Below are 72,089 nucleotides of genomic sequence, written 5' to 3' on the forward strand. Positions count from 1 at the left end.
TCACTGTCATGACTGCTATGTTGCTCGGAACTGCACACAAGAATTTCACCTACTGTTGCACTTGTGTACATGGTAGTGTGACAATAAAGTGATTTGATTTGATTTGATTTGAAGATAGATGTGGTTTGTATAACACTATCTTTCGGTCTGTTTTCATAGTATGTATGTATGGTTAATTTGTCCTTGTTAAAAGTATGGTAAATGTAATAATATAACTGTGACACCACGTTAGGGTTCGTGTGTGGAAATGAGGAGACTGGGAGCATTGACAAGCTTAAGGTAATGCTTTTATTTTCTTTGCTTTTGTTTGCAGCGTATGCACTCTTTTCAATGTTTTCACTCAGTTCGATAATCAACATGCTCAAAAAACAAACTTCACATACTCAATAGATCAAACACTCAATGTAAATGGACACCAACGCTGCACTCTCTCCTTCTCTGGCATGTTCAGCTGTTTTAAGGGATCTCTCCACTATCACTATAATGAGAAACAGCTGTTAGAAACCATGTCAACCACTCCCTCTCTATCGCAAACAGACACACTCATGCCCCAACCCCAATCACCACATTCCCCCACCGCATGACTCGGAGCACCACTCTGTCCACTGGACCGGATCGGGAGCCCCCTTTTCTAGTAATTTCTGTCAGCAGGCTGGTGACACATCAAATTTGGACACCGCATTCACGTTTCGATAGTCTACACAGAACCGGACTGTCCTGCTCTAATGAATCAGAACCACCGGGCTGGCCCAATTTGGTTATGCCCATATCAAGCATTGCCTTTAATTCTTCCTTAACAACCTTTTTTTTTTTATCAGGAAGGCGATAGGGGTGCCTACGAACCACCACCTGATCATTTGTATAGTTCGCGTATTGTTCATGACATAAATATAGTGCCTTGATCAGTGAGAATTTCTTTTGGAATCCCCACTCGGGAGATAATTCTGAAGATCGCCTCCTCAACACTACATGCTAAGATGTTGTGCAGGACACTTCCGGATATCACATTGCATAGTCCACCAGAACTATTGCAAAGAGATGTCCGCATGCAATCCATTCTGATTGCCCGATGAGGTTAGCCAGAATCCATCAAAGTTTGATATGTATCCCCCTAGGTACACACCGGTATCCAATATACCCCAGCATGATTGGGGGCAGTTTGTGGAGCTTTGGAAATCTGGACCAGCGTACCCACCTCCATTACGGCACAACAGTCCTGGAAATGCCCTGGACAGAAAGAGGAGGGGCGGAAGTGGGGTTTGGGGGTAGGGAAGGGAGAGAGCGAAGACTAAGAGAGATACTCCGGTTCACTGCTTCCCGGAAACGGTGTCATGGAAGTGCTGTCGGCTCTGTTTGGGGTCCGGCCAACCCGCTGCAGAATGGCTCACTCCAAATTAGCATAGACAAGTAGGTTGGCTGGGGGAAGCTGTTGGGCTGCAAGCTGCGCTTCCCTTGAGAGTAACTGCAACAATTGGGCCACCCACTGGACAGGTGGCCATTCTCACACCTCTGCCATCTTCTCGAAGTGATCAAGGTAGGCTTCTGGAACGTCAGCCAGCCCCATTTTCACAATGGTGATCGGCTGGGAAGTCGAGGTGGGCCAACGCAGCAACCCACTTGTGTTTGATCAGGCTCCGGAACACCTGTCGTTCCTCCACTTGGGCCTGGAGCAGGAGTTGAAAACGCTATAAAGATATAAATAAAGATTTTGTGTTATGTAAGGTAAGCAGTTAAGGAAGGCTTTCTTGGGAGAACCACAGCATTTTATTGTTCCCAGACTAGTCGACAAGAGAGAAACGTGATCGATGAATGCAAAAAACTTACATCAATGGAATGTCACTTTTGCACTGATATTCCCATCAAGGTTACATCTGTAACCAAGACATTCCCTGTCTGTCAATCACTCGACGTTGTGTCGATGTAGTGACACTAGGGGTTCCTATATGAAACGCCGCAGGCGCTGAGCCGAAGTACGGACAAGCGGACACGGGCTCGACCACGTCGTGACCTTCCAGCGAGTTAGGTAAGTCAACTCCCTGATCCCGTTAATGGTGGGAGGAGGCACTTACCCAAGGAGGCTATGGGCGGTGGCCTTTCCTGATTTTTGTATTAAGCAATTTCCTGCCGAGCACCTGCTAGAATAGCCCTGGGGAGTGCTCTTTCCTCTCCAGGAGGGAGAGCACTACGAAGACCACATCCTACCGGAGGGAGGTTAACGTGGAGAATACATCACATGGACTTACTGACAGGGAAGTTCTCATATGGAATGAAACAACTGGGAGGACCCTATCTACAGAGAGGGTAGACACCAACCCCGAAGCTCTGTTGAGGGCAAACACAAGGTTCACCTGAGGGGAAACCAAACAGTGGAAACACATCATATGGGAATCACCACGTATGGAGCACTGAGCCTGAGTATGCAGGCTCACCTGATAAGGGGCATACCACAAGTACTGGGCTTGGCAGCGTCACTCCTCTGCCGAGTTTGCAACTGAATAGTGCTTAAGAAAATAAAGTGGTGTCCAGTTAAACTGATTATATACAGAGGTTGTAGAACCTCACAAAAGCATTGAGTGTACCCCAACCTTCTGCTCTGCATAGGTCTGTTAGAGAGGCACCCCTTGCCATTGCCCAGGAGGACGCAACACCTCTAGTGGAGTGCGCCCAGACTCCCAAGGGGCAACGCAGGTTTCATGAATGGTAAGCTAAGGAAATGGCATCCACAATCCAATGGCCCAGCTTCTGTTTGGAGACAGCTTTCCCCTTCTGCTGACCTCCAAAACAGACAAAGAGCTGCTCTGAGCATCTAAAGCCCTGCGCGTGGTCCAGATAGATGCGCCGGTTGTCAACTGGGCACAGCAACGACAAGGCCAGGTCTTCCTCCTTTGAAGGGAGCCCTTGCTGGTTTACCAACTGATCTCAAAAGGGAGTAGTGGGAACTTTGTGCAAGTAACCTGGCCAGGGTCTAAAGATCACATTAGAGTGTGCCGGCCTGAACTCCAGGCATTCGCTGGTGACAGAGAACACCTGCAGGTCCACAACCCTCTTGATAGAAGTGAGCGCCACCAGGAGGGTGAGATTGGCCTGCTCCAGGGACTCAAAGGGGGCTCTCTGTAAGGCAGGTAGGACCACAGAGAGATCCCAAGATTGAATCAGGCGTGGCCTAGGAGGAATCAATCTCCTCGTGGCCTTGAGGAACCTGGTGATCAGGTCAAGCTGCCGTGAGGGCCTCCCATCCAATGTATCGTGATCTGCTGTTATAGTAGCCATGTTCACCTTCAGGGTGGAGGGACACAGCCGTCTCCCGACCGCACAGCTCTGTGGATCTTCCCTGTTGGAAGAACACAAATTTGAAAAGAGATGCCACTTCAGAGTGTACAGCCACCTTGTAGAGGAGCCAGATGTGGAGGTACCAGAGGTCCAGCCGTGGGTGCCGGAGTGAGCCCTGCCCCAAGTGAGTAGGTCCTGCCTCAGGGGAATGTGCCAAGGATGGGCTACTGCCAGGAGCATCAGGTATGAGAACCAAGTCCAGTTGGGCCTGTACAGTGCAACCATCAGGACTTGCTGCCAATTCTCCCTGATGTTGCAAAGTCTGTGCAACGAGGCTCACTGGGGAAAATGCATACTTGCGCAGCCCCTGAGGCCAGCTGTGCACCAAGGCATCCACGCCGATAGGGAGACTTGGACAGGGAGTACCAGAGGGGGCAATGAGAAGACTCTCGGGAGGCAAACAGGTCCACCTGCACCTTCCTGAATCTCTCCCAAATCAGCTGGACTGCATGTGGGTGGATGAGATGCACATCCACTGCATGGTCAAGGATGCCTGGGAGGTGAGTCTATGGACACCATGGTAAATGTGTTGTCCATCCAGACCAACGCGTGCTTTCACTGAATCAACGGCCGAAGCCTCTGCAAGGCTAGCGATACTGCCAGGAACTCTAGGCAGTTGATGTGCCATTGCAGGCAGAGCCCTGTCTAGAGCCCCAATACTGCCTACCTGTTGCATAAGGCACAAATTCAAGGCATATGTCGTGACCACAATAAGCCTCAAGACCTGCTCCAAGGGAACCCCTGCCCATAGAAATGCCAGATCCGACGAAGGGCTGAAAGTTTGGCGGGACCGTGGCATGATAGTCACACATTGGGTGCCGTGGCACCATGCCCACCTCGGGTCTCGAGTCTGTAGCCAGAGCTGGAGCGGTCTCATATGCATCAACCCGATGGGGAGTACTGCCGCATGCCCCAGGAGCCTCTGAAATTGTTTCAATGGCACTGCTACCCTCCGCATGAAGGTTTTCAGCCGGCCAGCACAGACTGTGCATGCTCGTTCGTAAAGCATGCCATCATTGTGACCGAGTCCAACTCCATACCGAGAAAAGAGATGCTCTGCGCAGGGGAGAGCCTACTCTTTTCAGATAATTGAGGATGCAAATGCCCTTCTCTCTTATCGGGGCCTGGGCAGCCTCTGCGACTTTGAAAGGGAGGACCTTGTACTGGTATGCTGGTCCCTCGAAGGCAAACCTAAGAAAGGGTCTGTGTCGAGGAAGAATCGATCCATGAATGTACACGTCCTTCAGGTCAATGGCTGCAAACCAATCCTGATGTCGTACTGATGCCAGGATGCACTTCTGCGTCAACATCCTGAACGGAAGCTTGTGTAAGGCCTTGTTCAAGGATTCACGGATCCAGGATTGGTGCTCTTGGACCACCAAGGTGGACATTGTCTGGCCCAGGGTAAGCACACAGTGTGCAGTTCCTGCATAAGCCTTGGGTCGGTCCTACCCTTGTGCAGATCTTTAAGTGCGGAGTGCCTGACCCGCGGCATTGTAAGCCTTCAACTAATGACGAAGAAAACTTATGCCTTGGAAGGGAGCCTTGGTCGGTTCCTCCAGGTGACTGCGCCCTGCGGGCATAAATGCTACGCCACAGCGTGCTCTACCTGGGGAAGCTCAACATATCACTTGGCCTGCCCTGCCGTCGAGGGTGGTTTGGGTGGATGAGCCAGTGAAGCGTGTACGGGCAGAAAAATTGTGCATTCCACAACTTTGTAAGCTCCTCTTGCACTTCCGGTACAAAGGGCACCGGGGCGGGGAGGCCGTGAGTCCAGCCGAGAATTCCCAGGGCAGGGCAGAAGGTTCCACTCAAGCCCGATGTTTGTAGCCACATGGGCAAACAAGGCTGCCATCTCAGCGTCTGCAATGTCCTGAGCTCTACCGCCCAAGGGTGGAAGCTCAGAAGATTCATCCACTTCCGAAAGCAGAAGCCTGCCCTCCGATGTTGCGATCGATAAATCAACCTCATCGCGAGCTCCCAACAAGACATTAAATCCACCCTGAGGTGGACCACCTGCATCGGTCGTAAAGTCTACCGGGCAGAACAAGCATGCTGGAGGGTGGGAGGACCGCAGGATTGAGCCAGCTGAAGCGCTTCCATATCCACATCCAGATCGCCCATGATTCTCGCCGTCCCCGCCGCCTGAGTTTCAAACTAAGACAGACTGGTTGAGAAGCAGCCGTGGTGTCTCTGCTTAACAAAGAAGGAAGAGAGCCACAACCGCAACATTCTCATGGGCATGTTCTCACAGTGAGAATATGACCCCTCCACAAAAACTGCCTCAGTGTGCTGGCAACCCAAACACTCGCGACAGATTTCTTGGCCATCCGGTGGGGAAAGTTAATGGCCACACCCAGTAGCGCAAAGGTGAAAGGACATCTTTAAAAAGATTCTAGTCATTTGCGCGAGCTCTATTAGAGGAAATATACCATAGAATAATACCTGTGGACTCAGTTGCCAAAGCACTTCATGAAGTCAATGGAGGAAATCATCTTGTACTCATGTTGCAAGCCTGAGTGTGTCGGCTCACTGAACATTCGCTTGACACTTTGAGGAATCTGCACTTTTTTAGAGTAACACTTTCAGAATAGTTTTATGGATAAATATACATGCTCTTTGTGCTTATTCCGCCTATTGGCTGGAGTTTGTTTAGTGGAGTATTTCTTGCAAAGACATTGGAGTGAGTAATCCGACTGCAAGGTTGTCGCATTGGTTCTTGTAGGCATGCCTGGACTGTTTGAGTTCTGAGGGATGGATGCCAGTTGGCGCTGTCATGCGTTGGGTTAATGCATACTTTTTTCTTTTTTTGTTTCTTTTTTCTGGGGGGATGTTCAGGTTTTGATTGTTGCACTTGTAACACTCTCCAATACTAAAGTTGAGTAATGAACCAGATATAAAACCTCCCCTTATGTGGCCACGCTACATAGATCCCCCCCCAGCCTTCGGCATAGGAGGAGATCGTCCGTACCAGCGTTTCAAGTTAACCACATTTATAATATCTGTTTTACATGGGTCTCCCCAGCGAACGGTGTAATTTATTGGCCCCATTTTTTTTAATACTTCAGCTGGACCCTCCCATTTGGGCGCTAGCTTAGCAGAGTATTTATTCGAGGCAGACGAGAGAGGGTGAGTTCTAACCCAGACTAGATCTCCCGACTGGAACTGCGCATCTTTCCGTCGGGCATTGTAGTATCTAGCTTGTCTAGATTGTTGCACACCTACTCGGTGCTTTACCTCCTCTGCCATGATGGTCTGTCTTTCAACTATATTATATGAGGTTTGGTCAGGTGTGGGGTTTTTGCAGATTAACCTCTCCAGTGGACCGTGTAGCTGTCTGCCCATCATTAATTCAGCAGGTGCTTCCAGGTCAGTCACCAGCGTAATCCAATTTGTGAAAGAGCTCATTTGCGAGTACGCACATCATCAAACTTCACTCATTCACAAATTGGATTACGCTGGTGACTGACCTGGAAGCGCTGAGACGCCGTTCCTCCTGGAGGTTATTCGTTTGGCTCGCAGCCAGGATTACCTTTTATCAGAGGACATTGGTCTGCCATCATTTCATCACTTCATCACTTGGTCGTGCTCACGGACTATACAAACACCCGGTGAGGCTGATCTGGACACTGTAAATAACTCTGTGCACTCTGGACTTCACTTTTACATGTGTATACACCTTGTTTGTTATTGTTGTAAATATTGTTTATGTTGTAAATACACTTGGTTTATTGGTATTTCATCAGTGTGGATATATTTATTTTCTCCACTCCATTACCTATCAATAGAAACGGTACGGAAGATCCCATAATAGTGTGATACTCAACTTTAGTATTGGAGAGTGTTACACACTAATGTAGGAATGTGGTCTTTATAATCTTGTTTTGGACACACAATCTATTTTTTCTTATGTGTCAAAATGTCAGTGTTAATATGAGTGGATTGTCTCTCTCCATCTGAAATGTGAATGGGTTGGGGCACCCCATAAAATGTAGGAAGTTTATTTCTCTTCTTAAGAATTAACATTTTAAGTCACTGAAATAAGGTCATATAACACATACTAAACATTTGTCCACAAGACTTTTGAGAACTGGATCTTGTAGCCTAGAGTTTTTGCTACAAAATTATGTGAAAACCACCCTGATCACTCATTCATACAAAACAATATAGTAATTGAACTTTTGTAAGATAATTTTAGTGTTGAATGGTAATATGCGAGGAGGCGTGAATGATCGTGAATAGTCATTGTAATTCACACGTGAGAGACAAAAGACCCTCCCCTGGGCCTATCAATGAGAGATAGAGAATGAATGTGAGAAACTTAATGATCCAAATCAAGTTTTAAGTTAAAAGAAGTAATCTGACTGTACATTTTCTTTACATAAAGACTTAATTTTAGACCTACACTACCGTTAAAAGAAGACTCTTCTGCTCACCAAGACTGCATTTATTTGATCCAAAATACAGAAACAACATTGATATTCTGAACTCTTTTTACAATTTAAAAGAACAGTTTTCTATTTAAATATATTGTAAAATGCAATTTGTGATCAAAGCTGAATTTTCAGCATCATTACTGCAGACTTTAGTGTCACATGATCCTTCAGAAATCATTATAATATGCTTATTTTCTAATATGGGCATATTTAAAGTGCATTTTACTAATTTACACCCTAACACATATTTGCAAGCACAAGCTTTGTTGATGAAAATGAGGCATTATAAACACTAGATAAAATATAATCTAAACATTCATATTATTTTTATATCATATTTATATCATGCAGCATAAAATTTAAATACCTGCTTTATCCGAAACAAAATTTACATGTAACTAAAACTTGCTTATTAGGACATATTTCTAATGTCAATACTCTGAATCCTGGCTGGCAAGTCTGGAAACAGTCCCACTAGTAAAATATGTACGTTTATATAAAATGGCATGTCAGCTAAAGAAAACTAAATTACTTACTCGTCCGAAATTGTATCCTCGGCTGGATCAAGTATCTCTTCAAATACAAACGTTCATCGGAGTCCCGCTCTTCTTCTGAGGAAAATGTTAACTCTTCCATACTATCCCGGAGCTTTCTCGCCTGTGTATCGTTGCAAATGAGCAGAAAAAATGAATGAATTGTTTACATCAAACCTCTTAACACTGTCGGGGCGTGTACCATTTGCATTGAATGTCTCAGCACATTAGCGTATGAATGGCGCGCTCTGCTGGTGGGTGGGATCACATTACAGATAATTAGATATCCAAGTAAAAACTGTACATCACTTTGTTTCAAACAGATTGCATTGCAGGTAATATTTGTTTTAAATTTGAATTGTTTTATTTAAAAGTAGAAATCTTAAGCTTTCTTTAGACATATGTTTCATGTTTGTGTGATAATATTCGCAGTTTCAGTTCATTTTTGTGACGTGTTTCAGAAATATGCTCGTGATTTTATTTTAAAAAGCACAAGATTTTGTTGTTATTGTGAGTGTACACAAATAAAAGTAGACACTTTATAGTCTCTAATGATGTCTTACACTTATCTATATACCCAAAAATGACGAAGTATTTTAAGTTGTTTCTGCTGTAATGACGAAAATATCCAGCAGGACGCGCCGGTGCGTCCGTCGACCCCAGAGGGTTAAAGAATGGAAAGCTTCCACCAACTATGATGCAAGGCTGGATCAGTCTTATTATTTAAAATGACAAAGATCCAAGTGAGTATAAGAGTTACCATCCAATTTCCCTAATCCAGCTAGATGTTAAAATATTGTTTTATTGTAGTTATACATATCTCGTTGGCTAACACTAGGCGTTTCATTAATGTCATATGGGCAGTGGAGAATGATCTCACTTGATGCCAAAAAGGTGTTTGATATGGTAGAATGGGATTATCTTTTTAAGATTTTGGGAATAATTGTATTGGGTGAATTACAGTAAGTTACTTTATAGAGACTTTGTGTGTTGGGTGATGGAGAGGTTACTGATAAATATATAAAATCAGTGGGTGCTTCCTCTTTTTATGAATGGTGCACCGAATTGGGCAAGGTAGCATCATTTTGAAGGGATATCGTATAGACGGCTTGGTAGTTTGGATGCATATGTCAAGAAATGGGGCAGGTATTTGGCTCAGTGACGGGCAGTGGATAAAGACATTTTGTTTGGGTGTATATTTGTTGAAGTGTTTCCTCTTGTCTGTTTTTTTTTCAGAATTTGAATGTGCGTATACTTTCATTTTGTGTCTGGCCACCGGATGTTTGTAGTGGGGGTGTTCAGGGGGTGGAGCATATATATTGGATTCATTGTGTATGTTCTGTTTCTTTAATCCTAGCCTGGCTGCTAGGGTGGGTACAGTCACATTGGTCGCTATAATGTGGTTCTCGCTCTCAGTGGGGCGTGTGGTGAGTTGTGTGTGAATACCGTGGAAAATAGCATGGGCCTCCACATGCGCTACATCTCCGCAAGAACACGCTCAACAAGCCACTTGATAAGATGCATGTAGATCTTGATGGTCCATGCTGTTTTATTAAATCCGAACCCGCCAACATTCTCATTGGCTGTTGGAAACTCACGCTTCACAAGGTTCGATGTTAACTCTGGCACATTTGATCCATTCTTGCGTTTTGGGGCTAAAGCCAACCTTTCAGGTAATTCAACTTGCATTCTCACTGGAGAAACTGCCATCTTAGTAACATTCAGAATAGTTTTCCTTATGTGGAGACTCATGGAAAACACACATTTTTAAACTGCATGCTCAACAAAACTTTATCACTTAAAATATCTGTCAAAGGTCAAACACCAACTACTTCCGGACACGCCCCCTCATCAATCATTTTGATTAATGTATTTCTACTAGCCTTTAAGACCTTTTATCTTTATATACATATATATGTAATATTATATTATAAGAAAATGTATTACCACTGTACATTTATCTGCTAGTTTTGTTTTTTTATTGTTGAAATGTGGTTATGTTCAGGGAAGGCTTAAGGGATCTAAAATATATAAAATATAAGATAGTAAAAATGTAACTATACAAAAATATTTATAATATAAAAGATTTAAATTCTAAATGTATATTTAACATTTTTAAAAATGTCTAAAGCTTCAACTAAGTCCAAATGTTCGTTTCAGCATCTATTCATACTTACAAAAATGTACGTTTAAATTATACATATGATTTTTCAGATGCGTATAATGACGAGATGAGGCTGGGAACTTTGCAAGGCCATTGAAGTATCTAAATAGGCCATAGTATCTAAATGCCTCTCAATGTCTATAGTGGTTACGGCCCCAGTTTGTTCCTGAGGTAGAACATTTTTTATTTCTTAAATTCAGTAACCTTTGGTTTAAATGAAATATGTTTTTAAATGTAAATTTGTCTCTCATTTTCATGCACTAATGGCACTGTTTGCTGAGAATTACCCGCTCCTCCCAAACAGCTTACAATTTCAAAGTTCAATGTACCTGAGGCTGTTTCATAAAACATGATGCTTTAAATGAAAGCAGTTTAACAGAGAATGTTGTAAAGTGTCTACTGTTGCTCTTTTGTGTCTTTCACAGACTGCATGACACTGAGTGACAAAATGAAAAGGAAACTGTTCCAAACTTGAAGACAGACAAATCCCTTCCATCCCACCAGATCTCCATCCTTGTAAAATTGGCCTGAGCCTCTGTTATTATGTCCAACAGTAAATGGACACATGATCACAACATAATAATTCCTGTGTTGGTCAGGGTTTGGTCATTAGAATCAGAATCATAAAATCAGAATCAGAAAAAGCTTTATTGCCAAGTAAGTTTTTTACACATACAAGGAATTTGTTTTGGTGTTGTAGGCACGTGTCACACATTCTCTAAATATAAGAAAGTTAAGAGAAACAAGTATTAAAATATAAGCAATATAAATATGTCCACACAGTATATATTAAAAGTAAGAATAAAAATAAAAGAGATGTGTAGAAGAATGTTCATGCTGCTCTTTTACATATAATGAAAGCATATAGTGACCAAGGCTGTCAAGCTATAAAAAAAGGACAATAAAGCACCATAAATGCATCCTAAAAGTAGTCCATGTGACTTGTGTAACCAAGGTTACTAATGCTCATATCAAACCTATGAGGAAAAGAAAAAATTTTGATTTACATATAAATATTTTATTACTTTATTTTAATCTTAAAATCCACGATCCCGGTTCCGGGATTTAAAATTACGTCAGTAATAATGTACTTCCAATTTTAAATGTATGCGGAGGAGTTATGAGCTCATATCACCATTTGAAAGCTTAGAATGTCTACTTTCTTGAGATATGCATCACTTTGGCATTTGTTTTACACTAAGTAACTTATTTACAATAAATTACATAGTTCCACCCATCAAAAGTCGTGTCATAATTATGTGCGTTTTTGAATACATATGTCTCATATCGCTCAAATATGACGCACATGTACAAACCATGTATCAAATGAAAGCTCTCATTGCCAGTAAGAAGTTCCAATAAGTCTTTTTATTGAGGTATAATCACATATCTAATACACTTCGAATGAATCATGAAGTATACAATCATACAAGTGAAATTATTGAATACTCGCACTAGACAGCACAGTTAGCCACAAATGCTACATAATCTTTTACCTTAGGTTATTCTCTGCAAAATGAGCCGTTTTTCAGTGTTTTCTGTGGTTGTGTGCCCAAGTAATCCCTCGATGTGTCACACGAGTGCAGAAACACCACAAAGTAATGTTATATGATATTCAACAATCCAGGAAAATATGTAAACATCCGATCCGGATAAAGCATATATTGCCGTAAAGCTTAGACCCTCCGCTTTCCGGCAATGTCTCTCAAGATCAAATAGACCAATCAGGGGCTGTGATATTGCATCCAGACTGTGAAGTGATCACTGGGTAGGTTACGTGCCCAAAACACACAGACGCGTCTCACCAGACACCAGAGCGCATATTTACCACTTTCAACAGTGTTTTATGTAATGACAAAGGGTTTTCTGTAAAATTACACTGGGATTTTGCATTTAATAGCACTGTATATGGGTATGGGGAGACTTTAGATTTGGGTAGGCAGAAAGTACACCAAAAAAAGGTAATATTCCTCCCTTCAAATAAATTGAAATAGATATTAAATAAAACATGATACAGACAAAATTCCTTTTTCAGGTATTTGCTGACATCTAGTGGAAACAGCCAAAACTGTCTGCTTGCTGCTAGGGTTTACAGGGCTTGAGTTATACACTTTCAAAAATGAATTTATATAAAAAAAATCAAAAAGCGCCTCTTTTTTTAGGAGGGTTATTACTGTTCAGACAACATATATTTAATTTTTTTGAATTTTTAGCAGTGTTTTATGCAACTTCAAAGGGTTTCCTGTAAAATGACACCAAAACTGTGTATTTAGGCCAAAGTATGTGGGAATGGGAAGCTTTTTAATTTGGGTAGGCCAAATCCAGGCGGAAATCCCCAAAAATGGCAAGGATCTTAAGAGGTTAAGATATTAAATATTGTTGAAGAAATAACAGTAAATGTAACGAACTAGAAACAATTTATAATTTAAACAATTAGGATTAGCTCCGCCCTTAGTGGGTTGCATCATTATTAGCGCGGGTTAGAGAAGTGAGCAGTCTCGTCACAGAAAAATGTAAAATAGCCACTAGAGCAGTGACACACGTCATTTTTGCAGTTGTAAAGTTAAGCAAGATTAAAGGAGAAGTTGAGCTGATTCATCCTTTGAAACTGCGTGAAACAGATTTTCCTTGATCCATCGGAGATTATTTATAATCAATTTATTCTTGGTAAGTGAGCTCACAGATTACATAATTCGGTTGTGGTTTGCGTTTATTCAGTCTTTTGTGAAGATAAGTGTTCTTGGATGATGTTGTATTTCTTGATTTCTGTGAATATCCTAAAAAAATGTGAGAAGTGGTAAATTAGGTATTTATTTGCTGCTTAAAAGTGTTTTATGCACATTTGTTAACTTCATGAGTGTAATGTGTGTAACGCAGCACACGTGGAGTTTTGCTAGCCATGTGGTATAAGCGAATTGAGTGCAGGAAGATTAATTTAAGAAGTCATTTTCATTATTATAGTTATATTTCTGTTAAGGATATACCAGTATGTTAAAGAGGGAAATAAGTATTGGGATTTGTGTATTGATGTATTTTAAAACATTTATCATGATGCAAATAATCATTTATAATGTTAATGTTGTTAAGTGGGAGTTAATTGTAATTAATTATGATTTTTCTGCCTTGTCTTCACAAGGTTGGTGTTTTTTTCCCCCCTTTTTCTTCTTTTTCCTTTTTCTCTATTTTGTTATTCTCTGTCCCTTGATATCCCTCTTTGAAATTGAACGTGGAGGTTCTTGGAGTTCTGAGTTAGAACTGTTTCTGCCATCAACGAGGAGTGCTCAACATTGGTGGAAACTGGTGAGCCAACCTGGTTTTTCATAAACTTGGACAACATTTCTGATTTCATCGAAGTGGTAGGACCATATGTAAACATTTTCCCCCTTCCTTGGACATTGTCGCAACTATGAACAGGAGGCATTTTTTCCCTTTTCATTTTGGAGTTGCATATCTGCAGTTCTTAACTGAACATTGAAACAGGACAGACATTGAACTGAGAACAATTTCTGTTTATTTCCATCAAGGACAATTCATTGAAAGGAATTGATTGGTCTGATCTGGTCCGATTTGGTGTGTCTTTGGACATGTACCTGAAATTCACTGTCCCAATTGTTGTTGTTTTTTTTTTGTTTGTTTTTTTTCCTTTATTTTAATTGTTCTGAGAGAGGTTGAGTTAAATAATTTTAATTTGGGTTTTGACTGTGAGCTGAGTATATAATTTACAAAAACAAAAGTAAGAAATAAAGTAATTAAGAGTAAATAGCTATAACTAAAACAAACTACAAATTAAATTAGTTAAATTAGAATAAACAAAGAGTTAACTACATAACTATTGAGCACAAGGAGTCAAATTATCTGAAACAAATTTGTTATTTCAAAAAGTTAATTTAAAGGTTTTTGTGAATTGTTTTATTTTCCCTTTCCCAAACTGAAAACTAACACAGAGGATTATAAAATAAAAATACTTACCCTTTTTGGTAAAATCCTGTCTTCTGTGATTATTTCCCTTGTCTCACTGCAGTATTGGCACAAGAGCGAACGTGGTCTTCTGATCTGGTCCAAGACATTAGAAAGTGGTTCATATTAAAACCGTAGGACACACGTGCTACACATGCACTATATGCTGAGTCTTCTGAGGCCATATGCATTGTGCAAAAAGAGGTTTGACATTGTGTTATTTGTAACTGCTTTTGTGTTTCATGGAGGAAAGAAAGTCATACAGGTTTTAAACTGACACAAGGTTTAGTATGTGTGCTAAGACAAATTTAAACATTTTTGGGTGGACCTTTCCTTTCATAAAACTATTTACAAGTTGCCTGAATTGTTGGGATTTGACTTTTAAGCCTGTTTGAACACTAAAATGACCTGTCTGTCTTTTGAAAACTCACACAAAATAGACACAAATTACTTAACATTAGTATGTTGCTGTAAGAAAATATTTGTTGTAAGTTTTTATTTAATTTATCATTGTGTTTTTAATATAATCTTTTTAGTGTATGGGGCGGCTGTGGCTCAGGTGGTAGAGCGGGTCGGCTGCCAATTGCAGGGTTGGTGGTTCGATTCCCGGCCCACACGACTCCACATACCGAAGTGTCCTTGGACAAGACACTGAACCCCAAGTTCCCCTTCTGTCGCTCTCTCCATGTTGTGTCGGAGAAGCGACACTAGGGGTCTCTGTTGAGCGCCGATATCCACCTCTGATCTATGAAAAAAGGCCAATGAGAGTTGGCAGCCGGTATTTGCATGTCCCGCCCCCGGACATACGGGTATTTAAGCGGCGCAAATACGGGAGTTCATTCAGGAAATTTCTTCGGAGCCACTGGTCTGTCTGCAGTTTGCTGCGAGTTACACACCACTTTAAACGTTCCTGTTTCCTCTGACGATCTGCATGCTGTTGGATCTTGACGGCGCACAAGCGGCTTTCTCCTTCACATTGCATGGCATGCATTGTTGCCCCTGAGCGCTTCGACAGCGCAGACACACACACGCACACTGTGTATTAAAAGAGTAAATTCTTATTAAAAGCAATTTCTCTAAAAGAGCAAAACACAGCGGCGTTGAACGTCCTTTTCAGGACGCGTCTTTTTCAAGATGCCCTTCCGCCCCTGTGTTGTTCCTGGATGCGGTAGAGTGCTCTCCGCTTCAGACGGCCACAGGCGCTGTCTCGTGTGTTTGGGCCGCGATCACACAGAGGCGGCGTTTGTGGATGGCTCATGTTCTCACTGCAAGAACATGACCATGACCACGTTGCGGTCGCGGCTTGCTTTCAACAGAAACAGCTGCACCCCGCATTGCTCCTTCTTCCCACGGGATCGAGGACGATGCGGTTGCCGCTGGGGGCGATTTGGGGGCGGCAGCGGGTGCAGTTTCGCCGGGTAGCCCCCCGCGAACCTCCCGTTCCTCGACACGCTCGCTGGTCCCCATCTACACTCGCGGCGATAGCGGCTCGTTTTTCCCGGAGGTGCATGACGAGCTGACGTCTACGTGGAGAGCCCCGCTCTCCGCCCGTCTAGGTGCCACCCGCTCCACTCGCACCACCCTCGACGGCGGAGAGGCCACGGATACGGGCCGATTCCCCAGGTCGATAGGGCAGTTGCGTACCATCTATGCCCCGGTAGCCCTACCTCCTGGCGTGGCCGCCCCGTACTCCCATCCAAGCCCTGTAGGACAACATCCTCGCTCAACGCGAAGGCCTACAGTGCGGCTGGACGCGCTGCCTCCGCCCTGCATGCGATGGCCTGGTGGACTTGCAGGAGGGCCAAAGCACTCAGAAACACGCACAGGGGTGGACCTGATCCTGATGTGCTGCAGGAACTGCGCTCAGCGACCGACCTCGCCCTGAGAGCGACGAAGGCCACAGCGCAGGCACTCAGACAGGCGATGGCCACCCTAGTGGTCCAGGAATGCCATCTTTGGCTCAATCTGGTCGAGATGCATGAGGCCGACAAGACCGCTTCCTGACGCACCTGTCTCTCAGATTGGCCTTTTCGGCGACACCGTCGAGGACTTCGCCCAACAGTTCTCCGCGGTGAAGAAGCAGACTGAGGCCATCTCTCACTTCATGCCCCGCCGCAGACCTGCCGCAACGGGCCCTGCCCCGTCTGCCCGCCGAGGGCGTCCCCCTGCGAAGAAACCAGCTCCTGCTCCGCCTCAACCCGGGCCCAGCTCTCAGCCCCAGCGTCGAGAACCCCGCAGGCGGCGCACGCCCCCTGTCTCACGAACCCCCTCTAGGACCCGGAAGGCTCCCAAGCATTCCTGAGACAGCCGACCCAGAGCCGAAGACGTTAGCTCCGGAGGTGGTAAGACCGCTCCGTCCCCCGGTGGAGGGCCGGAAGGAGAATACTTTGTTTTTTCATTTGCCACACCCCCTGACGGGGGCTGTGGTATGCACATTCTCAATAAAAGAGCTATTTCCTTTGCCTCTGGGTCACCTGGCCCGCAAATGCCGTTCTCACGGCAATCTGCTTTCAGATTACGACAGTCCCGGTACACTGGATGCGGCGATCCCACCTTCCGCCTGCCCACGACTGTCCCCCGGCCGGCCGGTTCAGACAAGTCCAGAGGACGCCAGCATCAGACCTCCTCCTCAGTCACGAACCCGCCCCCTGCCGGGTGCGCGGAGCAAGGTAAGTGCTTTGAGTCTATTCTCAGCACCTCAGCCTCAGGCCGCAACGAAGCCGCCCAATGCTGCACTACCTGTTCCGCCCCGCTGCGAGGCCCCGCCGGGTACGTCCAAAATACTCGTCCCTTTGGTGCCCCTAGCGCAGAGCTGGGAAGCGTGGCTTTCGCTTCCCAACGCATCACGCTGGCTGCACCAGACCATTCGACTCGGTTACGCAATTCAGTTTGCCCGGCTCCCGCCCCCCTTCAGGGGCGTCCGCTTTTCCGCAGTACACGGCAAGCATGCCAGTTCCCTGCGCACGGAAATTGCGACCCTCTTAGCCAAGGGCGCGGTAGAGCCCGTCCCTCCAACCGAAATGAGGAAGGGTTTCTACAGCCTTTCTTGGGCCTTTATTGTACCCAAGAAAGGCGGCGGCTTACGACCAATCCTGGACCTGCGAGTTTTCAATCGAGCCTTGTTAAAACTCCCGTTCAAAATGCTCACGCAGAGAAATATTCTGGCTGGTGTTCAGCATCTAGATTGGTTCGCAGCGGTAGACCTGAAGGACGTGTACTTCCACGTCTCAATTCTGCCACGACACCGACCCTTCTTACGGTTCGCGTTCGACGGCCAGGCGTTTCAGTACAAAGTCCTCCCCTTCGGCCTGTATCTGTCCCCTCGCGTCTTCACGAAGGTCACAGAGGCGGCCCTTGCCCCGCTACGAGTAGCCGGCATCCGCACAGAGACCAGGTGCTCCGGCACCTCAGCTGCTTGGGGCTTCAGGTCAACTGGGAAAAGAGCAAGCTCACTCCGGTTCAGAGCATCTCTTTTCTCGGGTTGGAGTTAGACTCAGTCTCAATGACAGCACGGCTCACGAGCGAGTGTGCTCAGTCGGTGCTGGACTGCCTCGCTTCCTTCAAGCCAGGCACAGTGGTCCCTCGAAAACTTTTCAAGAGGCTCCTGGGGTATATGGCGTCCTCCGTGGCGGTCGCGCCGCTGGGGTTGATGCATATGAGACCACTCCGGCACTGGCTCCAGACTCGAGTCCCGAGACAAGCATGGCACCACGTCACGCATCAGGTAAGGATCACCCCCGCCTGCCTCAAAACACTCCGACCCTGGACAGACCTCTGCTTTTTACGGGCAGGAGTGCCCCTGCAGCAGGTGTCCCGACGCGTTCTGGTCACAACCGACGCCTCCCGGTCCGGGTGGGGTGCCGTGTGCAGCGGGCACGCAGCAGCGGTCCATTGGAAAGGGGCCCCGCTGCGTTGGCACATCAATTGCCTGGAGTTGTTGACCGTCCTTCTTGCCCTCAGGAAGTTCCTCCCGTTAGTTCGGGACAAACATGTCCTCGTCTGGAGCCAGCAGCGACTCAAGTCGCCCCAGGTAGACCTGTTTGCCTCCCAGGAAACCTCCCACTGCCCGCTCTGGTACGCCCTAACAGAGGCTCCCCTCAGGACAGACGCGCTGGCACACAGCTGGCCCTCGGGGCTGCGCAAGTATGCATTTCCCCCAGTGAGCCTTCTTGCACCGGTGCTGTGCAAGGTCAGGGAGGACGAGGAGCAAGTCACATTAGTGGCCCCCTACTGGCCCACTCGGACTTGGTTCTCGGAACTCAGACTTCTCGCGACAGCTCCTCCCTGGCGAATTCCCCTGAGAAAGGACCTCCTCTCTCATTGCCATTGCCGCCCACCACGATCCTGTAGATGGCAAGTCTTTGGGCAAGCACGACTTGATCCTCAGGTTCCTGAGAGGCGCCCGGAGGTTGAATCCCTCCCGGCCAGGCCTAGTTCCCTCCTGGGATCTCTCGGTAGTCTTGGCAGGACTCCAGAGACCTCCCTTCAAACCGCTTGAATCAATTGGACTCAGGACCCTCTCTCTTAAGACAGCCCTGCTGATTGCGCTCGCCTCTATCAAGAGGGTCGGGGACCTGCAAGCGTTCTCTGTCAGCGACACTTGCCTGGAGTTCGGTCCGGCGGATACGTCTGATCCTAAGACCGCGATCGGGCTATGTGCCCAAGGTTCCTACCACACCCTTCCGAGATCAGGTAGTGAACCTGCAAGCGCTGCCCCGGGGGGAGGCAGACCCAGCCCTTTCATTGCTATGTCCAGTGCGCGCCCTGCGCATTTACCTGGACCGCACACAGAGCACCAGACGCTCTGAGCAGCTCTTTGTCTGCTTTGGGGGACGGCAGAAAGGGAATGCCGTCTCCAAACAAAGGCTTGCCCACTGGGTTGTCGATGCCATCACACTGGCTTATCACACCCAGGCCGTATCCCTACCCTTGCGGGTCTGAGCTCACTCAACAAGGGGTGTTGCGTCCTCGTGGGCACTGGCCAAAGGGACCTCCCTAGCAGACATCTGTAGAGCCGCGGGTTGGGCAACACCCAACACCTTTGCGAGGTTTTACAACCTCCGCGTCGAGTCGGGTGCGTCTCGTGTTTTGTCAGGTCCGAGCCCGTAGAACTCGGTAACACGTAGACCGACCGGCCGGGTGGATCGCTTGCGCCCAGCGCCCTTTTCCTGATGTCAAGGTAAAGTAGTGCGCCTTCTTCCCAGGGCGCCCCACTCCAAGTCGGGACCCTGGTCGATTCCTCCCCAGCCCTCTGGGTCCACGGTTCAGCGGAGGAACTCGCCGACCCAAGCCACTGCGGGTACCCTGATGGCTACCCTGTACTGGTATAGGTGCTCCGCAGGTAAGGCCTCCTGCTCGGACTCCCCCTGTGTGTAATTCCACTGTTGTGGCCGGACCATTTCCGGCTCCTCAGAAAAATCCTGAATGAACTCCCGTATTTGCGCCGCTTAAATACCCGTATGTCCGGGGGCGGGACATGCAAATACCGGCTGCCAACTCTCATTGGCCTTTTTTCATAGATCAGAGGTGGATATTGGCGCTCGAGATAGCGTGGCAGCTCTCCCACCATTAGTGTATGAGTGTGCGTGTGTGTGAATGGGTGATTGGGACACAGTGTAAAGCGCGTTCAACACATAAAAACAGGATTTTCAGATTAATGACTTGTTATTTAATTGAAAATGTTCTCTTGTTGTACATGTCACCTAATGTGAAAAGAAAGGTTTGAGTTAATAATATTTAATATGGTGTATTTTTGTAAAGTTGATTGTATGTATTCGGCTATGTCTATTTTTTCATAATTTTTTCCCCCTTGCTTTATATTAATTCATTTTTACAAATGTGTTTTTTCCAAATTAACATTTAAAAAAAATAACAAATAATCAAGACCCATTTGTTATACTATATGGTAGTAAGTGCCTCTGTGTGGTTTTTCACTCTTTGTAACAGAACACTGTAGCTGGTTGTTCTTTTAAATATTCTTCACCATGTCAGTTCAAACTGACAAGACGATAAATTAGGTAATTTTAGAGAGAAAGATTTTGACCAATGTGTCGGATAGAGTAGGACTCATTTCAACTGTTGGTGCTCGCTGCGCTCTTCATACTGAACAATTCCAGCCAGGATCAGCTGAGCCACAATAAATGTGTAGCGTTCATTTCTGCCCAGATTTAATTTGTTTTTGGGTGAATAAAGGAAACAAACAGGAGTCGATGTGGCACAGTGAGTTTGCCAGAGATGCATCTGAAGTGGGCAATGTGACCGTGGGGAATGTCGGCTCGCTTTGCTCTTTTCAAAAGAATGGCCCTCAGGGTAAGGAGATGAATGAATCAACAGGGGTGCAGCAGATTCTAGTGCTTTTAACAGCCTGCCATTTATTTAACAATTCATAAATGGCTTAAAAATTGACCAGTTTACCATTACCCTGAATGCGCATTGCATGTCACCCTTAATATTCAAGTTGTCACTGAATTCTTTATTGAATCACTAGTTCCCAGTCAGACATTTGAAGCAATGTAACAAGTTTGAAAACAGTTTCTTGCATGGAGTCAAGAGGAGTTTCCATGCTTTAGATTATATGTTTGAAATGGACAAGAATACTTGAGTACATAATAAATGATAAATTAAAAATGGATTAAAGTCCCTGCAAGTGTCTGTCGCTATGGCAGAGAAAGGCTCTTGTATGTGAGATGTGCGTGGCGCCATGCCCATCTCAGAACTCGAGTCTGAAGCCAGTGCTGAAGTGGTCGCTGAGGATGCTATATGCCCCAGGAGCCTCTGAAATAATTTCAGTGGGACCGATGTTTTCAACCTGAACTCTCTCCGAGAGTTCAGCACATCATCTGAACCGGGGAGAGCTTGCTCTTTTCCCAGTTGACCCGAAGCACCAACTGGCTGAGCTGCCTGAGCATCAGGTCCCTGTGCACACACAACAAGTCCCACGAGTGAGATGGAGTCAGCCAGTCATCAAGATAGTTGAGGATGCGAATGTCCACTTCCCTTTACGTGGCATGGGCTGCCTCTGCGACCTTCGTGAAGGCGCGTGATGACAGGAACAGATCGAAGGGGAGAACCTTGTACTGGTATGCTCGGCCCTCGAAAGGAAACTGCAGGAAGGGTCTGTGTTGAGGTAGAAACGAGACGTGGAAGTACGCATCCCTTTTGCATCAGCATCTTGAACGGAAGTCTGTGCAAGGTCCAGTTCAGAACTTGTAGGTCCAAGATTAGCCGCAACCCACCACCTTTTCTGGGTGTGATGAAGTTCCTCATCTCTGCTGGAGGAACAGACTAACTGCTGTGCACAAGGCAGCGGTGTTCTCGTCTTTCACTGAAGTGAAGCTATCTCCTTTCACCGAAGTGAAGCGTACGCCGTTGAACCTGGACGGTCACCTGGCGAACTGAATTGCATAGCCGAGTCGGACGGTCCTGATCAGCCATCGCGACGGGTTGGGGAGCGCGGACCACACCCCAAAGCTCCGAGTGATGGGGACCAAGGAGACAATGCTTTGGACGCACTGGCGGGTGGGGCCTCAAGAAGGGGCGGAGCCTGAGTCCAGGGACATATGTGCACTTACCTCCCTCCTTACACCCACTGTAGGAGCGCTCTGGGACGGGAGAGGAAGGGAATCATCCTCGTGACCAGTCGTGACCATCAGGTTGAGGGTGTGATTTTACCTCAGCTGGGCATGCAGGGGTGGGAGGCCCACCTCCGAGGTGCTGTACCAACCAAAAAGAAATGGTTCCTGGTGGTTGTGATAGTGATGGCCATGGACACCAACTGTGTGACCCAAGAACTGAAGAAACTGCTCTTTTCTTGAAAATGTGAGGAAATGTGTGGAAATTTTAAGAGGTAAACAAGGATTCTCCACCTGGCCCTACACAGGAAGGAGTGGTGCTCTTACCAGCTCCTGTGTAGCGTGTCTCCGACTTCCTGGGCTGCCTGTCTCAGGGGCACTTTGAAGCCTTCCTTGGGTTCTTGGCGGCCTGCTGGGGAGGGCTGTGGTGGAGCTGGTGTTGTCACCGCAGGGATGCGGGATATTCCTCACCATCTAAAACTGCCGGGCAAAGTCTCCAGCGGTGTCGCCGAATAGGCCAACCTGGGAGATGGGGGCATTAAGGAATCACATCTTGTCAGCCTCGCTTGACTCGACCAGGTTGAGGCAAAGGTGGTGCTCTTGGACCACCAGGGTGGACATAGCCTGCCCGAGAGACTGTGCCGTGACCTTCGTCACCCAGAGTGCAAGATCAGTCCCCGAGGCCAGCTCCTGCATCAATCAAGTGTCAGGATTACCCTTGTGCAGTTCTTTGAGTGCCTTGGCTTGGTACTTGCAGGAGAGCCATGGCTTGCAGGGCAAAGGCGGCTTGTCCAGCAGCATTTTAGGCCCTAGCCGCCAGTGACGACTTAAGCCTACAGGCCCTGGATGGGAGCCTCGGGCTGGTACAAATGCACCGCAACTGCCTGATCCACCTGGGGAATCACCAAGTACCCCCTGTCCGCCCCACCATTGAGGGCAGTGAGAGTGGTGGAGCCACTTCATGCATCTACAAGAAGAAAGGTACGGGGGCTGGGAGATGCCCTGAGTGGCATTCTGGCCCCAGGAACCAATCATCGAGCCAAGAGGTTTCAGGGGGGAGCAGAGGATTCCACTCCAGCCTGATGCTCGCAGCTACCCGGGCAAGCATGGCCACCAGCTCAGAGTCAACCTGAGACTGGGCTACCACACCCAAGGGTGGGAGCCCAGCCGAGTCCTCCATGTCAGACTGGATGAGCCAGCTCTCCGATGCTGCTATCGACAACTCATCCTCTTTGCGAGCTCCGAATGAGACCCCGCGGACTCATCCCAGAACTCGACCAGGGCATACGAGCGTGCTGGAGAATGGGAGGTCTGTGGGGGCTTTCCCGTTGGAGAACCTCCCATTGAAGTCACCTAATCGCCCCCAGTGACTCTGCCTCATTCCCGTAGGTAGAAGGACCGAGGCAGGGAGCCACTGGTTGCCATGGTCATGTTCTCATAATGAGGACATGAACCATCCATGGAAGATGTCTCCACATGGGTAGTACCCAAACACGTGAGACAACAATCATGGCCTTCAGAAGTGGAGAGATAGCAACCGCAACCAGGAATAATAGACAAATGAAAAGGCATCTTGAAAAAGATGTTTTCGGAAGTGCCGCTCTTTTAGTAAGGAAAATATACTCTTTATGAGGAAAGAATATACTTTTTTAACTGCTGAAGCACCCAAGGGTGTTCTCTGCACAATATAGGTGCAAGAGGGGGAGAAACCGCTGCAATGCACCGTAAATCCAACAGCTACACTGGATACAGAGGTGAATGGATCGGCAGAGTAATTCATCTCACTGAACACAACCACTCGGCTCTGAAGAAAAAAATCTGAATGAGTGGTTTCAAGCCAGCTCCTTTTATTCCCATAAAGATCAGAGGTGTTTGAGGCTCCCAAGGGCGACCCCTAGTGCCACTACATCGACACAGCGTTTAGTGAGTGACAGAAGGGGAACTCATTTCAAACATTTAAGCACACACCTTCAGATCAAAAGAAACATTTCAGTCAAGTGTTTCAAAAGTTTTGACCGGTAGTGTATATGTAGGTTCTTTTTGAACTATTGACAAAAAATGTTTTATTTCAGGCAATATGCCTGTGTGCCATATATCATGTTTATGTATTCACATCTTCACATAACACACTTCCAAAGCCTGAAAAACATGGCAGAAAAATCAATCATCAGACATACAATATGTGTCTTTTAATGCTTAAATTATTGGCCCACATAGTAAATTATAATATTTGACATATTCAATAGTCAAACTGAAGGGCTGATTTAGATTGAAGTTACTTACTGCATTTAAAATCCTGTATTGTGAACTTGTTTACATAAGATCTTCAAATCTGTTTGCGAGTTTGTGTGATTAATTAAAATGTAATCTACCAACAGCAGTTGTGAGTCAAATATGTATTTATAGCGATAACAAAGAAGATGGTTCATGAAATATGACATTCAAGACTTTTTCTATGTACAAAACAAGCTGACTTCAAAACAGGACACTTTATAGCTTTATGTATTATAGCTGTTTAATACATAAAGCCTATTCAGAGCCTTTTAAATAAGTTTTAGATAGGATCATACCAGTTCGAACCTATTTAAAGGGGCTAAAATAGGTGATTGTTGGACATCAATTTACTAAAGTCAAGGATCAATGTATTTATTAAATTTATTTAGGTGACTCTATGAGTCCCCTGAACAATATGCAACCTTCAGAACCTCAAAATTCCACTATCTGCGAACAGCCTAATTTTATGAATGGGATAGATTGTATATGGAATGCCAAGATCTCAGCTACTGGATGACATAGGAAGCTTAAACATGTACTCTTGTTCTTGTCTATGCATCCCCTTTCCACAGTGTGCATTTCAGGCAGATTAACCCTCTGGGGTCTGAGGGTGTTTTGGGCCCTGGAGAAGTTTTGACATGCCTTGACATTTGTGCTTTTTTCAGTTGCTTAAAAACATATTAATGGCTAAAGTCTGATAACACTGTATTCAGCACAAACTGGGCTACAATAATATGTGAACAACATGTATGTACAGGTTTGTATTTTTGAGAAAATAACGTTTATGCGTGGTTTTTGAAAAAAACTAAAAGTTTAAGTCATAGAAATAAGGCCATATAACACATACTTAACATTTGTCCACAAGCCTTTTGAGAACTGGATCTTGTAGCCTAGTGTCTTTGTTACAAAATGATGTGAAAACCATCCTGATCACTCATTCATCCAAAACAATATACTTTTGTAAGACAATTTTAGCGTTGAAAGGTCATATGCGAGGAGGCGTGAACTATCATGAATATTGAGGTGATTTACACCTGAGGAGAAAAAAGAGCCCTCCCCTGGGCCTATCAACAAGGATTGTGTCAGAAAAAAAAGGAATGTGAGGAGACTTAATGATCAAAATCAAGTTAAAAGAAGTAATCTGACTATACATTTTCTTTACATAAAGACTTTACTTAATTTTAGACCTACACTACCGTTTAAATCTCTTCTGCTCACCAAGACTGCATTTATTTGATCCAAAATACAGTAAAAACATTGATATTTTGAACTCTTTTTACAATTTAAAAGAACAGTTTTCTATTTGAAAATATTGTAAAATGCAATTTGTGATCAAAGCTGAATTTTCAGCATCATTACTGTAGTCTTCAGTGTCAAATGATCCTTCAGAAATCATAATAATATGCTGATTATCTAATGTGGGCATATTTAAAGTGCATTTATACTAATTTACACCTGAACCCATATTTACAAGCACAAGCTTTGTTGATGATAATGAGGCAGCATAAACACTAGATAAAATATAATCTAAACATTCATATTGTTTTTATATCATATTTATATCATGCAGCATAAAATTTAAATACCTGCTTTATCCGAAACAACATTTACATGTAACTAAAACTTGCTTATTAGGACATATTTCAAATGTCAATACTCTGAATCCTGGCTGGCAAGTCTGGAAACAGTCCCACTAGTAAAATATGTACATGTTTATATAAAATAGCATGTCAACTAAAGAAAACTAAATGACTTACTCGTCTGAAATTGTTTCCTCGGCTGGATCAAGTCTCTCTTTTCATGCTAGTTAGCAATACAATATTATCAGCAATATAACATTTCACACAGATGGAAGGATACCAAGACTTATTAAAGTATTTGTCAGTATGTGCCTTGTTTTTTTAAATACTTAATAACAATAACAATATTTATGATGACAGTTTAGCTATAAGTATGCATAGGCATAGCCTAGAATTTGTAGCTTTGTAAGCTCAGATGTGTGTGTGTGTGCGCGCGCGTGTGTGCACACCAAATGTTCAATCTGCCTCCAATATTTCCAGATACATATAATAATTGTGTAATCATCTTTTTCAGTGACAATGAACATAACAACATTCTATGGCAGAAAGAGGAGTCAGGCAGTGGACACTGTTTTGGTTGTTCCACGTGACTGAATGATTCACCAGTGTTGTTTGTTCTTTAGTCTGTTTTAAACAACACAAATTGGTTTTCTATCCAGTTTTTGAAAATTTAATGAGAATGAATGCATAAAAATAATACTCCTCTGTTGCGCATTGTTACTTCTAGGTAACAAACCCCACTAAGATGGCAACTGGATTTAACTATTACTTTTAAGCACAAATGTTTTTTTTAAAATGAAGATCTTTCATAAAATGTGTTTTGTTATGAAATAAAGAGATATATATTAAATAGACTGCACTTTTTGTTTTTATTCCCATTATTGCATGTTGTTGCGCCAAAGTAACATACCTAGATCTACCCCCTATTATTATAATTTTTGTAAATTATGTGTTGAATTGTTCAATGTGCTCTATGACTGGTAATAAAATGTGTGGAAATATTTTTTTCTCTCTATTATTTCATATATCGTGCAATAGAGGGTTAAAATACAAACGTTCATCGGAGTCCCGCTCTTCTTCTGAGGAAAATGTTAACTCTTCCTTACTATCCAGGAGTTTTATCGCCTGTGTATCGTTACAAACGAGCAGTACAGTGAATGAACTGTTTACATCAAACCTCTGTACACTGTCGGGGGAATTTACCATTTGCCTTGATCGTCTCAGCACTTTAGCGTATGAATGGTGCGCTCTGCTGGTGGGTGTGATCACATTATCTATAATTAGATGAACCGGTAAAAACTGTACATTGCTTTGTTTCATACAGATTACATTGCAGGAGAATATTTGTAATAAATTTGAATTGTTTTATTTAAAAGTAGACATTTTAAGCTTTCTTTAGACATATGTTTCATGTTTGTGGGATAAGAATTCGTGGACGTATTTCAGAAATATGCTCGTGAACACAGAGACCACCCTTTTTTATTTTCTTTATTTTACAAAAGCACAAGGTTTTGTTGTTATTGTGAGTGTACACAAATAAAAGTAGACCCTTTATAGTCTCTAATGATGTCTTATCTGTATGCCCCAAAATGTATTTTAAGTTGTTTCTGCTGTAATGACGAAAATATCCGTCCGTCGTCCGTCGACCACAGAGGGTTAAACCAAAATGAGCTAAAAGCAGGAGTGCATGTTTCAAGACTCTAAGTTGTCCCACTCTGGAGATCTGGAGATCCAATGCACAATCTACCCCAATGGAATTTTGAGGTTTTGATGGATGAAAATGCTTCAGTTATTTTGATTAAATAGATTAAATTTAAAAATATGTTTTTAAATTAAGCTTTTGAGAAAATCTTAATAAACTGAAGTGCTAGGGGTATTTGCTGTTCGTTTTCTTTTTTTTTTTTTTTTAAAGAGTAATGTCATCAGCAAACTGACTGACAATAAATTGATTCCCTTCTAAATGAATGGCAGATATGTTGCCCATTTCCGGAAGTCTGTTGTGATTGGAAGCCTATTATAAGAGGATTCATAGCAAACTCAACTTCACCTTTAGATATGGCTTCACTAACGGACCTGCTGCATGTGAGTCACTGTTTGAGTGAGCACAAGCAGCAGATGAGATTAGATGGAGTGGGGAATTGTCTTGCGCGTGCATGTTCTCGTGTGCGAGATCTTGTATTGCGTGCTGTAACAGTCCTGGCCGGTCACTGTATTTTTTTCTTATATAATGCTACTTCCTGACAATAGGGGGAGTATCACTCTGTTGACCAGTATTTAAGCAAGGGAGTAATAGAAGAAGTGAGATGTGTTTGGTGCTAACAGCATGGAACATGGTGTTTGCATGCCACTCGGATTGTCCAGATTGGGAACCGTGGTGATTTATGCTCAATAAGGACTTTTTATACCATAGATCTTCCTAAATCTTGTATTGCGAGTTCAAACCTTTTCATAACTCTGTCACATTCACGTTCAACCAAATAATGCAATCTCTTTTCGGTGACTTTACATTTGTTTTCCATCTCTTCATGCGAAACACATTCACTCACCTTCTGATAGCAGTCCTAAAACCGGCCTTCAAGTGATTATTATTCTTTCAACCAGCTGTGCATCTTTAGTTATAAATTAGGCAGACTCTCACCTGTATACTCTACCACATCTACCTCATCTACCTCATCTTCCTCAGAATCTATGTACAAATCACTGAATGTATTGATCATTTCCTTGATTGGTTCTCTGTGAGCAATGAAGGAATTTGATATAAAATCCAAGCTAGGTACAGCCCCATCCTCACCCAGAGTTTTATGGCTTGTCATACTGAACAACGACTCATAACACAGTAAAATGTCAGTGAATATATTAAATTAGTTAGGTCCCTGTTTGGGCGCCAATTTGTAACAGTTCCTAACAGTTTTTATAACCAGACCACATTGCCACAAAATCTATATTAGGGTGGGAACCACTGACTAATATGAAGCTGAAATGTGTACAAACAAAAAATAATCAGCTGGACAAAAGATAAATGATGGAGGTATGTATAATACTATTTACATAAATTCATGAGGTGAATTTCAAAACACCATAAATATATACAATAACCAGAGTCAATGAATGGCCACACAAAGAAAAAAAACAGATGAGATTGAAGGTTCAAATATACCAGAGAAAATAATCATAGCTCATTGAAAATGAGTAAAAAAAAAAGTCTTGGATTAGTTCACAGTGGAGTTAACTAGATGAATGAAGATAAATCCTTAGATGGGGTAACTAAAGCAGGGTGAAATACTCCAACCAATATCCCACAAGCATGGATTCCTAAGTCCTTGTATTGGTACCTGAAGGTCACAAGGTAATGTCTTCAAAGGGTCCTTAGTTTAAATAACTCTTTCTTTTTAAGAAATACCCTCTGCAAAATCTAAAAGTTGTTAATGGACGCTGTCCCTATTTGGGCCAAGTAAGTATTGAAAAAGGCCATGGGGCCACAGACCACTGGACACTTACCTAGGACACTGTGATGAGACATATGTCAATTTTGGGACAATCCACGACAGTACGACTAAAATTAATGGAATAAGTTGTGTATGGCACCCGTTCCTGTGTTGCAACCACAGGTCCAGTGGGCCCCAAACTTCACATGCTGGCAGTCTGGGGAGCCCCAAATGATAAATATAATGATAGCATTTTTGGTGTACCTATGCAAGAATCTCTCACACTTTTGCTCTCATAGATATACAGAGCTTCTTTCATGAAGCAAGCCATAGGAAATGCCCCCTGAATTATCTAGCTGACTTTCTCAAGTAAACTGCTTGTTTAACATCCAAACTACTCAAATGGTCATATTCATGGAGCTTACTGTTCCTAAAAGTGTAGAATTTGCATAAAAATTACATAAAAACTGTCTGTCCATGGACAGCCTATCAGGGGCCTGTCAAATAAGTTGTACGTGGGATCATCCCTCACGACAAATACACTTAAATGTGGTGCAAAGATTCGAAATACTTAATTGTTAGGCCCTCACAAACAACATATTGAAGTACTTAAAAACTTTCACAAAAAATATTCTTGAAAAATTATGTTGTGGCTTCTGCCACCTGTGTGAAAGAGCACTCTCAAAGTCTTGGGGTTTTGATGCCAGAAGATAGATTTTATTATCAGAGACAAAAAATCAGAATTGCTCTGCAGAGCAACTCCAGCAACTAGGTTTCTCCCCGCTTATATATGATCTACCAAGGCATGGCTAATACATTCCATACATGTCACTATCACTATTATCTATCATTTTGTTCTGTGATTCCAGTCTGTTTTCTAAGAAGTGGACAGGAAACATCTGTGGAGGGGCCTCACCATATATTTTCTCTAGTGTCAAGACAGGAAACTCAGTTTATCATATGTGAGCAGATTCCATTCCCACACAGGCCTCTACACAGACACACTCAGTAAGATCCATGCTTGACCATCAGAAATAATTGTAGAATAAAATGGGTATATTTACATTGATTATACTTGATTAATTTATATTCAACTTCATAAAAATATTCCACAATAACTGGCACATGTGATTCACAAGCACTTTACGAGGTCATACAGACTTTAAAACTGGCTGTGGGCCCCCTGAGGAAACAGATTTCAAATTTGAGATATTTGGACCTGTTGTAGTGCTGTACACAAAAACTCTATGGAAATGAATGGAATAAGCTGCATGTGGGACATGTTCCCATCTCGCACTTGGAGGTCCTACGGACCCCAACTATGACACTGTGTTGCATCGTGTGCCCCTTAACGACATACTAAGAGGACCGAGGATTGAATATTTTTTTTCATTATTTTCAATTGATTTCTCTGTCTGCCATACGAGCCTATGAGACATGCTGTCTGGGAGGCACAGAAAGCAACAGTACATCCATCCCAGGCTATTAGGCATAGCAAGGATCTAAAGCTTTCACCCTTAGGGGCCTGATTTGGGGGCCAGAGGCGGTTGAGAAACCCAAACAATTAGTTGATCGGATCTTCGGGGGGGTTCGCGTAAAGGTGTTCATGGAATGGCTAAAAAAATCTATAGAATAGATTGCACGTGGGACTTGCCCTGGGATCACGCCCGGGGGGTCCTACAGACCCCAAATTTGACCTGGTGGCACCTCGAAGGCCCCTCTATGACATACTGAGGGGGCTAGCACTTTCGGTTAAGTTTTTTTGACTGGCAAAGAAACGCTCTTACAAGGTGCTAGGCAGGCACCCGGGGGTCTGAGGCAAAAATTTGAGAAAACAAGCACAAAAACTAAAAGAAGTTCCAAAAATGACCAGTGACACACCTATAGCACCTCTGTCTGGCATGAACTGCAGTGACGGTGGGCATCGGGGGCATCCTAGGGGTGTGAAAAAGTGGTATTTTGTAGGTAAATGGTCAAATAGGCATTCTGTGGAGGTGAGGACGACTATTGATGAAGACAAGCAGGGACAATTATGGGGTCTGTGGACAGGAGGAAGACTACTGATGAAGATGTATTGACTAGTAGGTAAGGTGGATTATATAGCAGCCTGTGGATGTTTAGAATGGGAACTTTAAAAAAGTGGTCAATAGGCGGTCCGTGGGCAAGCTCCCATGTGCCCATTCTTGAGAGATGGTACCCCTAGAGGTGTCCACACAGTGACTTTGTGGGTCTAGGCCTGCCTAAGCATTGGTAAGGGTAAATCTTCATTTGCTCATCTGGTAAAGTGGTGAGTGGGCATCCACGAAAGGGGGTACGATCCATTGTCCCAAATATGCGTCCAATGGCAACTTATTTGAATTGGAAAATGTCCACAAACCACCTAACATCCCTTAACAAGGCAACATCATTAAACGGGATGTTCTTTTTGGAACTAACTCATCTGAATTTGGATTTATGATGGTGATCTGGGTCATGATTAAACAATTATCTGGTCCTGTGATGCACTAGCATGTTCAAATTACAAACACCTGACTAGGAATTGGTGATTCAATAAAGAATTCACTGTAACACACATTGTATTAGAAAAGTCAAAAACCTTTAAGTGTCAATTTGAATAATGTACATTTTTAAACATTCTTTGTACTTTGCACTGAGTTATCAATACAAGGCAAATGAACCAGAGGTCAGTGGCTTGTGATTTCACCCCTGCACTTAGATCGTTCATGTTTCAGCATTATGTGCTGAAGAAATTCTGAAATCATACACAACAGTGTTCAGGAATGTGCTATGCTGATAAATCTGGATCAAACTGATTGGTTACTCTTGCAAGACTTTTTGTCACAAGACAGTCTTTCATGAACCGCTTTATTCAGCAGAACTCTAGGCTGATTTGTGATCAGCTCACACTAGACTCACTGAAGACTCCCTCTGCTCACATCACACATTTGCTTTTAACAGCAGTGTATATTAATTTTAAAGAAGTGGTGTGCAATACTGAGACAATTCAGATGAGCAGACTTCAACATATCAAGGATCACATTTTATCATCTGAAAAGGTAAGATTATTTATCAATGTTTCTAAATCTGTCAATATTTTTACCACCTAATCAGGACACTGAAGGACATCTTTTGGGTTTATATAATTGGGCTAATGTTTTACTAATGGTTTTCATCCTTGTACTTTCAATCTCCAAATCTTACACAAAAATAGTATTATTTATACACTATAATATATTAAAAAATCTAATATATAATAGTGTTTCACAACCTTTTTTCTGGCACGGCGCACTTTTTACGACTACATATTTCTACAGCACACCACTATCCCACATAGGCTAACAATCATCAAAATGTTTCCTTTTCAAGAATTTGTCCATGTTTTCTGTCCGTCTCAGTAGCGTTTACTTTTAATGTTTGAAATTCGGCTATGCAAAAAAAATAAATAAAAAAAAGTAACTTAGGTAGGCAACGCTGTGTGAGTTCACCGGTGGCAAGAGCACTAAATGGGTAGTGAAAAAACAGCAAATTTGCTTCTTTTCTAATTTGTACAATTACAGGGATGCAAACTCATGAGGGGGGAAAAAGGTAAGACAATCACTGGTCCACAAATATTTTTTTTAAAGAATAAGCTAAAAGTGATTCAAGTTTATTCAAGTTTACAATTGGGCAGAATTAGCTGCAAAATAAAGAGTATTTTGGTGAGGCTTGCTTCTGTTTCACACATTTGTTAAATATTATTAACTGATTAGTTCAGTGACCCCTTCTGGAAATGTCACTATTTGGCAACAAATGAGCATCCTATGAGTGAGTCGGTGAATAATTTTGAGTCGTTCATGACTAAAATCTAACAAGAGACTTTATAGTGTTTATACATTAAATGAACAAAGCAGATCTATAGTATTTCTTCAGTCTGAGCATTATTTTTCATCCAAAAAGACAACAATAATAGTCTAATATTAGTGAGTTTCAATAACGCCCTTACCTTGTCCTTTATTAAAAACTTTCATGGCTACAAATCGTCTAGGTTACGTATGTAACCTCCGTTCCCCAATGGAGGGAACGAGACGGTGTGTCGGAGAGGCGACACTAGGGGTCTCTCTTGAGCCCTATATATGTATATGTGTATATATATATATATATATATATATATATATATATATATATATATATATATGATATCCCGTATTTGCCCCGCTTAAATACCCGTTTGTCCGGGGGCGGGATATGCAAATACCATCTGCCAACTTCTCATTGGCCTGTTTTCATAGAACAGAGGCATATATCGGCGCTCAAGAGAGACCCCTAGTGTCGCTTCTCCGACACAATGTGGAGAGAGCGACAGAAGGGGAACTATTGACTTCAGACTAAGAATTATAAACACAAAGCATTTTCTAAGCATGATACTATGGTATCATTTTCCTACAGTAACCTATTTAAACTGCTGAGCACAGCTTTTATCAGAAAAGACCACAATAATAGACAAATAATTATAATTTTATTAATTTTAATTTTAAGCGCATTTCACATGAGTCGAGTCGAGGCGTCTATGCTCCGTTCAACACCAGCGTCAAGCGCCGCATTGCCCTCCACATGACAAGAGTTGCAGAAAGCGTCACAGAGGGGTGATTTTAGGAGTTTGCCATGTAAAAAAGCAGAAGGTGTGCACAATAAACATTGAAAAAACATGTATCTGGAAGAGAGAAACAAAGCTTGCAGTTGCTTTGATAGCAGAAAGTAATAATAGGACTTATAAAAGGTCTAAGCGTTTTCTTGGTGAATTTAAATTAGTTCAATAACTGGGGTCTCTGATATTCGTAAAAGATAAGATAATATTTAATTAAAATAAATTATGAGACATTCAATGTCTATTCACAAATTTGGACAGTTTTTATACATGTATTGTTGCTTAGTACTCTCAAAGACATTATTTGTGAAGCAAAAATGTGTGTGTGAAAAACACTTTGGTATAAAGTGCCGTTACTTCATAGACTACAATGTATTTTGCAGCGCTGACACGAGTCATGTGAAAGACCCTTAACTCACTTATTCACATTAATCATTGCTCTTCACAATCACAAAAATGACCCATTATGGTTTTAAAACAGGACATTTCTCTGAAAGGTGAGGAGTTTGGAACCCTGAAATTTGTATTTTTTTTCATACATTTATTTATTTTGTGGAATTTGATCATTTTCCATGGCACGCTTGAAAATCTTTCATGGCACACTAGTGAGCCATGGCATAGTGGTTGGGACACACTGATATAATATACAGTGTTTTGAAGCTTGAGTACTGCAGAAGTACCATGGCACCAGTATAGCAATCTGTGCATAACAGGTCTACCAATTTTAAATTAATTTTGGAGTGTTATATTTGCAGTCTGCTACAACAGAAAGTAAAAATAAAAGTTGTTTTATAAAAGAGGACAGTTTTGTGGCAGGCGATTCATTTTATGACCTTACACAATCATTTACGTGGGTTCCACAAGTGGTGACTGACTGTTGGAAAACTCTGAAAGCAATTGAATGGTTTCAGGGCCTTTATATGATGGCTGATACAGATTGCGAGGTTGCATCTTAATAAGAGAATCTCTAGCTGTTCTTGAAGTGTGATATTTGCTTTAGCTGCTGGGCTTGGTTACATCAACAAAGATGTACTGTCCTTCTGTTTCAGAGCATGGACCTCTTTTTCAAATGTAAGATGGAATAAATTAAAAAAGCACAAGGTCTCTTCATTAATGGTTTACAATCTGGATTTCAAAAGTGCTTATAGTCAACAGCAGCTTAATAAAGAGCATTTTATTAATGATATCATCCTATACCGTAGTACATGAACATGGCTGGTACTCTGCTGAGCCCTCTTACGACACATGTGCTGAATACAACGCAAGGAGTTCCTGGAGCCAACATGACCATCAGCCTTCATCGCCTAGATCCGGTTTCATCGCTGTGGAACCTTATCACTACAGGGTAAACAAGCAAAGTGTAGATTCTGATAATTCCGCTGATTCATTTAAATTTTTGGGATATTTCCAGTACTGATACCACATATTAAAATGAGGTACCAGTTTTGAAGTACAATAATTATTCTGTTCTATATAAACATATCTGCCAAGGTCATAATTCACTCTATTTATTCTAGGATAACTAATGCTGATGGACGTTGTCCAGAATTAATCACAAAAGAAAGCTTTATTGCTGGTGTGTATAAAATGCATTTTGAGACTGGAAAGTACTGGAATGCCTTGGGTGAGATGTGCTTCTATCCATATGTAGAGGTATGAGAAAAATAAACAACATACTTTCTATTTTCAGACAATAAGTAGTAATTATTTTATATATATATAGAGCAGAAGACCAGCTAAAGTACATACATTATATATACTGTATATTTATATGTATGTATGTATGTATGTATGTATATTTATTTATTAGGGCTGTCCAGTTAACGCGTTAATAACGCGCGATTAATTATACAAAAAATAACGCATTAAAATAATTAACGCATTTAATCGCATGTAGTACCACCTGTTTACTCCAGAGGGTAGTAGCTGTGTGAGCAACACACAGTTTATACAGTGAAGAAAACAACACAGATATGCGTTACTAAGGGTTCAAATGCGATCTAAGGGATCTCAATATGTGTTTAAAGATTGAGTATTAAACTTGACACAGTGACCTAAACATTTTATTTTATGTCTAGTACACCGATGTTTATATAAACATGTCTGATTAGGTGTATGGTAGTGACCATCGGACAGTCGAATTGAAGCTTTATCCGTCCCAAGTCATAAGCAGTGTCCAGCTTTCAATTTATCTGTATAATGTTTTATCTATTATTATTTAACATCATTTATTTCATGCCTTTAATTACGAAAATCACTATAAAACATAGTTAATAAGACAGCACTGTACATGTAGCCTTTTTTTTCTTGCCAGAGCGGGAAAAAACTGGTGAAAAACGATTTTTTTTAACGATTAGATTATTATTTTCACTTAATTATATTTACATTTCTGCGCTGTTAAAATGAGTTTGTATTTAGACCTTATGCCAAACTGAGTGACGTCACTGCAAAAATACATCTAATATAAAATCAATATTTATTCACTAGTACAAAAATAGTAAGTTATCTCTCCCTCGTGTCCCGCAAAATCAGGTCTGCTGACCTGCAACAGAGCCATAGCCAGGTGGTCACCCTATGTATATCCCTGGCTTGTTTCCTTAAAAAAAAAAAAAAATGTCTGACACAGGTGTACATTGACAGGCTCTTAAACAAGCCATCATAAAAAAATCTCCAACTGATTGACAAATTCACTTGTGAAATGGATTGCTGTGAACTGTATGTCAATGACTGACTTATGATCAATAATATGGTAGTAAACAATACATTGTATTCTAAAGCTGCTTTTATATTGTTTTATCAATGATGAACTCTTCTGCTACAAGAGTATATATTTTTTATTATATAAAGATAACTATGTGTAATTATTTCATCATTATGTATTAAATTATAGTTATATGAGGGGCTTTCTCAGCAAATATTTGTATATGCGATTAATCGCGATTAATTAATCGGGACACCATGTAATTAATTTGATTAAAAAATGTTATCGATTGACAGCCCTAATATACATATATATACAAATACATATATATATATATATATAGAGAGAGAGAGAGAGAGAGAGAGAGAGAGATACACATATATATATACATATATAGATACACACATATATATTGTTGTGACAAAAAATTATTAACCAACCATTATCACTGCGTAAGAGACACTCTGAAACAAACAGTCTTTTAAAATAATTTATTCTTGCAAGAAGGACCCAGTCATTACACAGGAATTACTCTGTGCCGTGAGTGAGTGTGTGTGTGTGTCGTTATCAGGCAGGGCTGACTTGTCTTTATACCTCTTCTTCCCAAGGTCTCTAACAGAAGCAGCTCTTCCCCCTCTACATTCCTTAGATACAGGGACCTGCTTTTTATCATTCAGATTACTCAATCACAATAATAAACAATAAGACAAATATTTAAGTCATATCATCACACTTACACTCTTCATCTCTGATTTTCGCATAAATGATTACTCTCTTAAACATTTGTGAAATAACATTTGGAAAAATGTTTTTTTTTTTTTTTTTGTGGGGATAGTCCCTTAAGTATTAGCAAGCAAGTAAAGACTTTATCTGAAGCCGGGCTAAATGAGTAAACACTGTTACTGCACTTCCGACATAAAATCAGACCCTCAGTCACCTCAGTATAAACAAGAAATAGTGTACAGATTAAGGAAAAACACATAAATTTAACATTTTGGTTATGTCACATCTCTGTCAGCAGGCTATAAAAATACAAAGAATAAAAGTAGAATAAAATCCCTCATTTCAAACCCTCTCTTTGTACGTCATCTCGTAACACGGATGACTGCTGCTTATAACCCTCTTTACATATCAAAACATTCTCAGAAAGAAAAGACATACCTCATTTTAACACATTTCACAGTAGCTCTCGCTACTTGTATCATCATATTTGCGTTCCTCATCCTCTGGATAGACTGTCATCTTTACCAATTGAACAGACATCCCTGCTTTAACCAGTCTCTGTACTGAGCTGGAAACACACGTTATGATGCATGGTAAACATAACAATATCAACAGTCTTACCACCGCAATTGGTAACACAGTGTGAATCAGCCAATACCCCCATCCTCCCCAGAGATTCATAAACCAATTAAACCATGTACTCTCAACATGTTCTGGCTCCTGTACGACTTTTCTCATGTGTTCAGTTACATTCGTGATGTTGTCACTGTAATCTGGAATATTGAAACAACAAGACATTCCCAACATTTTGCAAACTCCCCCTTTCTCTGCAGTTAACATATCAAGAACCAACCTGTTTTGAATGACCGCATCTCTTAACTGTTTCATTTCATCATTTATCATTGTCAAAGCATTTTCTGTGCTATTAGCTATTGCTAATACTGTCCATGCTAGCCCATTTATCTTATTTATTGTTACCGTTGTACTAAGAACAATGACCACCCCACATTTGCTCCAGGCGTCATCCACGGATCAGATAATGTGTACCCTGCATAGTGCTTTGGTAAAACCCCAGGCAAAAATCTCTTTTTTTGTCTTCCCACCCCAGGTGCCTTGTTTGGCAAATACACAGATGTATCCACATTCATCAAAGCTGGATAACAACACCCTGACCATTTCTTAGGCATGCGATGAAATGCCCTGTTGCCACACACCCACACTGCTGCAGGTGAAGTTTCATGTGGCTTGCTGAATGGGCATGTGAAGTTGACTTGCGTTGATGAGGGCTGTACAGTTGTCCGCTGTTCTGTCCTTCACATTGATTCTGACCCTGCAGTAAGGCCATCCTGCTTTAAACAGTCTCGCATTGTTCTTGAATTCTTTTCAGTTCGTACCTTTTCACGATGATTACTGCTTGTGACCACACGATGGGGTTCACTCTGCACACAGGCCATGTTATTCTCTGTGGTTGGCCTTGCTCTTCCATTGATAGTGGTACTCAGTGTTCAAACTTGACCTCAGCGTTTATTGACATTCACTCTGAACAATCTCCTCCTGTTGCTGATTCTCCTGCGATGTGGGCGGAACTTTCCTGCAGTGGTTGGCATGAACCCACGTAGCTCTCTCTGTGACCATCACCGCCGTGTGAGTCGTCAGTAGCACATGGAATGTTCTTGATCGTTTGATTCTCCCTCTCAATAGTGCCTCCACTGGCTGCGTGGTAACTGCAGTGTGTTCTCATGTCAATTCTCAAAAACTGACCCACCTGCTTTTTTGCTTCATTGGCAAAGTGTGTCCCATTGTCCGAGCTGATTTTTCTTGGAATTCCCCATCTCAGAACAATCTCAGTTAAAAGCACTTTCGCTACTGCTGCCGAGTCTTGTTTCGAGGTTGGGAAGGCCTCAACCCATTTGGACCACATGTCAACCATCACCAGGCAGTATTTCTGTTTCCCACAAGGGGTTAACTCAATGAAATCCATCATCAGATACTCAAAAGGCCCCCCTAATGGTGGTTGAGATACTGTAGGTGTTTTTATCCCTCTTGCCACGTTATGTGTGTTACAAATGTATCCCTCTTGCCACATTATGTGTGTTACAAATGACACATCTTTTGCAAAAAATTTCAGCAAATATCGTGAAACCCTTTGTAAACCACAATTCTTTCATTTGCGCAACCATCCCCGCTTTTGATACATGGTCTAACCCGTGTATCAACTTTCCATAATGAGGAAAGAAGTGTTTGGGTAAACAAGGCATGCCATCACAGCTCATCCACACATTCTCCTTAAAACTACAGCCAGCCGCCTTCCACTTGTTTTTCTCCTCGCCTGTGGAAAAAGTTTGCATGCTCTGTAAACAAGAAGAAATGTCGAGGTTATTGTCAGATATCAAAGCACACGTAGTCTCTTTTGTCTCCATCGCTGCCGCGGCCTTCGCTGCGACGTCTACTCAAATCAAATCAAATCACTTTATTGTCACACTACCATGTACACAAGTGCAACAGTAGGTGAAATTCTTGTGTGCAGTTCCGAGCAACATGGCAGTCATGACAGTGACGAGACCAATTACAATAAACAACACAATTTACATATCAAATGTACACATACTTACACAACACAATAATTATATACAATGTACAGTATACAATACACACAATATAGAATACACAATATACAATAAGTGGGAGTATATGAAAATATATAAGTAGTTGATGTCCAGTGTGAGATTATAGATTAATAAAGTGCAGTGCTAATTATTGATCCTGATAGATCAAGTGTTCAACAGTCTGACTGCTTGGGGGAAGAAGCTGTCATGTAGTCGGCTGGTGCGGGTCCTGATGCTGCGATACCGCCTGCCTGATGGTAGCAGTGAGAACAGCCCATGACTCGGGTGGCTGGAGTCTCTGATGATCCTCCGAGCTTTTTTCACACACCGCCTTGTGTATATGTCCTGGAGGGAGGGAAGCTCAGCTCCGATGATGTTTCTGGCAGTTCGCACCACCCTTTGGAAAGGAGAGTAACAATGGTTTAAGACCCGGTCCCCTCGTGTGTTGAACTTTATGTGTTGGTGGTATTTTGGTGCGATTGATTTGAAGTTGGCTTTGTTAAAGTCCCCGGTAACAATGAACGCAGCCTCAGGGTGCGCGGTTTCCTGCTCACTTATACACCCATACAGTTCCCTGAGTGCCCGGTCTGTGTCGGCTTGTGGGGGGATGTACACAGCTGTGATGATGACCGCTGTGAATTCCCTCGGTAGCCAGAACGGTCGACACATAAGCATGAGATATTCCAGGTCAGGAGAGCAGAAAGACTTTATGAAATGTACATTCCTCTGATCACACCGTGATTTGTTGATCATAAAACATACACCACCACCTCTGCTTTTACCAGAGAGGTCTTTCGCTCTGTCCGCTCGGTGCATGGAAAAGCCCGTGATTTCGATGGCCGAGTCTGGAATCTCCGCAGCCAGCCAGGTTTCTGTAAGGCAGATAACACAGCAATCTCTCATCTCTCGTTGGAAGGAGATCCGCGCTCTCAGCTCGCAGAGCTTGTTGTCCAGAGACTGAATATTTGCCAGTAGTATACTAGGTAGCGGGGGTCGATTTGCACGACGTCTTACTCTGATGAGAACGCCGGCTCGTTTTCCTCTTTTCCTTCTGCGTTTCCGCGGTCGAGCAGCCCAGACAAAGGGCTCCGCCGGCATGTTTGTAAACAGCGGGTCGGAATTAAGGAATTTGAAGTCTGGTTTTCGATGTGTAATTGTAGAACCAATGCCCAAAAGCGTTTGTCTGTCGTAAACAATAAGGCAGACAACATCCAAGACAAAAAAACAAAGAACTGCAAACAAAACAAACAATAAACCGCAGTGTTGTATTGGAGCTCGCAACGCAGCAGCCATACTCGGCGCCATCTTGGAGATACTTGGAGATGCTCGGGCGTTTCCTGTTGAGACTGAACTGTTATCGTTAGTGTGCGCTGCGCAATTGCAAATCGCGACCTTGTCTGGTAAAAGAATGGCCTCCAAAAGCTCAGACACAAGAGATGCGTTTAATATTGGACGACCATCTGACTTCAGAAATTTTCTGTGCTTCCATAAAGCACCAAAATCGTGTGTTACCCCAAAGGCATAAAGCGAATCTGTGTAAATTGTCACACATTTGTCTGCCATGAGTTTACATGCTTCTATTAAAGCAACCAGTTCAGCTGCCTGAGCTGAATAATTTGATGGCAGTTCGCCAGATGTCACGACCTAAAATTCAGTGGTTATCGCATAACCAACCTTATTCTTTCCTGTTTGTGGATCTTTGGAAGCCGACCCATCCACAAAGAGGATATTGTCACAATTGTCTAATGGCGTGTCTAGTAGATCTGGTGCACACCTGTTCAAGTGCTGACAGACAACAGAGATGTTCCGCGCCATCCTGCTCTGTGGGGAGAAAGGTGGCAGGATTAAAAGTTGTGCATCTTTTAACAGTTATGTTTGGCATGTCCAATAAAATTGTGTGGTACCTCAGCCATCGGGCTGTAGATAAATGTGACGTTCTCTGTTCTTGCAAAATCATGGAGACTGCGTGTGGAACCATCAAAGTTAAATCAGAATACCCCACAAATTCCCTGGATGCCAGTACTGCCAGTTCAGCAGCCGCCACAGACCACAAATAGTGTGGTAGACCTGCTGCTACTGCATCAAGTTTGGTTGAAAAATATGCCACAGGTCGCAGTCTGTCTCCATGAGTCTGCAAAAGAACAGAAGTCATAAACCCATTTTTCTCATCAACCATCTGAACAAACGTTTTTTTTACATCTGGCAGACCCAAAGTGGGAGCCAGAGCCATTTGTACTTTCATGTTAGCAAATGCCTCCTCGGCTTCACTTGTCCAAACAAGCTTGTCACATGACCTCAGCCCTTTCCCTGTCATCAGGGCTCATAAAGGCTGTTCAAGAATGGCATAATTAGGAATAAATGTACGACAATAAGCACACATTCCTAAAAATGACAATAATTGTTTTTTTCGTAATTGGTTTTGGCACATCTTTTATGGCCTGTACACGTTTGTCACAGATGGATTTACTGTTTGGTCTGATAACATGTCCCAAAAACCTTATTTCCTGTTTCACAAACTGCAATTTTGAAAGACTGACTTTGTGTCCCTCTCCTTCTAGGTGCTTCCAAAGGGACACAGAGTCAGCCACACACATATCTTCATCACATGCACAGATCAACAAATCATCCACGTACTGTAACAAAGCCATTCCAGCTGTCAGTGTTAAGGGTTCAAGGCTTCTTCGAAGCGCTTCATTAGAGATCGTTGGGGATTACCCCTGGCACAATCGTGTGAACGTATAACCCTTATTGTCAAAATCAAACGCAAACCAAAACTGACTTTTCTGGTCCACTGGGACGCTAAAGAAAGCATTAGTCAAATCCACCACAGTAAAATTCATTGCATTTTGCAGAATTTGTGACAAAATTGTGTAAGGGTTTGGTACACGTGCCGCCCTAGCAATGACAGCTGAATTTACGGCCTGAAGATCTTGCACAAATCGCCACTCAGTCGGTGAATTTTTATCTTTTATTTTCTTCACAGGGAAGATTGGAGTTCGCACTGGAGAATCATGACATGGTATAATTATGCCCTCTTTCAATAAGGAGTCAAAAACTGGCATAATACCCTGCAATGCCTCCCGTTTGAGGGGGTATTGCGCTTGACACGGTCTGTAATCAGATTTTGGGGTGATTACAACCGGTTCACAGCCTTTTATTAGACCCACATCATACTTGTGTTTTGCCCACAGCCTAGGAGGTACTTCTGACAGAGCAGGGTGAATATCTGAGACAGAAGTAGCACCCCTCCCATTTTTCTCCACCGCACTCTTCACAATAGCAGTTACAGTTCTCTGTACTCCAATCTCAAAATCACATTTTGACATAAATGCTCCTACACTTCTGCTGTGTTTCACTTCTGCACTTATTTCAGCCCAATCTGTTGCTCTTATGCATTCTCTCACAAAAGGGCCCAGAGCCGCCCACAGCTGCTCTTTGGCCTTGATCGCTGATAAATGTGGCGCAGCATCTCCTGCTATCAAATAGAACTGCATTTCTTTTTCTGTCAGGCAAGCTGAGAGCGCACACACATTTTCTGTCCAGAAAATCGTATCAAATTTCACAGTCTCATTATCTACCCCGTTAAACCACCCCTCCTCATATTGTGGTTCTCGTTCAATTACGACATGTGACGTGCAGTGCAATTGGTCAGGAGTCATATTTTCTGTGTTAAATGACATTGTTCGATCTTTTGCCAATTTCAAGATCATTTTTGCCCAATCATAATTTTTCACACGCCATTCATATACCCACTGCGGTTCAAATTTAGAACAACATATTTGTGGTTCTTCCTCAATGCTAATCCCAAAGGAACCCCCCGTAAGGGTCAAATTCAATTCACACATTAAATCTCTGGCCATTAGAGGTACCGGACTTCTCCGTCTCACACTCCAAAGGCACTGTGAATTTTTCAGAAATCAAATGGCCCGAGGCCGAAGTGCCCTTATGCACTGAACCTGTCAATTCTGGTACACATGGCAAGTCACATGGTCGTATCGTAGAATGGCCAGCCCCAGAATCTACCAAAAAATCTACTAATGTCCCATCAACTAACATTTGATATTCCCTCTTGTTTGCACAGTTTGCATTTCGTGCATTCTCTGAACTCACGGTCGTCAGTCTCAAACAAGCCACAATTCCACTTCCGCTGGTTTCTGTAGCCTCTCTTCTTTTTGGCTGCGGTTTCGATGCGCTGACATTAGATTGTAGTCGCACAACTGCCAGCTGAAGATCTTTCACCCCCTTTGCCTTGACTTTGTCTTTCTTTGTCAGCAGCTGTTCCTCTGCGTGCACAGCGTGCACCAGGGTGGAGGTCAGCCGCCCGCTCTTCCATTCAATGTAACATGCTTTCACCGCTTGCGTGATCTCAGGTCTCAGAAAAAAGTTAATTCATGTCTCCTTCACTGTCCGAGTCGGGAGGAGCTGCTTGTGGTGCTGTGGGGCGGAGAGCAGTCGAGGTCGGGGTTCAGCTTCAGGGCTTTCAGCTCCGCCACGGGATAGTGATGATTATAAGCCGGCGGTGCTGGAACAATCACCGTTGCATGTGGGGAAACACAAACATACTTTTCACACTTTTTATTTTAGTTTTTTCCTACACTTTTCAATCCTACATGCTAATTCTTTCTGCATTTGCTTTTGTTCTCTTATATCTGCTTCCTTAAGCCAACAGCCCACTGTCTGTTCACATTTTTACACACATGTTGAACGCAGCCACAACAACCTTTTTGTGCCTCGCTGCCCTGTTCCACTGATTCTTGCACCACTCTCAGTCTAGTCGTGCTCAGTGTTCCCTCTCCTGGGGAAATCATGGTATTTGATCAGTTTCTCTATGTCCTGCATACATTTTCTCCTATAGTTTTTCTCATTTGACAGAAAACGGGTGTATCAAATTTGGCAAGCTTGCTTTGAGACTTCCCCATACTGGCTGTTTCTGCTTCTCTGTGGATTTACCATTCGACACACGTCTAATAATCTGTCGGACGTCTCCAACAGATCTGATTTCTTAACCCAAGATCAGATAAGGGTGCACTCCCTAGTGCTTTGTTAAGTACGGTTTACTCAAAATCTTTCTCTGGAGTACGTTCCAGCGCTCATATTTTAGCTAACCTAATTAAAAAAAATTTGCGAGAACTCTGTCTCTGTTTAGAAAACCTCTTGAACTGTTCGTAGGTCTCAGTTTCTGCTCGAGAACCTCTTGTACTCGCACCACAGAAAACAGTCTCAGCCACTATGGTTCACTAGGGTTCGTTTTCATTTGATTCCAGTGGAGTTTCTCCTGGCCCTGATGCGGTCGGTCCCTCTCTCTGAAGCTTACGAGGTAGAGCTGGAACTTCTCAGTCCAGGTGGTCAAACACCGTCCGCTCTCAGGTCCAGAAGGCACTTCCAAGGAATCCCAATATTCTGACACCAAATTGTTGTGGCAAAAAAGTATTAACCAACCATTATCACTGCGTAAGAGACACTCTGAATCAAACAGTCTTTTAAAAGAATTTATTCTTGCAAGAAGGACCCAGTCATTACACAGGAATTACTCTGTGTCATGAGTAAGTGTGTGTGTGTGTCGTATGTATATATGTGTATATACACTCACCTAAAGGATTATTAGGAACACCTGTTCAATTTCTCATTAATTCAATTATCTAATCAACCAATCACATGGCAGTTGCTTCAATGCATTTAGGGGTGTGGTCCTGGTCAAGACAATCTCCTGAACTCCAAACTGAATGTCAGAATGGGAAAGAAAGGGATTTAAGCAATTTTGAGCGTGGCATGGTTGTTGGTGCCAGACGGGCGGTCTGAGTATTTCACAATCTGCTCAGTTACTGGGATTTTCACGCACAACCATTTCTAGGGTTTACAAAGAATGGTGTGAAAAGGAAAAACATCCAGTATCGCGGCAGTCCTGTGGGCGAAAATGCCTTGTTGATGCTAGAGGTCAGAGGAGAATGGGCCGACTGATTCAAGCTGATAGAAGAGCAACTTTGCCTGAAATAACCACTCGTTACAACCGAGGTATGCAGCAAAGCATTTGTGAAGCCACAACACGCACAACCTTGAGGCGGATGGGCTACAACAGCAGAAGACCCCACCGGGTACCACTCATCTCCACTACAAATAGGAAAAAGAGGCTACAATTTGCAAGAGCTCACCAAAATTGGACAGTTGAAGACTGGAAAATGTTGCTTGGTCTGATGAGTCTTGATTTCTGTTGAGACATTCAGATGGTAGAGTGAGAATTTGGTGTAAACAGAATGAGAACATGGATCCATCATGACTTGTTACCACTGTGCAGGCTGGTGGTGGTGGTGTAATGGTGTGGGGGATGTTTTCTTGGCACACTTTAGGCCCCTTAGTGCCAATTGGGCATCGTTTAAATGCCACGGCCTACCTGAGCATTGTTTCTGACCATGTCCATCCCTTTATGGCCACCATGTACCCATCCTCTGATGGCTACTTCCAGCAGGATAATGCACCATGTCACAAAGCTCGAATCATTTCAAATTGGTTTCTTGAACATGACAGTGAGTTCACTGTACTAAAATGGCCCCCACAGTCACCAGATCTCAACCCAATAGAGCATCTTTGGGATGTGGTGGAGCAGGAGCTCGTGCCCTGGATGTGCATCCCACAAATCTCCATCAACTGCAAGATGCTATCCTATCAATATGGGCCAACATTTCTAAAGAATGCTTTCAGCACCTTGTTGAATCAATGCCACGTAGAATTAAGGCAGTTCTGAAGGCAAAAGGGGTCAAACACAGTATTAGTATGGTGTTCCTAATAATCCTTTAGGTGAGTGTATATATATTTGTGTATGTATATTGTATGTATGTATGTATATATGTATATATATATATATATATATATATATATATATATATATATATATATATATATATATATATATATATACACTCACCTAAAGGATTATTAGGAACACCATACTAATACTGTGTTTGACCCCTTCGCCTTAAGAACTGCCTTAATTCTACGTGGCATTGATTCAACAAGGTGCTGAAAGTATTCTTTAGAAATGTTGGCCCATATTGATAGGATAGCATCTTGCAGTTGATGGAGATTTGTGGGATGCATATCCAGGGCACGAGCTCCTGCTCCACCACATCCCAAAGATGCTCTATTGGGTTGAGATCTGTGACTGTGGAGGCCATTTTAGTACAGTGAACTCATTGGCATGTTCAAGAAACCAATTTGAAATGATTCGAGCTTTGTGACATGGTGCATTATCCTGCTGGAAGTAGCCATCAGAGGATGGGTACATGGTGGCCATAAAGGATGGACATGGTCAGAAACAATGCTCAGGTAGGCCGTGGCATTTAAACGATGCCCAATTGGCACTAAGGGGCCTAAAGTGTGCCAAGAAAACATCCCCACACCATTACACCACCACCACCAGCCTGCACAGTGGTAACAAGGCATGATGGATCCATGTTCTCATTCTGTTTACACCAAATTCTCACTCTACCATCTGAATGTCTCAACAGAAATCGAGACTCATCAGACCAGGCAACATTTTCCAGTCTTCAACTGTCCAATTTTGGTGAGCTCTTGCAAATTGTAGCCTCTTTTTCCTATTTGTAGTGGAGATGAGTGGTACCCGTGGGGTCTTCTGCTGTTGTAGCCCATCCGCCTCAAGGTTGTGCGTGTTGTGGCTTCACAAATGCTTTGCTGCACACCTCGGTTGTAACGAGTGGTTATTTCAGGCAAAGTTGCTCTTCTATCAGCTTGAATCAGTCGGCCCATTCTCCTCTGACCTCTAGCATCAACAAGGCATTTTCGCCACAGGACTGCCGCGATACTGGATGTTTTTCCCTTTTCACACCATTCTTTGTAAACCCTAGAAATGGTTGTGCGTGAAAATCCCAGTAACTGAGCAGATTGTGAAATACTCAGACCGGCCCGTTTGGCACCAACAACCATGCCACGCTCAAAATTGCTTAAATAACCTTTCTTTCCCATTCTGACATTCAGTTTGGAGTTCAGGAGATTGTCTTGACCAGGACCACACCCCAAAATGCATTGAAGCAACTGCCATGTGATTGGTTGATTAGATAATTGCATTAATGAGAAATTGAACAGGTGTTCCTAATAATCCTTTAGGTGAGTGTATATCTGTAGTATTGTGTACTATGTATAAAAAAAATATTTAAAAAAATATCTGACGCAGGTGTTCATTGACGGGTTCTTAAACAAGCCCTCATAATAAATCTCCAACTGATTGATGAATTCACTTGTGAAATGGATTCCTGTGAACTGTATGCCAATGATTGACTTATGATCAATAAAGGGGCTTTCTCAGCAAATATGTGTATATGCGATTAATCGCAATGAATTAATCGGGACTCCATGTAATTAATTCGATTGAAAATTTTAATCGATTAACAGCCCTAATAAATATATATATATATATATATATATATATATATATATATATATATATATATATATATATATATAATTTATTTATTTTAGCTGGTCTTCTGCTCTAGATATTTATCCCATCTTGTGATGCCTTGCAGTCATTTTGAATGGTTGTCTTATAAGTATGGGATGATTGTATATTTGTTTGCTTTCAGGTTGTCTTCAGCATCACTGATCCGTCACAGAAGTATCACGTTCCTCTTCTTCTGAGCCGCTTCTCTTACAGTACATACAGAGGGAGTTAGATGAATATTTCATGTATCTTTCTTTAAATATTTACAATTACACCTGTACATCTACTTATTCATGTGATTATTTAATCAGCCAATCGTGTGGCACCAGTGTAATGTATACAATCATGCAGATATGGGTCAGGAGCATTAGTTAATGACCAAATCTGCTGTATTTTTAATAAAATAATAACTGTTACATGTCATGAACACATTTTAAATTGAACAATTCTTCAATATTTTAATTAAACTTGCCATGGCACTGACATGTTGCCACTGACATCTGGTATCATTTTCTTTGTTAGTGGGAAGACTGGCGTTGCATGCTGTTTACCATTGTATTGTAATCTGGTGTGTAACTTGACACTGCAACTGTGAGTAACTCTTTCAGATGTGCATCAGTGAGGCGTGTTCTGTGTTTGTTCTTGATGAAGTTCATGTCAGAAAATGCTGATTCCCATAGATAGGTAGAACCAAACAGGCTGGCAACCTTCATAGCTGCTGTACACACACCACTGTACTTCTCTGTGTCAACAAGGCACCAAAATTTTGGTGCAGCCTGGTAGGCTTTGAGGTGGAGGTCATTTTGCAATGTTATGATTTCAATCTCCACCTGTCCAGCATCCAAGTTGAACGTTGTACTTAGTTGCTCAGCAAAGCTTGTTGTGTCCACATTCATGAAAGGATTGGAAATGAATGATACACATGGCTCAAGCTGGTCAAGGTCACAAAACCTATTCTCAAACTCTTGTCCAAGTCTGTTTATGACTTCATAGTACTTGTCTGCAACTTTGTCAAATGTATCAGATGCAGAAGCATTGTCTTTCAGCACTGACTGCACAGAGGGAAAGTGCAGCACCTTTTTTCTCTGTAAATCCACAGAGAAAATGTTAAGTTTGGCTTTAAATGCATTTAAAACACTTATTATATTAACAACAGTCTTGCCTTTACCTTGCAGCTCGCAATTCAAGTGGTTTAGTTTCCCAGTAATGTCCGTCAAAAATGCAAGGTCAAGTGTCCACTCTGTGTCCTCTAGCAGTGAGACGTCTTCGCCTTTGGACTGCATGAACTCTTTGATTTCACCCAAAAGTGACAAAAAAACGAAGTAAATCTCATCCTCTGCTGAGCCATCTGATTTCTGTGTGTAGTAGCAGGTCACCATATTCAGCTGCCATCTCCTCCAATAGCACTTTGAAAATCCTGTGCTGTTTTGCTTTGGAGCGGATATTGTTTATGATTTTCACAACGGGAGTCATCACGTGCCCAAAGCCGATCACTTTGGCACACAATGCCTGCTGGTGAATGATGCAGTGGTAATACAGAAATTTTGGGAAGTCTGGGTAACCTTTACAGTGAGCGATGAAACCTGCATGTGGGCCAATAATAGCAGGAGCCCCATCTGTGATCACCGCTATCAGCTTTTCCAATGGTACCTTTTTCTGCACGAAAAAACTCCTTCACTGTCTTATAAATGTCAACTCCCCTCGTAGTTGTCTTTATGGGCAGTAGTGTCAGGAGTTCTTCTCTTGTGGAGAAATCTTCAAACACCATCCGGATAAAAACCATCAGCTGCGCTGTACTACTGCTGTCCACGGACTCGTCGCACTGGATGCTAAACCACCTGCACCCCGCCAGATCCTGGTCCAGCTGATCGACCAAGTTACTGGACAAAGCTGACACTCATCTAGCCATCGTAGATGCCCCCAGTTGGACGTCGGAGAGAGTGGCGGTTACATCGGTTCCATATTTCTCGTCTTTAAGTACAGTGTTAGCAATTATCATCATTGCTTCTTTGACAACTTCTCCATCTGAAAATGCCTTCTTCTTCTTGATCAGGAAATGCGTAGCTCTAAAAGAGGCTTCGGTCGCTTTTTGTGACTTTTTCGCCAGCCTTGTGAAAAAAGCTTGTTGCTTACCCAAAGCTGTCTTTTGCTCAAAGGCTTTTTCTGCCCGTAGTGCACTTCCCGGTGGGTAGTTAGCATTGTAGTTTTTGTGATTCGTAGTAGTGTCTCTCCACATTGTGCCGCTTTGCCGTTGCCACAGTCGCTCCGCATATAAGACACACGCAGGTTTCTTTCACAGTCATAAAAAAGAACTCCGACTCCCATTCGTTGTGAAAGTGATACGTTTTCTTTCTTTTTTCTGCCATGTTTTTGGGGTAAGAAACTGCGTTCAGCGCCAATCTTCGCTGCGCCCGCTAGCTTACTCTCCACGAGCACTGTATTGTCACACGCACAATACTGACCTTCGAACTGGAGTATGTCAGGGTTCACCTAAACTTATCTAAACTTCATGTATAAGAAACATATTTTTAAGATATTGTCATTTTTTAAATCTATATAAATGCAAGTGTGATTAAAAAAAAGAATAGCAACAGAATAAAATACAATTTTATACGCAGCTGATTTGTGCTAGTTTTAGAACAGGCCTGCGGGCGACTCGTGGTCTTTGGGGGTTGGTGCCCGTGGGCACCGTGTTGGTGACCCCTGCTGTATTGTGTAGTTAAAACATCATATTGACTAAATTAACATTCTTTTGCTAACATACAGTTGTGTTCGTCTAGATTTTTTGTGAAAAGTGCTGATCAATATTTTGCATTCTGAAATAGTTTCAGTTCCCTATCTGTCACTCACTCAAAGTTGTGTCGAAATAGTAACATTAGGGGTTGCTCTTGGGAGCCCCAAACACCTCTGATCTTTGAGAAAATGCCAATGGAATTGGCGAGTGGAATTTGCATGCCACTCCCCTGGACATACGGGTATAAAAGGAGCTGGCTTGCAACCACTCATTGAGATTTTTTCTTTGGAGCCAAGCGATTGTGTTCAGCGAGTTAAATTCCTCTGCTAATCCATTCACCTCTCTGCAAGCTGTTGGATTTACAGCGCCTTAGATTGATTTCTCCCCCTCATGCACAGGTGGAGTGCAGAGAATACCCCATTGTGCTTCAGCAGCTAAGAGTATATTCTTCCTAATAAAATAATATATTTCCTACTAAAAGAGTGGCACTGATGGAGTGTCTTTTTAAAGGTGCCTTTCTATTATGTGTATTTCCTGGTTACGGTCGTTCCCTCTCCACTTCCGACGGCCATGATCACTGTCTCACGTGCTTGGTCGCCACCCAAGCGAAGACGGTGTTCGTGGAGGGGTCATGTTCTCACTGCGAGAATATGACCCCAGCAATTTTGCGGTCGGAGCTTTCCTTCCGCCGGGCATCCCCCACACGGACCTCCCATTGCCCAACATGCTCGTTTGCCCCCGTCAAGTTCTGGGACGAGGCTGCCGGCTTGTCTCAGTGCGAGCTTGCGGTGTCGCGGAGCTCGCGGTGTCATGGAGCTCGCGGTCTCAGTGCAAGGTCGCGGTCTGGTGTGGTCCCCCAGTCACAGGCCGATGCGGAGCTGACAGCCATGACATCGGACTGGAGTGAACCCTCCGCCCCACCCTGAACCCTTGTGGCTTGATGATTGGTTCCTGGGCCCGGAGCTCCGCACACAGCTACACTCCCATTGGAGTCCCTAAATCGCCTCCAGTGCTAACCGATGCAGCCTCAAACCTGTAAGTAGAAGGACCAGCGTGGGGAGCAGCTGGGGTGGCTTTCCAGAAAGAAATGCCACAACCACAATATTGCTGTGGTCATGTTCTCCCCCACCCTGGTCCCTTTCTTCCTGGAGGTTTATGAGGGGCAGGCACATTTTACTGTCTAGATTCCCTCAATGTTGGGGCTGTCAGAGTGTTCTCAGCAATTGGTGGATAAGGTGGTTGTGGTGCACCTGTGCCTGCAAAGCGCCGCCACCTGGTGGAAAGCCTGAGAATCCCATCTAGGGCCTGTAGGCTCATGTCGTCACTGGCAACCAAGGCCTGTGGTGCCGCTGGACAGGCCACCTCCACCCTGCACACCATGGCTCTCCTGCAGGTGTACCAAGCCAAGATGCTGAGAGAACAGCACGAGGGTAGTTCTGACCGAGGATTGATGCAGGAGCAGGGCTTGCCGACCGATCTCGCCCTCCGAAGTGATGAAGGTCATGGCGTGGAGTGCCACCTTTGGCTCAACCTGTTTGAGATGAGGGAGGCTGACAAGGTACGATTCCTATTCATATCATTCCTGCTTTAGCGCGGATCAAGACCCTGCACCCATCTGCTTGTCGTCAAGGGTGTCCCCCTGCAGCAACAAATCAGCTACACTGCAGCCCGCCCCAGCCAGCGAGCCCCGCCATGGAGCCGTACGCAGGAAGTAGACACCTCCCGTCTCACAGCCCAATGCATCTTAGCGAGCGTCCGGCATCAAGATTGGTTCATAGCGGTAGACCTGAAGGACGCGTACTTCCATGTATCAAGTTGATGCGAGGCACTCATGTCCTGGGCAACCTCACAGCGTGGCGGATGCGCTGTCATGGCAGATCATGCTCAGGGGAGAGTGGAGACTCCACCCCAGGTGGTCCAGATGAGTCAATTCGGTCAAGCACAGGTTGACCTGCTTGCTTCCTGGGAATCCTCCCACTGCCCACTCTGGTATGCCCTGACTAAGGCTCCCCTTGGCACAGAAGCACTGGCACACAGCTGGCCCTGGGGGCTATGCAAGTATGCGTTCCCCCATTGAGCCTATTGCACAGACCCTGTGCAAGGTCAGGGAGGACGAGGAGCAGGTTGTCCTAGTCGCACCCTACTGGCCCTCCCAGTCTTGGTTCTCAGACCTCATGCTCCTCATGACAGCCCCCCCTTAACAATGAGATATGAGTAGTGTGGTAAGCTATGCAGCGTCTCGTAACAGTCATAACCAAGACATTCCCTTTCAAGTCAGTCACTTCCGTGTTGAAATTGTATACCACTAAAGCAATGCCCACTAGCCGATATGGTAGTGAAAAAGCGTAGGAAAATCCACCGTTTTGAACTGAAAAATAAGAATAGAGAGGAAAAAAAACTCTCTGTGATGAAAACAATACAACAATGTTACTAGCCAGCCCAGGTAGTGGAAAATTGGTAAGAAACCCTACTTTGCATTGCAATGGGACATGAGAAAATGCCAAGATCAAATACCTGCAATATATACAATGACACTAGGCAACAGGGTAGTGAAACACTGATACATCAACCCTCCTTCGTAGTCAAAATCCAGAAAGAGAGGGAAGAAACACCCAAGTTGTTAAACCTGGCAAAGGAGTTAGGAGAAACCCAGCCTACCGCCAGACAGATGTCATCTAAGAACACTCCCTTGGCCCAAGCCCAGGAGGAGGCCATGCTTCTGGTAGAATGAGACAAAATCATAAGCAAGCACAATAGCATCAACAACCCAATGACAAAGTCTTTGCTTATGGAGTCCCAAAAATTTTGTGTGGCAAACAAAGAGCTAATCTGACAACCTGAACTGATTTGTTTGGTGAGTATACAGTACATGCATAATGCCCTCACAAGACAAAGCAAGTGCAGTCTCTTAGCCTTGTCCGACTCGAATTGAGAAGGAGAGAAATCCTGCAAAGTAATAACCTGAGCCCTGAAGGGGGTGGCCAATAACTTGGGCTTATAACCCTCTCTGGGCTGAAGAATGACTTAAGAGCAAAGAAAAGGTTATTAAAGGTAAAGGTGAGGGGCTATTTGCACATTAAAGTCTGTATCTTTCCGATCTATCGATGTGAACTAGTCCAGCATACAGACGTGAATCAAATATGAGTAACCATTTACATTTATAAATTTTTTGATTATGTGCCTCTTTTTAGATGGCAACAGAATGGACTTTCATCCACCGATCACAAGCTTCTGGAGGGCACATAAAGTAGTGTGTACCCACCATCCTTCTTGGTGACCAAAAAATAACAGCCGTAGAAGCCTTTCTGTGCATTGCATGCTGGTACTTGCTCAGTTGCATCTTTAGCGTAGAGACAATATAAGTGTGTAATCAGTGCATCCCACATGTCGTGGGGGAGGACAGAACACCTTTTAAGTAAAGCAGCCACCTCGCAAACTTAAGCACATAGCAGTTCTGGACTATCCTCAGTTCCCATGCTGAATACCCCCTGGAGGCAGTGCCACACATCTACGTAGAGAGCTAGTGGGCACAGGGGCTTGTGTGTGACCGCAGGTCCCATAAAGCCACCCACCAATGAGTTGGTTAAAGCTGGTCCTCAAACCATCATGAATGCTTGCTTCACCCAGAAAAACGTTTTCTGTAGGAACAAGAGCTAGAGAGCAAAATGTTTGCATTTTGGCCACAGCCACTGGGTCCTCATTGAAAGCGGCCTTCTTGTGGGCAGTGTTGACACTTTTTTTTTGTTTTAGACTTCTGAAAATGTCCTTTAAAATTAGTCAGTATTTTAATAAATTTTAGTCTGTTTTACTCTGAGTTAATCAAATATTCTAACATTTAGAAAAAAATTCATTCACATTTTCGTAATTTAAACACATATGAAACACAGACGCGGCGTCAGACGATTTTGCCGGGGCTTCTGCCCCGAATGTTTTGAGTGTAGCCCCGAATGTATTTTGAAAAGTTGACTGACAAATATGAAACCGGACAATAGCCTATGTAAACCCCCATAATCATAAGTTGCCTTATTTCATTGTGCTTTGGCTTTGCACATACTCAGAATCAGAATCAGAATCAACTTTATTGCCAAGTATGCTTACACATACAAGGAATTTGTCTAGGTGACAGGAGCTTCCAGTCTACAACAATACAAACAATACCAAAAACAGCAGCAAGACATAGGTAATTAAAAACAGAAAAGAACACAAAATAAATAATTATACATATACGTACATACACTCACCTTCATACATACACACACATAGTGCAAATCTAATACAATCTGTTATATAAAGAACAAAAAACTGTATATTATGTACAGAGCAATGTAAGTAATGGCAGAAGTGGATATGTTGGATAATATAAATTAAAATTAAAATTAAACTGTGTATTGCACATAATTATTGCTCAATGGGGCAATTTAATTGTTCATTAGATGGATGGCCTGAGGGGAAAAAACTGTTCCTGTGCCTGACGGTTCTGGTGTTCAGAGCTCTGAAGCGCCGGCCAGAAGGCAACAGTTCAAAAAGGTAGTGGGCTGGGTGAGTGGTGTCCAGAGTGATTTTACCAGCCTTTTTCCTCACTCTGGAAGTGTATAGTTCTTGAAGGGGGGCAGGGGGCAACAAATAATCCTCTCAGCAGACCGAACTGTCCTTTGTAGTCTTCTGATGTCTGATTTCGTAGCTGCACCAAACCAGACAGTTATTGAAGTACAGAGGACAGACTCAATGAATGCTGATTAGAACTGTTTCAGCAGCACTGGTGGCAGGTTGAACTTCCTCAGCTGGCGAAGGAAGTACAACCTCTGCTGGGCCTTTTTCACAATGGAGTCGATGTGTATCTCCCACTTCAGGTCCTTTGAGAACCTGAATGACTCCACTGCTGCCACAGTGCTGTTTAGAATGGTGAGAAAGCCAGCCGTTCAACCTCCTTTCTATATGCAGACTCATCATCATCTCGGATGAGGCCGATGACAGTGGTGTCGTCTGCAAACTTCAGGAGCCTGACAGAGGGGTCCTTGGTGGTGCAGTCATTGGTGTAGAGGGAGAAGAGTAGTGGGGAGAGCACACATCCCTGGGGGGCACCAGTGCTGATGGTACAGGTGGTGGAAGTGAATTTTCCCTGCCTCACAAGATGCTGCCTGTCCGTCAGAAAGCTGGTAATCCACTGACAGGTAGAGATGGGAACAGGGAGTTGGTTTAACTTAGTCCGGAGTATATCTGGTATGATTGTGTTGAAAGCCGAGCTGAAGTCCACAAAAAGGATCCTTACGTATGTCCCCGGTCTGTCCAGATGTTGCAGGACGTGATGCAAACCCATGTTGACTGCATCATCCACAGACCTGTTTGCTCGATAAGCAAATCGAAGGGGGTCAAGAAAGGGTCCAGTGATGTCCTTCAGGTGGGCCAACACCAGTCTCTCAAATGACTTCATGACCACAGTGCATACAGCCTGTAAAAATAGACATAGGTCTTAAAAATAATCTAGCCTATAGAATAAGTTTCTTTGCTGTCGGTAGCCTATGGGCTACTCTGTTTCTTCCTCTCTGTTGAATATGCAGCAGGTATGGGAGGAGCTAGCAGTCATTGGCATCAACTAACATTACTTAGTGGCAAATTAACAGCAGTTAGCAGGAAAGACAGCAAATGAGTCAGTGGGTAAGAATTAATTTTTTTGGTCCTTAAAGTCTGAAGATCATCATCTGGCTGGCTTTCACCCACAGTAGTAGGGTGACCATACGTCCTCTTTTTCCCGGACATGTCCTCTTTTTCTGACCTTAAAAATGCGTCTGGCCGGGATTTCTAAATTTGCGAAAATGTCCGGGATTCGGTTGTAGTTGCATTATGATGTGTATCTGGTCTAATAATTTATTGTGAGTGTGCGCATGTTTGCATCGCTTTAACCACTCCTTGTAAATCCCGCCTTCTCGCACACAATTGGTCGATTATAAGAGGCTTGCAGCAACTATTGGCCAAATTCCTGCCTGTCAATCTCTCCACGAACGCACGAAGCGCTGTTGCGTTCGGCATCATACAGATGATTGACAGTAGCAGCAAATGACAGCTGAGTGGAAACAATGCCCAAAGAAAAGTGCAAATTTACAGAAGATTTGCAAAAAAAATTCCCATGCTTTCGTCCAGGAGGAGATCAGTGGGAAGCAGAATGTATGACATGTAAAGCTGCACTTATGTGTCAGTTGCTAATAAAGGTGCAAGTGATTTAGAAGCACACATTAGCTCTGCAAAGCATAAAGGGTCAGCAAAAGGTGAAAGTTCATCAGGTAAATTAACGGACTACTTTTTCTGACCCGGTAAAATTATCACATTGCTTCATTTTCCATGGCCATTCAAAATAATAGTAATAGTAAATGAAGGAACACTCATGGCATCAAATATTTTATTTTAGTACATGGACATTCAAAAGAATGTTGGAAATTATTTATATACATGTTACATGTTATGTTGTGCTAATTGAGTGTCTTTTTCACTGTATTCAAGTTTGCATTCATTGTCACTTTATCAGGTGTTGTTTTCTCTAAGATAACCAATAAGCATTAACATAAAATGTATGTGTGACTTGTTTTGTGATATTAGTTTGTAGTAAATATACACGTTGATTTGATTTAATGGTTTTGTAGAGGGTAGGAAAGATGAGCTACAGACTGAGGAGCAGCAGCTGTGCCAGAATCAGGCATGCAAACTGGTAACAATTCATCAGTCACTTTACTTTAGAGAAAGTTAAAAGTGAGACATTGTTTATCCCAATGCTCCTAATTCTCCTAATGAATGGATTTTGATAGATACACATTGAGAAGTTCGATGCCATGGTGTGTCAATGAACTTAGACTAAAGTCATTCATGTATTGCTTTAACTTAGGATCTTATACATCATTTTGACTATTTATGAAAAAAAATATAAATTATTTATATTATATATTTTTTTTAACTCACTTTACTCACTATAATATAACTCTTTTGTGATGACTTTATGGTAATGTACATGAAAATTCAAGAATCATGACAGATCTTTGGGCAATCCCACTGATCTGCTCTTCCCAATACATTTTCTTCAATGGTATTGGAAATGGAAATCTACAATTTGAAATATGTAGCACTTGATGAATTAGTTGTTTGAAGCTGATTTGCAATAAGTTATGTGCTGTACCTGTTCTTTTGCATCACAGATGATTCGGGGAGGAGAGAGGATGAGTTAGTCGAGGATAGTACTAGAGTGGAAGATTTAGGAACAGTAGAAACAGGCCCATCCAGAGCAAAACTCAAAGAATACCCTCTCACCAGCTTTGGACTACAGAGAAGTGGTTGCGAGTGTGAAAATAAAATGGTCTGGGCTAAGCCCCAGATGTCCTTCAATGCTGGAAACGCCTACAAAATACTGTTCAACTGCCTTGTTGTAAAAACCTGAGCTCTTTAAATAATAGCAATAATATCATAAATATACTGAATTGTTATCTACTCTTTAGGAGTTTGCCTACTATATTCTGGATTTTTATGCTTTAGAGACTGTTATTAATTTTCCGTATTTTGCCAGTTTTATTACAATATTTCAATATTACATTGGGTGTTTTTTACGGAAACAGAAAATTCACAATGCAAGTTATGTAATGCAAGTTATGCATATTATGACTAGCGAATGATTTAGTCGAAAATAAATTTGCCCGGGGCTGGTTGCACCAGCTATATGCAAGTTACAACTTACTGTAGCCTAGTTGTGGTGTAAATGGGCACTTAGTCACAATTTACGCACTACAAAATATTTGAGCGTTTCACCATTAAACTTAGGTAGGACGTAACCCAATGTATAACTAAATATTTACGGAAGCCGTTACTAGGAGTAACGGATGGAATATAAAAGCAGCATATCAATGAGCTCATGTTTTGCGTGACAGGCATCAGTCATTTTGATACACAGTATGATGCTGACATTTACACTCGTTTACATTTACGAGAGAGAAAAAAACTTTTAAGCAACTCTTCAGCATGAAACCGATCAAAGGTGCAGTTTTCAGGGTGTGTCACCCGGTGTCAAGTTTCAACACATTAAAAATACATTTAGGATTTTAAAATGAAAAAATATCAATTTTTCCAGCCGGTTGTATTAGAAAGTATTTATCACCCCTTATTTATTTTAGATACAGTTCCTAAATATTGTTATTTACACAGGGCAAAATATACTATTTATCAAATCTACTTTTATTACGTATTATATTTTAATGGGGATATAATTTATTACAGCTGACAGTTATGTGAGCAAACAAGGTTTGAACATCAACCGTAACAAGAACAAATTTAAGTTATACGGCTTGTTAACACTTCTGTGTACAAATTTGAAGGCTGTTTATTTGATCAATACAGGTAAACGTCATATTATATGACTACGCATTACTTTACGGAGAGCTTATGACCTACTTGTTAAGTCTTGCCTTAAGAACAGATGGTGCAACCAAATTAATTACTTACTTAGTTACAGTAGTTACTAGGCCCCTAGAGTGAACTTTACGTCCTAACTTACGTGAGAACTTATGCACAGCTGGTGCAACCCTACCCTGTTCATTTGCTTCATTGTCAGTGCAGAGTCCAGGTGGGTCTCAGAGTCGCAACCACTCGGTGAGAACATTTCATCAGTCATGGGTTAATCGAGATTACATATCTCAACCGCCCAAGTGAGCATCTCAATCAGCTCAGCTTCAGAGACAATTTCCGCTGTGCAGGGGGAAATACCAGCTGGCCCGTCAGCCAAGTGTGACCAGGTTTCACCATCAGAGGCCTCCAGCAATATAGCATCACCCTCATCATCTCCTCCGAACGTGATTGAATCATGTGTGTCAATAGTGAGGCATAGATCATCGTGGGCATACTGAATTTGCGAAGCCGCTTGATATGGAGGAGAGAAGAGATGTGAGTCTTGAGTGGGCAATAAATTATTCTCAAAATCTCAGCACTTTAAATAACGTCCTCACTTAATTCCCTTGTGCAGTCCCTCTGGAGATGCAGAGGTTGGATATCAGGATGAGAGGGGACTGGCAATGGCTTGCAGACAAATGTGAGTTGAGAGCGAAGTGTCTTGAGTTTAATGTGCTCAAAGTAAATGCAACAAGTATTGAAGAGTGCCGCTTCCACAGGTAAAGCAACATCGTGCTCAGAAAGAGGGATATACTGTATCACTCACATGGGGGGATACATTTATGAAATGCCATCTTGATAAAAACATCTTTAAGCATACAGCTCTTTTAGTTTCTTTTCACAACTCCCCCAAACATAATTGAATACAATTGCAAGCACAGAAGTGTTAAAGGATACGCTGATTGTCGGACCACAAACAGAAAGAAGAAAATGATCCACTTGCTTTACCAGGTGTTCAGTTATAGATGATGAAGCAATATGTTGGGCTTGCAAGGCACAAGAGATATAATCGTGACCCTGAAGAACACATTTTTGACTAAATGGTGCTGTGCTTCTCTTTATTTGCCTGCGATGATGCATGCATAAGAGGCAGAGCACCAGGTGCCAATAAGATTGCCATGATTCTAAAGAGCTTCAGAGATAGTCACTCCTGGGAGGAGTTCCCATAGTGACCAACTTAAAAGGGAACTAGCATGTCAATTCATATTACATCATGGAACCTTCAAGTATGGTAATTATAGAAGATAAGAAAATGCTCTTAACACAGATTTAGATTAGATGAAGCACGTCACATTGCATGCTGACAATGCTTGCAGGGCCTATACATAAAAACACAACACCTACATTATAAATAAACAAATAGGAATACAAGTAATAACTATATGCACATACCTCATAGAGAGCAGATCTTTGCAGATATGATAGGTTGGTTTTGTGCAGATTAATTGCTTATACTTTTGTTTTTATGTTGGCAGTGTCTGAATTCCCACATTATAATTTTTTGTGATTAACATTTTTATTGATTCCCAAATAAATAAAAATACAGCACATCATAAATGAACAATTACACAATTTTACCCCCTTTAGTTCCCCATCCCCTCCCAATCCCCAAACCCAAACCCAAACCCAACCCACAAAAACATAACTGTGGTCAAGCCTGAGTTACCCACATAAAATATAAATTAATACAAATTTCAGAAAAAATACAAATATTACAATCACCAAATATCGAGAAAAAAAGGAAAAAGTCCACAATGGATACAATTCACAAATTCAACCTTAATCATGTTCCTCTCCACATGGTCCTCACTGAGAGCATTCTAGGAAGGTCAGGTACTTGTCCCATTTCTTACCATGAACATCTAATCTGCCAAGCTGTTTCTATGACATCTTTTCAAATGATGCCATCCTACCCAATTTGGTAAACCATTTTTGAAATGAGGGAGCACACTTTGACTTCCATCCTCTAAGAATTATCTGTCTGCCAATCATTACACTAGTTTGGACCCCGCGTTTTGTTTATTTGTCACCTAGTTTAATAATCGCCCCATCACCCATTATACATAGTCTGGGGCAGAATGAAATTTGAGTATCTAGACCCTCACAGATAAAATTCTGGACTCTTACCCAGAATTCTTGAATCATAGCATAGAATCACAGATCATGGGCTATGTCTCTGTAACTGGTGTAATTTATTCATTAATTTGTTTTGACTTTTGTGGGGTTTTTTCTCTTCTGTATTTGTATTATTTTTCAAATGTATTGTCTGTATATATGTTCAATCTAGGTTATGTCTTGTTATTAGTCAGTCAGTCAGTCATATTTATTTATAAAGCACATTTAAAAACAACAGCTGTTAGGACACAAAACACAATCAAAGACAATGCACAAAAATATTTACCACTACACCTACTTATAACCAAATGCAATAATAAATAGATTCATTTTAAGGAGAGATTAAAATCATCATATTCTGATGCAGTTTTTATGTAAAGTGGCAAATTATTCCAAAACTGTGGCGCAGCCACTGAGAAGTCTTGTTCTCCTTTCAGTTTGAGACGTGTCCTTGGAACAGTCAACCGTAGACTATTGGTTGATCTGAGGTCTCTGGATGTATTGTGATGAAATGAAAGAAGATCTGAGATATATGGGGCGGCCAAACCATGCAAACCCTTATAAACGAACAATAATACTTTGAACTTAATACAATGTTTGACAGGGAGCCATTGGAGAGAGACCAGCACTGGTGAAATATGTTCCCTCTTCTTTGATCCAGTCAACATTCTAGTGGCAGCATTTTGGACACGCTGAAGACTTGACAGTAGAGACTGTGAGACACCCAAATACAATACATTACAATAATCTTATATGGATTAAATAAAAGCATGTATTACAGACTCCATATCTTTGGATGATAAGAATGACTTCAACAGCTTCTGACAACAGCATTGTTTATCATTGTTCATCTGTTTATCAAAAGTCAAAGCAGAATCAAAATGAACACCTAAGTTTATAGCATGTGTATGAAGGTTACCAGATAGAGGCCCTAGTTTACTGGCAACCATCTCTGTAGAAGCAGAGGGGCTAAAAGTTAAGACTTCAATTAAACTGCTTTGTTTAACTGAAGGAAGTTGGTTGACATCCAATGTTTAACATCTCTAAGACAATCAAATAAACACTGTAGACTTGAAACATCCTTTGGATGTAAGGGAACGTAACACTGAGTATCATCTGCGTAGCAGTGGTATACTACATTATAATTTCTAAAAATTTAATACAGAGGGAGCATATATAAAGAAAACAAAACTGGACCCAGAATTTAGCCCTATGGGACTCCATAAAAAACTGAGAGGATGAATAACTGCCAGTCTCCACGGAAAAGGTTTGATCCTTTAAATATAAAGCAAACCAATTTAAAGCACGACCCTGAATACCAGTAAGCTTTAAACGATATAAAAGAATGCCATGATCAAGAGTATCAAATACTTCACTAAGATTGAACAAAATTAGAACAGCACAATTACCAGAGTCAACAGAAAGCAATAGGTCATTTAATACTTTAAAAATGAAGAAATCTGGTTAAACACAACCTTTTGATAATAACTTCATGAAATTTTGTTCCCGTTATTGTTCGTAAAAGAAAATAATGTAGCGGAACTTTTCTTCAGGTGTTTGTTTGGGGAGGGAGCGTTATCGGTGGAGCATCTCCAGGGTTTTCCTTTGCTGTGTCTGAAAATCGCCCACTCGTTCACTCATTCACTATTTCCTATATAGTGAATGGCTGTGAGTGCACTATATTTCAGCAGTGAGTGAACGAAATGATTGAGCATTGATTCCATGCATCAGAGAGCACTCGGGTCATGAACATTTCACCTGTGTGGTTTCATGAATTTTATCATCTCGATATTAAATATGGGAATTATGAAGAAGGCAATGTTTTATGTTTTACTGTGCATACCCCTGGCATTAATAATCACAATACAATTAATCTTTTCACAACTGTTCATTTTTTATGCCTATTAAATTAATGATAAAGAGAAAATACTTGAACTAGTCATGTTTATGTATATTATTTTTCATAAAAATATAATTGAATGGTTTACTTTACATGTCAATAAAGATAAAAAAGGCTGAAAACGCTACTGTGATATATATATATATATATATATATTAATAAAAAAAAACTGTAGAAAAGTAAACTACCAACAAAAACTAACACAAGTGCACAAGCACACATTTTCGCGAGGTTCTTCTTGTCAGTGTCCTCCACTCGAGTCCTCCACCTGGTGAATCTTATTTTCCTAAGGAGAAGAAAAAGGCATATTACACAAAGAGTAACAACTTTGAGGCATGCGTTGTTAACTTAAGAAGTTGTTAAGACAATATACATTCAGCTGAAAACTAAATAACTGAAGAATAGATCCATTAAACTCCTGGAAAATTTCTTACAAGATATTTAAGAACTAAACTTAGACTTCAGTTTTTAGTTTACAGTTGAATATATTTTATCTACATAAGATATCTAATAATAGATAGTGTTCAAATTTGATGTTAATAATAATACACTGCTGTCATTGGACCCGCAGAGTGGTGAACAGATGAGAGACCACTTAGCTGCAGCCAGCTGCTCCAGATTTTGATGATCTTCCTCCAGCCCTACAACATCATGATTATTTATTAAATCTGTTTCTATAAATGACTATTAACTAATCTATCATAGTTATTATATAGTTAAACTATGAAAAAGGACTTAGGGTGTTTGTTGGTATAAATCATCTTGTGTAAAATAAAAATTAACAAACATAACGCAAATCAAACTTTTTATTCAAAATGCAAACTTTAAATTGTATCCACAATTTTTTCAAGAATTGAGAGAAGTCTCCTCATTCATCTCTTCACATTCTCTCTTCTGCCCTCTCAGCCTCTCTCTCTAAAAAATAAAGCACTAAGTCCCTTCTCTGTCTCTTTGCTGACCCTGCATCTCCACCCCCTCTCATGTCCTCCTGCTCTGGCTCCTGTGGTACTGAATCAGGGGAATTCACTGCAGCAACCATGGAGTTGCTGATGAGGCATTTAGGATGGGAGGCTGGATCGTCTCCCACCTATTGCCTCATCCATGAGGTTGTACCAATTCCATGTTCCTGCAGTGGATTCCCCCAATTCAGTCCCAACTCCAGTGGGTGGCTTCCTTAGCTCCTAAAAACGATTTAGAAGAGAATGATATTGTTACGAATCAGACGAGGAGTGAGGATCTAAATGCAGTTTTATTGAAAATAACAAAGACAAACGACTGGAACAAACAAAACATCCACGATGGGAAACCAAAGATATACACAAGAGAAAACATGAACATGGGTGAGGCACAGGATCAAAACACATACAGGAACAGACATTACCTAACATTTAACAACCGACAAAGACTGAACAAACAACAGGGCTTACATACACAGGGATAATGATTAACAGGTGAGAACAATCAAGCTGGCAGTGATGAGGGCAGGGAATTGTGGGAAGTGTAGTCCGGGAGAAATGGCAAGGGAGAAACACAGGGCAAACAACAGGGAATCGTGACAGATATATCTTACAAAGATACATGACATTTTCATATAAAAAGGCTCTGACAGCATAAAGTCATTCAGTATGGTTTTACAGGAATAGTTCACCCAATATCTATAATTTGCTCTTCATTTAAAAGTTATCTTCAAACTCACTCCCATCCAAGCTGGGCTGCATTCCTGCGTCCAGAGAAGAGATGCCAGTTGGCCATCCTGCTCATTATGAGACGCATAACGTCTTCATCCGTCCCTAAAACCATAGAAAATCTTCAGTAAATAAACTCACCTAAAGGATTATTAGGAACACCTGTACGATTGCTCATTAATGCAATTATCTAATCAACCAATCACATGGCAGTTGCTTCAATGCATTTAGGGGTGTGGTCCTGGTCAAGACAATCTCCTGAACTCCAAACTGAATGTCAGAATGGGAAAGAAAGGTGATTTAAGCAATTTTGAGCGTGGCATGGTTGTTGGTGCCAGACGGGCCGGTCTGAGTATTTCACAATCTGCTCAGTTACTGGGATTTTCACGCACAACCATTTCTAGGGTTTACAAAGAATGGTGTGAAAAGGGAAAAACATCCAGTATGCGGCAGTCCTGTGGGCGAAAAATGCCTTGTTGATGCTAGAGGTCAGAGGAGAATGGGCCGACTGATTCAAGCTGATAGAAGAGCAACTTTGCCTGAAATAACCACTCGTTACAACCGAGGTGTGCAGCAAAGCATTTGTGAAGCCACAACACGCACAACCTTGAGGCGGATGGGCTACAACAGCAGAAGACCCCACCGGTACCACTCATCTCCACTACAAATAGGAAAAAGAGGCTACAATTTGCAAGAGCTCACCAAAATTGGACAGTTGAAGACTGGAAAAATGTTGCCTGGTCTGATGAGTCTCGATTTCTGTTGAGACATTCAGATGGTAGAGTCAGAATTTGGCGTTAACAGAATGAGAACATGGATCCATCATGCCTTGTTACCACTGTGCAGGCTGGTGGTGGTGGTGTAATGGTGTGGGGGATGTTTTCTTGGCACACTTTAGGCCCCTTAGTGCCAATTGGGCATCGTTTAAATGCCACGGCCTACCTGAGCATTGTTTCTGACCATGTCCATCCCTTTATGGCCACCATGTACCCATCCTCTGATGGCTACTTCCAGCAGGATAATGCACCATGTCACAAAGCTCGAATCATTTCAAATTGGTTTCTTGAACATGACAATGAGTTCACTGTACTAAAATGGCCCCCACAGTCACCAGATCTCAACCCAATAGAGCATCTTTGGGATGTGGTGGAACGGGAGCTTCGTGCCCTGGATGTGCATCCCACAAATCTCCATCAACTGCAAGATGCTATCCTATCAATATGGGCCAACATTTCTAAAGAATGCTTTCAGCACCTTGTTGAATCAATGCCATGTAGAATTAAGGCAGTTCTGAAGGCGAAAGGGGGTCAAACACAGTATTAGTATGGTGTTCCTAATAATCCTTTAGGTGAGTGTATATGTGTTTGTGAATATAGTAGTTACATTTGATAAATAATATAAGTGAACAATCCAACAATTATCATTTGCTGTGTGAAATCTCAACCGTAAAACTTACCCTTGCTAGTTACGAGTCAAAAAATGCATTTAAGCAGTTAGTGGCCAATCATAAATTAATCCATCAATATGTATAATTTTACTTCGTTATATCTCGATAGAGCTGTATTTTTTTTATAATATAGTTACTTACATTTGTAAAAGTTGCCGCCTCTGGTGTTTGCGTCCGCCATTTGCAAAAAAAAATTTTTTTTGCACTCTGCCGATGTCTCCGCATTGGATTATGGGAAATAGGGGTCGGAGAGTGTACATCATATGTACCCTCGAAATCAGATTGCATTGTGGGCAAGAATGGCATGACCTGATTTTGCCAAGTGGTTGTTGTCCTGAGACCAACATTTTGAATGATGTCCCTGGGACAACAACTGCCTCAGCCAATCAAAGTGTGTGATGTCATCACCCAGAGCCCTTCTCCCTCTGCCGATCCCTGAAAAAACAATCGTCTCTGGAAAAACGGCGCATGTTCAAACGGTGCGAGTTACAAGGTGAGAACAACAAAGTTTTCATATTTTCTTATTAATTTATACTACTCTGCTACTACTGCTTTATTATTATGACGATAAGATAATGCATATTTGCTTTTTAGATTAATATTTTTCCACCATGGAAGTAAAGTAAGTTAGCATTAGTTTGCATAGGTGAGTTTAGAGATAGCCATGTAGCTATCAGCCAAAACTGAGGAGCTTTGCTAACTTTCTGGCTCAAATTGAAACAATCTGAAAGTAATATTTTCATGTTGATGGTTTTTTAAAGCGTGATTAGCTAAAAAAAAAAAAGAAAAAAGCTTAAACTTAGCTAGGTTGCAAACAAGCTAGTAAACCATTTATCCAATACTAAGCAAACTTTCAGTTATGCACTGGATAATATCTAGCCATAGCTAACTAACCATACATTTTCGTTCATTATTGAAGTTGGTGGCGATTAGGGTAGTGCTACATTATGCAAGTTTATGGGCAATGCTGCAGGCAACAAGCAATCAATTCTCATTTATCAATGTTGACCTGATTTTCTGTTATGCGATGTTGTCCTCAGACCATCATATCAATGTTGACCTCAAGTCATCACTGCTTTATTCTCTGTTACGCGATGTTGACCTCAGACCATCATATCAATGATGTCCTCAGACCATCATATCAATAATGACATCAGACCATCATATCAATGATGACCTCAGGTCATCACTGCTTTATTCTCTGTTACGCGATGTTGACCTCAGACCATCATATCAATGATGTCCTCAGACCATCATATCAATGATGTCCTCAGACCATCATATCAATGATGACCTCAGACCATCATATCAATTATGACCTCAAGTCATCACTGCTTTATTTTCTGTTATGCGATGTTGTCCTCAGACCATCATATCAATGATGTCCTCTGACCATCATATCAATGATGACCTCAGACCATCATATCAATGATGACCTCAGACCATCATATCAATGATGACCTCAGGTCATTACTGCTTTATTCTCTGTTACGCGATGTTGTCCTCAGACCATCATATCAACGATGACCTCAAGTCATCACTGCTTTATTCTCTGTTACACGATGTTGTCCTCTGACCATCATATCAATGATGACCTCAAGTCATCACTGCTTTATTCTCTGTTACGCGATGTTTTCCTCAGACCATCATATCAATGATGACCTTAAGTCATCACTGCTTTATTCTCTGTTACGCAATGATGTCCTCTAACCATCATATCAATGATGCCCTCAGGTCATCACTGCTTTATTTTCTGTTATGCGATGTTGTCCACAGACCATCATATCAATGATGACCTCAGACCATCATATCAATTATGACCTCAAGTCATCACTGCTTTATTTTCTGTTACGCGATGTTGTCCTCAGACCATCATATCAATGATGACCTCAGACCATCACATCAATGATGACCTCAGGTCATCACTGCTTTATTCTTTGTTACGCGATGTTGTCCTCAGACCACCATATCAACGATGACCTCAAGTCATCACTGCTTTATTCTCTGTTATACGATGTTGTCCTCTGACCATCATATCAATGATGACCTCAAGTCATCACTGCTTTATTCTCTGTTACGCGATGTTTTCCTCAGACCATCATATCAATTATGACATCAAGTCATCACTGCTTTATTCTATGTTACACGATGTTGTCCAAAGACCATCATATCAATGATGACCTCAGACCATCATATCAATTATGACCTCAAGTCATCACTGCTTTATTTTCTGTTACGCGATGTTGTCCTCAGACCATCATATCAATGATGACCTCAGACCATCATATCAATGATGACCTCAGGTCATCACTGCTTTATTCTTTGTTACGCGATGTTGTCCTCAGACCACCATATCAACGATGACCTCAAGTCATCACTGCTTTATTCTCTGTTACACGATGTTGTCCTCTGACCATCATATCAATGATGACCTCAAGTCATCACTGCTTTATTCTCTGTTACGCGATGTTTTCCTCAGACCATCATATCAATTATGACATCAAGTCATCACTGCTTTATTCTCTGTTACGCAATGATGTCCTCTAACCATCATATCAATGATGTCCTCAGACCATCATATCAATGATGACCTCAGACCATCATATCAATGATGCCCTCAGGTCATCACTGCTTTAATCTCTGTTACGCGATGTTGTCCTCAGACCATCATTTCAATGATGACCTCAGACCATCATATCAATTATGACCTCAAGTCATCACTGCTTTATTTTCTGTTATGCGATGTTGACCTCAGACCATCATATCAATGATGACCTCAGACGATCATATCAATGATGACATCAGACCATCATAACAATGATGCCCTTAGGTCATCCCTGCTTTATACTCTGTTACGCAATGTTGTCCTCAGACCATCATATCAGTGAATACCTCAGATCATCACTGCTTTATTCTCTGTTACGCGATGTTGTCCTCAGACCATCATATCAACGATGACCTCAAGTCATCATGTAGGAGATTTTATCAGGTATAATTAATGTAAACATTGTTGATTTGTACCACAGTTATATCTGACAGGCAAACATATAGTTTGCTGTATGTGCATGAAGGCCTTAAGAACGTGTGTTCCATATATGTGTGACATTTGAAAGTGTGCAGAGTAAGCATTACGTGTGGACTCCCATGACTGCTGGGAGAAAATATCCCTTCCAAAGGTGCTTCTGTTACTTCCTAATATGGTCAGACCAGAGTCTGAGGATGCTAGATAACGTATGTTTAAAAAAAGGATAAGCCCAACCTTGTTTGTGAAAATGTATTTAAGTGAATGAAACCCAGAGTGAGTTAGTTGCTCTGCAGGCCGACTCGGCTTTATTGGTTGCAATAAAGTCTAATATTCTGAAATCAAAACCTAAGAATTTGAGAGTGATTCTTCATAGATTAAGGCAAAAATCTGCTTTATTCTCTGTTACACGATGTTGTCCTCAGACCATCATATCAATTATGACCTCAAGTCATCACTGCTTTATTTTCTGTTATGCGATGTTGACCTCAGACCATCATATCAATGATGTCCTCAGACCATCATATAAATGATGACCTCAGGTCATCACTGCTTTATTCTATGTTACACGATGTTGTCCTCAGACCATCATATCAATGATGACCTCAGACCATCATATCAATGATGACCTCAGACCATCATATCAGTGTTGACCTCAGACCATCATATCAATTATGACCTCAGACCATCATATCAATGATGACCTCAGACCATCATATCAATGATGACCTCAGGTCATCACTGCTTTATTCTCTGTTACGGGATGTTGTCCTCAGACCATAATATCAATGATGACCTCAAGTCATCACTGCTTTATTCTCTGTTGCACGATGTTTTCCTGAGACCATCATATCAATGAGGCCCTCAGGTCATCACTGCTTTATTCTCTGTTACGCGATGTTGTCCTCAGACCATAATATCAATGATGACCTCAAGTCATCACTGCTTTATTGTCTGTTACGCGATGTTTTCCTCAGACCATCATATCAATGATGACCTCAAGTCATCACTGCTTTATTCTCTGTTACGCGATGTTGTCCTCTAACCATCATATCAATGATGACCTCAGACCATCATATAAATGATGACCTCAAGTCATCACTGCTTTATTCTCTGTTACGCGATGTTGTCCTCTAACCATCATATCAATGATGACCTCAGACCATCATATCAATGATGACCTCAAGTCATCACTGCTTTATTCTCTGTTACGCGATGTTGTCCTCAGACCATCATATCAATGATGACCTCAAGTCATCACTGCTTTATTTTCTGTTATGTGATGTTGTCCTCAGACAATCATATCAATGATGACCTCAAGTCATCACTGCTTTATTCTCTGTTACGCGATGTTGTCCTCAGACCATCATATCAATGATGACCTCAAGTCATCACTGCTTTATTCTCTATTACGCAATGTTGTTCTCAGACCATCATATCAAAGATGACCTCAAGTCATCACTGCTTTATTCTCTGTTACACGATATTGTTCTCAGACCATCATATCAATGATGACCTCAGACCATCATATCAATGATGACCTCAGACCATCATATCAATATTGACCTTATGTCATCTCTGCTTTATTCTCTGTTACGCGATGTTGTCCTCAGACCATCATATCAATGATGACCTCAAGTCATCACTGCTTTATTCTCTATTACGCAATGTTGTTCTCAGACCATCATATCAAAGATGACCTCAAGTCATCACTGCTTTATTCTCTGTTACACGATATTGTTCTCAGACCATCATATCAATGATGACCTCAGACCATCATATCAATGATGACCTCAGACCATCATATCAATATTGACCTTATGTCATCTCTGCTTTATTCTCTGTTATGCGATGTTGACCTCAGACCATCATATCAATAATGACCTCAGACCATCATATCTTTGAGGCCCTCAGGTCATCACTGCTTTATTCTCTGTTACGCGATGTTGACCTCAGACCATCATATCAATAATGACCTCAGACCATCATATCAATGAGGCCCTCAGGTCATCACTGCTTTATTCTCTGTTACGCGATGTTGTCCTCAGACCATAATATCAATGATGACCTCAGACCATCATATCAATGATGACCTCAGACCATCATATCAATGTTGACCTTATGTCATCTCTGCTTTATTCTCTGTTACGCGATGTTGTCCTCTGACCATCATATCAATGATGACCTGAGACCATCATATCAATGATGACCTCAGGTCATCACTGCTTTATTCTCTGTTACGCGATGTTGTCCTCAGACCATAATATCAATGATGACCTCAAGTCATCACTGCTTTATTCTCTGTTACACGATGTTTTCCTCAGACCATCATATCAATGATGACCTCAAGTCATCACTGCTTTATTCTCTGTTACGCGATGTTGTCCTCTAA

At 42.2% G+C, this 72,089-nt stretch overlaps 1 protein-coding gene across 1 annotated transcript; it reads left to right on the plus strand.

Annotated features, from left to right (window-relative positions):
- The first annotated feature begins 31,998 nt into the window (after positions 1 to 31,998).
- On the plus strand, positions 31,999 to 48,863 carry uraha (urate (5-hydroxyiso-) hydrolase a). Its single transcript, XM_052097403.1, has 4 exons — positions 31,999 to 32,326; positions 35,097 to 35,239; positions 35,412 to 35,547; positions 48,519 to 48,863. The coding sequence occupies exons 1-4, from the start codon at positions 32,126 to 32,128 to the stop codon at positions 48,606 to 48,608; spliced, it is 570 nt and encodes a 189-aa protein (XP_051953363.1). The 5' UTR covers positions 31,999 to 32,125; the 3' UTR covers positions 48,609 to 48,863.
- The last annotated feature ends 23,226 nt before the right edge of the window (positions 48,864 to 72,089 follow it).

The sequence above is a fragment of the Xyrauchen texanus genome, chromosome 29, assembly GCF_025860055.1.
Source record: "Xyrauchen texanus isolate HMW12.3.18 chromosome 29, RBS_HiC_50CHRs, whole genome shotgun sequence".
NCBI lineage: Eukaryota > Metazoa > Chordata > Actinopteri > Cypriniformes > Catostomidae > Xyrauchen > Xyrauchen texanus.

Bases quoted from the DNA above. Each gene is read 5' to 3' on its own strand.
- uraha (XM_052097403.1), top strand. From the start codon at position 32,126: ATGAACCGCTTTATTCAGCAGAACTCTAGGCTGATTTGTGATCAGCTC. The intron at 32,327-35,096 runs GTAAGATTATTT...CCTATACCGTAG, and splicing joins ACATTTTATCATCTGAAAAG to TACATGAACATGGCTGGTAC. The intron at 35,240-35,411 runs GTAAACAAGCAA...TATTTATTCTAG, and splicing joins TGGAACCTTATCACTACAGG to GATAACTAATGCTGATGGAC.